General features: G+C 41.7%; 1 long non-coding RNA gene across 1 annotated transcript; it reads right to left on the reverse strand.

Moving 5' to 3' along the window:
* Positions 1–7006: 7006 nt before the first annotated feature.
* Positions 7007–56913, reverse strand: LOC122228312. Its single transcript, XR_006206521.1, has 5 exons — positions 56440–56913; positions 43654–43675; positions 32617–32716; positions 27286–27415; positions 7007–7414 (listed from the first exon to the last, which is right to left on the reverse strand). It is a non-coding gene; the product is annotated as an uncharacterized LOC122228312 (long non-coding RNA).
* Positions 56914–72089: the final 15176 nt, after the last annotated feature.

The raw sequence follows: 72089 nt of genomic DNA on the forward strand, positions 1-72089 counted from the left end.
GGATGAGGTGTGGACGAGCAGCTACCAGATGACTCAGGAGAGACAAGAGTCCAGCTGCTGCATTGTCCAATATGTACCCATGGAGGTAACTCCTGAAGGGAGCTCGCAGTGTGGACGCCTGACTTACTCCTGCAGAAGAATAGAACAGCATTTGGCACTTCGGGTATGCCAGCAAAACAGCTTGGAGGCAAGGACATTGTATCCTGGTAATGTTAAATAAAAGGCAAGAACTATTCTTTCTCTACATTTTTACCTAAGGCATATCCAGGTCAGGAAAAGAAATGTGAGCCCTTTGGGAGATGCAGTTTTGGAGTTGAACTCTTGAAGGTATTTTAGAAGTAAGTGCTAGCTACGACTTGTAATGATATTAATTTCTCACAGTAAGTCGAGTGTTTTCCAACTTAAAGGGGACTAACATTGGGGTGCCTGGCTGGCTCAGTCGGGAGAGTGTGCGACCCTTCATCTGGGGGTCGTGAGTTGGAGCCCCCTGTTGGACAGAGATTATTTTATAAATAAATGAATAAATAGCTAAATATCAAAGGGACTAACATTGACAAAAGTGTATTGCTTTGAGAATGCATGGGTCTAGCAAAAGTAAAAATGACGACTTTGTTCACTGGGGACACGCTGAGGGGAGACTCCCACTCCCTTATATCACCTGCTGTCCCTTCCTTGGCACCACACAGGAGGGGGCGTCCAACATTTTAATCCACATCACACACTCTTTTTGACTCTTTAGACAGAACCTGATTAATAATTGAGTTGTAGATAGTGAGTTCATGCCTTCAGTAATCAAAGCCTATTTCTAACTGCTCTGAAAAGGAAATAACTAGAGAGCTTTTGTTGAAAGTGACATCACTGAACTAGAATTATTTCTAGCATGCAGGAGTACAACAAGAGGCATTTTGTCAACTATGTATGGCAGAGCAGTAATTCATTAAGTAGTCCAAGACTTTGCGAGCATATTGTAATGGTTAACTTTATGTCTCAACTTGGCTAGGCTGCTGTACACAGATATTTGTATTAAACACGATTCTGGATATTTCTGTGAGTGTATATTTTTTGGATGAAATTAACACGTAAATCAGTAGACCCTGAGTAAAGCAGATTACCCCCATAATGCGGGGCGAGCTTCATCTAATCGATTGAGGATCTTAATAGAAAAAAGACTGATATACCTATATCTTTATCAATATATAGATATCTTCTATTGGTTTTGTTTCTCTAGAGAACACTTATACAGATATGAAGAATATCCTGCACCATGCTTATTTTATTGATAAAAATCTACTCTCACTTTTTATTTAATGGAGAAAAGTCATTTTATAAATCAAAGGTTATGCCAGTTTATAACTGCAGTGGTTTTTCCAAACACCTGCTGACCCTTTCTTGTTTATGGACACTCTTGAAAGAAGATAGAAATGCCCCGCCCCACCTTTCATGAGCCACAGGATCAGTAAATAATCCCTTGATCAAAACCAAACGTCCAATTGGTGCTCAAGAAATGTCACATAATTAGGTGGAAAATCAACAAGAGTAACCCACCTGCACAGGATGAGGCTGGGGATCTGACAGAATAGAGACACAAAGCTGGTGACATTGATCACAGTCTACATGGTGAGGGGGAAGGGCACAGGACTCAGAGCAGATTCCACCAGATTCCACCGTGTTCCTGCCAGCATAATGACAAGGAAGCACCAAGTGCCTTAGCTTACCACAGTTACTGTACTGCCAGTAAATCACAGAAACCTCCGAAGGCATTGCCTTCAAACCTTAAAGATAAAAGACAAACCTCTTACCTTGGGCACTCTTTACCCACATGAAAATCCCTAATGGCTTAGCTCAAAAGCCAGAGGTACCTGAAAGGAGGGAGAGCTATCCATCCATGAATCACTGATGTTCCTACCAACTTTGTCAGCCTGAAAAATTTCACTGGTATGTAAGAAATTCAGAAGAAATACTAGAGTTGTTTTCAGTACATTTCCTTATAAAAAAAAATCTACAATTTATAATACAAACTAAATCAGGAGTTATTTTTCTCAAAAGCATTGATTTCCAGATTTTTTTGGCTAATGCAGTCCGATAAATGTCATTTAAACTATTTGCCAAAATGTGCAAAATGACTGAATTAAGGTAGAGTTGAACAAATATGTATTTCAAGAAATAAAATGTCTAAGTATGCAGCCCCAACCAGGAATATTTATTTATAAATTATATTCTTGCAATACTTACCAGTATGTCGCATTACAAAACAAATACGAAGGTGGAGTATTTTGAAGGATAAACTTAAGGATGAATTTATAAAGATCAAGTATTTCCTTTCTTTATTCCAATAGATGGTCTTGTTCAGACCCCACCTGAGGACACTTGCCACGGAGGGAACCTGTTGGGTTTCTGTCTGTCTGAGATTTCTGTCTGTCTGAGCTCCTATCTACCACTAATCCACTCGCAATATAAAAGCGATCATCTGATTTGAGCTTGCTACGTTCAAATCCATCCAATGTGGCCTCAGCTATCTTTATAAAAAATTGTCCCAGAAATCCCTTTGTAATAGTGATATAATAAAAATCTCTGACTTTTCTCCCTTATATGTTTCCAGGGAAAGTGCTATCAAGCTCTCAAGAGGCCACTTCAGTATTTCCTTGAAACCTAGTTCCTTATCTCTTTGTTCAGAACACTTATCTTTGGTGCTTTTTTTTTTTTTAATAGCACATTGTGTTCTACTTTTGTGGATTTATTTTGTTTTCATTCTGTCTCCCTCAGTACAATTTAAACTTCCAAGGGCAGGCACAATGTCTTCTGTGCTTCTCATTCTCCTGCACACAGCGGATGATCTTTAGAGCCATGTTTACTCGGTTTTTCAGAGAAGGAGAATAATTCATGATCTCACTGTGGCCAGAGAAAACAAAATAACTTTAATGGTGTCAGACAAATTGTGGTGGCCTTTATTCAGAATGCATTCTCTTGAAAGGCCGGCTTGCTACAAATACATGCCAGGGACCAGATGAACAATGAGATCAACAAGGCTCATGACACAGGGATCTACAAAATCTGCCTACCGCCGCCCTCCAGGGGGGAGGAAAAAGACTGCAATCCCAGAATCCCAGAAATCCAAGCATCCCAGAAGACTTTGAGGAAGAACAGTGTGCCCTCAATCCGTGTCACTTCAAACACGGGATGCACCTGACCGCCATTCCCCAAATGGAAGGTCAGACCTGTGAACTATCCTTATGTGAGGACTGTGAAGGTCTGAAGACCTTCCTGATCCACAAATTGACATTCAGGTTATTCAGAACAAAAAAATCACCACCAAATAGAGTATTGTTGGTCATTTCTCCATTGAAGTAATTGGCTATTTACAGTAAAAGATGAAGCATATTGAACAAAAGCATTACACCACGAAGGACCATGAAATTAGTTAATTTCAACAGAAACACCAAATCTCAGAGCTGGAAGGGAATTTCTCTGCCCAATCCCTTCGTTTATTTCAAATCTTTTTGTTTTCTTGATGAGGAAGCTGAGAATGAACCAGTTTTTCTGAGAGTCAAAGAAAGCTAATGGAAGAGTCAATATTAGATTCAGGGCAGAAAAACACAGCGCCAACACCCACTAATTCATTTCACATATGGACCCTGAGTTTTTAAAGCACATCACTGTTAAATTGCTAGGAGAAAAAAATGTCAGAAGAAATGTGTTGATTTTCCAAGTCATTTTAATACCTAGACTCATATTTAAATTTAATTTTTAATTGTAAAAGTATTACATTTGTGGTAGCATGTTACACCACAACAGGATTGCATTTAAAAAAAAAAATTTGAACCCGGGGGCGTCTGGGTGGCTCAGTTGGCTAAGCATTGGACTTCGGCCCAGGTCATGATCTCACGGTTTGTGGGTTCGAGCCCCGCGTCGGGCTCTGTGCTGACAGCTTGGAGCCTGTTTCGGATCCTGTGTCTCCCTCTCTCTCTGCCCCTCCCCAGCTCATGCTCGCTCTCTGTCCCTGTTAAAAATAAATAAACTTAAAAAAATTAAAAAAAAAATTTGAACCCAAGATAGTCACTGTAAACAGCGACACCTGTATATCAAGTATTTTTCTTTGTTAGCCTGGTACACACACACACACACACACACACATTTATATAATGCATATATGTATTTTTTGTTTCAAAATGGGTACATACTAAGCATACTGGTCAGTCATTTTCTTTTTTCACCTAACAACAAATCATAGACATCTTCTCTTAGCTGCATGCATAGATCTGCTTCATTCTTTTTAATAACAACATCACGTTTCATGGTACATATGTATTATTATTTATTCTCCTATGAGAGAAAAGTAGGGCATTTCCAATTGGTTACTCTTAGAGAAAATACTGCCCTAACCATGTAAATTCCGCTGCTTTTATTATAATGGTATTTCTTCAGGCCAAATATCAAAAAGTGGGATTACCAGGTCTTAGAATTATTTTAACAGGACTTAAAACAGGTGGCTTTTTTGGGAGGAAATTTTTCCCATGCGTTAAAGTAAAACTTTTTTTAAGTTTTTTTTTTTTTAATTTATTTTGCGAAAGACAGGGAGAGCTGTGTGAGCAAGGGAGGGGCAGAACAAGAAGGAGAGAGGATTCCAAGCACACTCCACACTGTCAGGGCAGAGCCCGACATGGGGCTCAATCTTATGAACCATGAGACATGATCTGAAGTAAAATCAAGAGGGAGACACTTAACTGACAGAGCCACCCAGGTGCCCTAAAGTAAAACTTTTAAGAATTCACTACTGCTGGATCTGATTGCACTATTCTCTTGTCTTCTGACGCCACTTTTAAGATCACTTGATTATAAGGTTGCCTTTTTTCCCATTAATTTTGAAAACCAATGTAATGCGAGAAAAACGAGTACATGTTAATGCATATTTATCACCCAAATACATATTTATTGTGTAAGTCTTTGGAGACAGTTCCATTTTAAACTGACCTAGTTGTGACCTTTGAAATTAAAATTTACATTTGATATACAACAATTTTGTATCATAGACCATAAGACGAAAGAGTTGGAAAGTATCAAAATTATCATATTTAGTGATTTCAAGTGACCCTGTCCTTCTTCACCATCTATTCATTTCTTGATATTTCCCGGGCATCCCAACCACTAAATTTTCAATCTTTCACCTGTGCCATGGGTAAGAGATACCAAGATAGCACTTCTGTTCAAATACACCGCAGAAAAGACTTTATCTTGTTCAACGAAATCTTTGCAGGATTTAAAATTGGAAGAAAAAAAAAAACTTTAGCATGAGGAAAGAGAAAAAACTAACATTTATCACAGCACCTGCATGTGTGGGGCTCTCTCCGTCCATCGTATCTTTCATTTTTCTCAAGCCACGCTGCCAGAGGGGAGCCGTCTGAGCCTCCTAAATGGAAACCTAGATTGTTCCGGAAGCTGCCACAATGGGTAAGTGATGGATAGGGAAGGCAATCCCAGGTCTTCTGAACCTAAAAGCTGTGCTCATTCCATTCCCAGAACTGCCTCCGTAATTGTCAATCTAGTCACACCACCCTGCACAGCTGAGAGAAGAGTCCAAGGCGTGCGAGTGACTTTCCGAAGGCCAATTGCTAGCTACACTTCTGACCGCTGATTCAACATTCTTTCCACAGCCCTGCTGAGGTTAGTGAGCTTTTGCAACTGGCATGAAATCCGACTAACTCTGAATATTCAAATGGATCTCTTTCTCTTCACACTGCTTCAGAGTGACTGTTCCTGTCCATCTTGAGGGGCTGGGCTTCTGATGTGGGGGTGAGCAAATTCAGTCTAGTTCCTTCCTTCTCTCCCTCCACTGGATGAGCACAAGCTAGAATGGCATTTTGCATGCTCCTTACCACTTTTACTGAAAAACTGAAAACCTGGTAATATCTAATCTTAAATCCACACATGGCTAAAGAGAAAGGACACGGCCAACAGCCATGGAATGTCTGCCATTGTCCAGATACACCAAGGAGCTGGAATTGTATTTTAACAATCAAGATGGAAATATGACTGTCATTTCCAGTGATGAGCAGAGGAGTCCCAGCAGTGGCCTCTTGGACAGGCACTGTGGACCCCAGTGTCGTTGAAAATATTCTCAAACTCTTCGCAGTTAAAGCAATGACCAATATTTTCTGGAACTTTCTAAATGGGCTTTCTCAGGGAAACTTCATGTTTCATAAGGATTGTATAAACAACCACCGAATGAATGGCATCGTCCTCAAGGTCCCGTCAGTGTGATTTTATCTTCAGTTAGTTACTAGGTTTGAATTGCAGCACTGTCTGCATTAGATATTCAACCTGCATTGTTTCTTTCTTTACCAGGAATTCATGGACTATGAGAGGGCTTTATTTTATTTACACGGCTCATCAACATGCACAAAACTAAGTGGGTTTAAGTAGGATTGACTATAACACTTAGAGAAACTGACTAACTGGCTCTCTCTCTCCACTTAAAGGCATCACTTTGAAAATTGTACACGACTTCCTCAGCACCCTGGACATGAAAATTAAGGTAGTCCTGTTTTGTCTACATATCCAAGGAAGTCAAGTAAAAATAAATAAATTTAACTTCTACAAATATTTTCTAGAACTCCCTCCATGTGACAAAATCTGTTTTGAATTTTCTGCTTCAATAAAAATAGCAATTTATCTGTTTGTTTGTTTTTTTTACAGGAAAGCAACAACCTATGTGGGAATAAATAAGTCAGGCTATGTACCTGGTAACTCTTTTTATTAGAGCTTTTGGAAGAATTATTCAGAGAACTTTGGCTTTAGGGACTCTGTTCTCATTGTCTTTCTTCCCACATGGAAAAATCTGAAAGATACTCACGGAAGATTGACTAGGGCCAATTTTCTATGGGCAAAAACAACAACAACATCAATATTTCAGGGTCTGCAGAAACATGGCATTCTCTTGCCTTGAAAAGATTGTTAGAAATCATTGCATTTTAATGAATTCAAAATAACGCAAGAGATTTGGGGGCTGTTTAGCTTCTGAATGTGCAGAGATAAATCAGATTTTTCATAACTTATATTTGAGTAAAATAGATCTGATACCATCCCTCTGAAGACCCACAGGAAGAAGAGGCACAAGGTAGCTGGTGATCTTTTCATCACGGTCCTGGCAGACTCCTGGTTTCCAGACAGTTTCAGCTGTCATAGTTGCTTAGAGTTTACTGAGCTGTTTTTAGTTACTCATTCAAATATTCATAAGAAGTGAGGACTGCATTTTGCTGTCTGGTAACAACTTCATTTTCGGCTCACACTAAGCTTGTCCTTGTGGATTGCTTCTTTCGACCCACATTGGGCTTTATGCAGTCACATGGCCTTTCAAGGATAATGGAGTTTCCTTGGGAGTAGGCAAAGGAAGTGTGTTCCATCTTTTATCTTTGCTCGGCTGGATGATGAAAATAATTGAGAAGACAGTTATGGATTATCAAAGAGACAAGTGAAATAATCAAACCTATATCAAGCCCTGCTTGGTGCTACCCAGGAAGGAAGATCCTTTAATTATTTATCTTTTGAGACTCTGTACACCTCAGGAAAGCCTAAAATGGCAACGTACTAGTACAAATATTTACTCAACAATATTGTTCTCGAATGCAGTAATGAAAATTTGTGTAATCTCATGATACACTCCTGGAAGAAACCTATGGATTGTACCATTTCTTAGCACAGGAGAAAATACCGTCATTATGTATGATCTCTCCATTATTTAATAAAAACTTTGGTTAAATAAATCTTTTAGACAGGCAAATTCTACTGTTTAGTTTGGAATCTAATGTCTAATACGTGAATTAGCTGCAGTAATGCATGAATTACTGCAAATAAGCAACAGTGTAATATCCAAAGTGCAATTATTTAATTAAGCTATGACATCAGCTGTATACTGTCATTTTATCATCTATATCCTCTATATTACTGCAAAAAAAAAAAAAAAGACTTGTCAGTCAAAATACATTTCTAAAATAACTTTATGCTTTGACATTAAAACCTGAATTATTCTGGCTATGATATATGCTATATTTAGAGAAAGATTAATTTATTTGCTAATTTATTATTTGCATTAAATGATGCTCAATTTTACAAGAGGAACTCTATGCCGTTTTTCTCCCCCGTTGAATTTGTAAGCTTTTTTTCCTTTAAGACTACTTTCTATTTGTACAGTTCCTCTCAACATGAATACATACTATGGTATGCGTGAGACCATGTGTATATTCTAAAGAACACCCAAAAGATAAATTCTGTATTACTTCATTTCGACTGGAGACGGGGAGGGGGGCGGGAGGAGTAACCACGGCTGAGGCAAAGCAAAAGGAATTTCAATCTCGCAAGACACTGCCAGATAAAAACCTGGAAAAGATCATTAATCTCATTTGCTTTCCTTACATCAACACTTGTTATCACAACTTTGGTTAAGGAACTGCCAACATTTATACCAGCGATTTTATGTCTGAACAAACTTAGTTCTAAAAGTTGAAGCTCCTGGCACCGTAAGCCCACTGTTATTGCCAAGGTCTTCACAGGTTGTGATGGAAAGGGGTCCATGTCATGCCTGCTTGACAGAATAAACAGTTGCTTGAATAAGGCTTGGTGGGAATTGTAATATAATATTAATTCCTAAATGATGTACTCACATTTTCACGTATCTGATATAATGTTTTATCCTTTAAAGGCAAGCTTTGTCCCTGACATGTTTCTTCCATCTCTATGAAAGTATGAGAAAATAGAAATATTTGCCCATTCCTGTTAAGCTTTTTGGCAGTTCTGTGAATGAAAGCTCCCTCCATGATGGAAATCGCAAGCACAAGAGAATTGTTCAGAAGCCCGTGTGTTAGGCGGGATGCTGTCCTTTAAACAGAGACGATGAAAATTAAGGGTCTATTGAAACATCTAGCTCTAGTGATAACAGGGAATCTGACACCCATAGTGGTAAAATGCTGGTCTTCATGGAACACAGATAAGAGATTCAAACCAATATTTCCAACATTTCAGTATTCAATATCGGAATGTTTCAACATCCCGACAAGCCACTGTTTTACAAGCGTCTTCCTCACCAAATGCAAAAACTTCCTTTCAAGCAACAGAAGAAAGTGAGTTGTTAAATTTAATAGGGCTTCACTTTTTAAAATATATATATATGTAGCATGGGTGCACCATTTATACTATTAAAGGCAATCCTTTGAGGAATGAGGTAGTTCAAGGTGAATCCAGAAAGCCCATCAGTATAAGGGCAGTGAAATAAATTCCAAAGGGGAGGTCTCAATACCAACTTGTTCACTGAATGCAAGATGATGGCACATTTCATAATTACAACTATTTACTGGGGGCTTTTCCTGTGTCGAGTACTTTACAAATACCATCTTATCTAATATTCACATTAGCCTGGAGAGGTAAGATCTCTCTTTTACAAATGAGAAGACTCAGGTGTAGAGCTATTATGTTGAATCGCCAAGGTCACACCCCTAGCAAGTGGCAGAGTAAAAATTTAAACCCAGTTTCCCTACGTCCAATCCCCATGCTCCTTCATTATGCACTTATGCTCACAATTAGAGGTAACTGAATTAATAGTTAATGGACACTATCCTGTTCCCTGGGATGGGTGGAGAAAACTATTTCAGCAATGTGTCACTTGTCAAAGAGAACCTCTGTATAAATGTAACCCAAGTGCAAGTAAATCGTAAGAGAAAACCCAAGGAGACAAGCTGGTTTTGCCTCGAGCTGCCGTAGCCAATGGGGACTTCAAAGAGCCTGAAGACGGAAGCAGACATAGAAGAAAAGATGTCTGAGCGAAAAGCTATGAAAGACGATAACCTTCTGGAAACCCCTATCACTTAGTAACAGAAGGCCATTTGCGACATTCATTCCAATGGGGAGGTGGCTAGACTCTGTATGTGTTTGAAGAAACGATTCAATAATGGGTAGAGCCAAGAGCATTAGCTAGCACAAAATAAATACAGTTGATAAATCTTGACAAGTTCAAGACCCTTGCTTTGCACACCACAGAATGAAAACTCTCAGCTCCTGGTAGACAACCAATGATAGAGGATAACAACCAGTCCGTCTGAGATTGCTAGGGATCCACGCAGAGTCACTACAACTGGAGAAAAAGCTCCTGCACAGTCACATACTGAGTGAAGGGAATTCGCGGCAGGAACAGACATGAAATACGGCCATTGTCATTCTTAGTTAAAAGCTCAACCAACCCAGTCTGATGAGGGGGACCTGGGAGTAAGTGCCAAAACTATGTCATAATTGATCTATAACAGCATCTGAAGTTCATACATATGTGTATATTTGAGTACAAGTCATTTTCCAAACTTTGCACGGCTTACTTCATTCTGCTTAAGTTTTAGTCTTTGTAAAATCACAAGTTAAATATCACTTTGAGTAAAAGATAAACAAAGATAATGGAATTAAATACACCCAAATGACAGTTGAAGTCATCATCCTGATACCCAATAGGGGCAGACCATATATAATAACAGCTAACCCTTGGGGCATCTGGGTGGCTTAGTCGGTTAAGTGTCTGACTTTGGCTCAGGTCATGATCTCACGGTTCGTGGGTTCGAGCCCCGCACCGGGCTCTCTGCTGATAGCTCAAAGCCTGGAGCCTGCTTCAGATTCTGTGTCTCACTCTTTCTCTCTGCCCTTCTCTCTCTCTCTCTCTCTCTCTCTCAAAAATAAATAACCACTAAAAATTAAAAAAAAAAAATAACAGCTAACCCTTTGTTAAACCCACCAGGTTTCAACAATTCCAATCTTTAAAGTAATACTACAAATAAATATTAACATGCCTCTTTAGGTAGAAAAGGAAGAGAAATTGAGAGACTGTCTCAAGATCTTCCAGTTACTGTTTTCTGAGCCAAATTTGGACCCAAGACCGTCGGTCTTCAAATTCTCTGCCATTGCCCCGATACAATTTGCACGGACCCCAAAGTTAAGAATCGGCTCCCAGGGAATGGACCTGAACATTTTCCATTATTGGGTGCTTCAGTCTACTGTTACTTGAGAAGCAGACCTGAAATCTTACCACAAAATATTTCAATATCCCATAATTTCTGTAAGAGCTGGAATCAACAGGAAAATAAGATAAGTGAAGATATCAAGCTCATTAAACTTTAGAATGAGGCCATGTTTAATGATACATAATGGTAAAATGAGTGATTAGATTAGCGATTCCTTTCTGTAGAATAATCAATCAAATATAATATCTGGCATCTAATAAAATGTCCATCATTTCTCATCGATTCTGAAGTGAACATTTTTCATATTTTACATCTATCACAGAGTACATCTTACAATTGTCATCAGCTGGCGAGAAGTGCAAAGTAGTTATCATTACCTGTGCAGGTAGGAAGTCAGTTGTTCTTCCTAGTGACCCAACGGGACAGTCATAACCCCTTAATGGTGCAGTCAACAAACTATGCAAGGTCCAGCTGAAGAAGCAACACAGGTCCTAGTTATTGTCTGAAAATATTCTGCTGATACCGTCTGGTACAATCAAGAACAGGCCTCAAAACTCGCAAATAAGGAGCAGCTGCCTTGAGGAAAATCCTAGACACAATATTGGAGCACCCTTTCAAGAAATCCTTCATCATTAACAGGCCAGCTGGCCCAGCGGATGGCGGGAGTCAAAAAAAAAAAACCACAGACCCCAAATCAAACAAGGGCACAAGAGCTTTTCCTCCGGGTAGCCGGTGTATTTTTTTTTTTTTTTACCTAATCTCTACCCTCAACATGGGGTCCAAACTCAAACCCTGAGATCAAGAGACAGAGGCTCCACCTGCTGGGCCAGCCAAACACCCCTGCACTAACTACAGAGACTAAGAGCAGAAGTTAACGTTTTTAACAGATTCCTGGTTAGGAACTACATCCAAGTCCTTACTTCTCATCCAACCCAGAAAGGACTGTGTGATTGTATGACTGTTCTGATCACTACAAACCAGCCTGTTCCAGCTCTGGCCAAGGAGCTCCTGTACGGGCTAGGAGAAAGACTTCCCATGAAAAACATCTATAGCACTACCCAAAAGGGTAAGGAGACGGACGCGCTCTGAGGGAATTGTCCAGGTTTGGCAAGAAAGTCACATGTGCAGGGATTAGAGACGGGCGACATGGGGAACCTGGAACCAAACAGCACAACAGGCCTTTCCGGAGAGTGACAAACCATGGAGACCTAGTGTCCCCACCACCAGGCTCTAGGACTTGCTTTTCTCTAAGAACTACAAGGAAGACCCTTCCCCATGAGCCCCTTTGTGCTCCTGAAGGGAGCTAGAGACTGGGACCATCTGGGAACTCTGTCTTTTCTATCTCTATCTCTGTCTCGGTCTCGGTCTCGGTCTCTATTTCTATCTCTATCTATCTCTCCGGGGAGTGGCAAGGACACAATAGAACCAACAGGTGCGAGAACAAAGCTTCTTTTCGTGAAGAGTGAGCTGGAGGTCACGTTCACCCCCATACAGAGGCAGGAGACCGTTGGATGGAGACAACAGTAGACTCATCAGAGCTACAGTGTTTTTAATTCTCCGGGGTTTTTGTTTCGTTTCATTTCGTTTTGTTTCATTTCGCCTCGTCTCGTTTCAAAAAGGGAAGACAGGACAAGGAGAAAGAAAAACCACAGACACCAGCAGCCCTGAGCCACAGTGGCAGGATGTGAACAGGTTAGGAACGCCTTAACCATTTTTACTTTATTTCCCTTTCGATGTGTACGGAAGACTGAAGTATGATTTAAAAAAAAAAAAATACATTTCTAATTAAGTCTCAAAGAAATCTTGCAAAGGTGAAAATAAATTCGTAACTAGTAAGCACATCTTAGTTTTGTGTACGTGTGTAGGTGTGTGTGATATAAGATAATGATAGTTTTCACCTGTGTCTCAAATTTCATAAAACTGAATTTTCCATAGGTTTAAAAAATGTATCCAAGTTGTATTTTCATTTCTTTGTGTGTAGCTATATTTTCTCCAAGTGTAGCTTCAGAAATGCCTAAATCCTAAAAGAGAATACCTCAATAAAAAATAAATTAAGTAGGGGCGCCTGGGTGGCTCAGTAGGTTAAGTGTCAGACTTTGGCTCAGGTCACGATCTCATGGATCATGACTTTGAGCCCTGCGTCGGGCTCTGTGCTGACAGCATGGGGCCTGGAGCCTACGTCAGATTCTGTCTCCCTCTCTCTCTGCCCCTCCTCTGCTCATGCTCTCTCTATTAAAAGTAAATAAACGTTAACAAAAAAAAAAATTTTAATTTATAAGAATCCTAAAAAGGAGACATTAGCCTTACTTTTGGAAGATCTTTAATCCTATGTTTAGAAGAAAATATTTCATTTAGGCCTGAACAGGGTATCAAACACTATGGATTTATGTTTTGTAATATTAACAGAATATTTCATTTTATGTAATTTTTACAGGATACCGTCATATACTAGAACTGCTACATAGAATATCAAGAAAATCTTTGCTTTCTAAGGAGTTTACCTTTCAAGCTATGTCCACAGCTTGGGTGTAGCCACTCCCTGTTGGGGATTTGCCTCACTCCATGGCCCATAATAATGGGAAGAATTGGAACAGATACATAGTATATGTAAGTATATACAGTGTTTCTATTCAAATGCTATAGACGAATTCCTTTTAGGAGATTGGAAGCCCTAGTTTTTGATTCCAGAATTTGAAATAAGTAAGTTTGGGAGTGGGGAAAGAAATGTCTGTAGGACAAAGGAAAGTTAGATGTCTCAATTTAGGCATAATTGGAACAAAATTAAAGTGTGGGGGTTCCCAAACTTTCTGTATGTTTCTACCCCACGCAAGAACACATTTTATCTTTGCCATTCAGTTTCATCTCTCCATTCCCCATCCCACGTAGTAATTTCTTTTTATTCTAGGCTTTCATGATGCATAGCAGGTCAAATAATTAGAGCAAGACACAGAATCAGACTGGGGTGAGGAAAGGGAGAAGGGAAGGAGGGGGAAGTTCTCCCGGAACTAGGCTAGGGAGGAAGGTAAAGTGTAGGTTTGAAGAAAAAGGTCTTAAGAGCAGCCATGAAGTAAGAGAGTTTGAAAAATGACAGAAAAGATGTTTTATTACTGCTGGACTTTTAAAAAATTGAAACCAAAAAATTCAAACTACATAGAATGTATAATAAAAAAAAAAAAATCACCCAATGCTCTTGATTTTGGCTCTGACCCGCTCTTCTTCAGTTGCCATTTCCATAATATTCCATTTGGCATAAATAAGAAGGATGGCAAGAAAATAAGAGGAGAGCTGGCCAAAGGACACGAGGTAATGTCGTTTCCTACGCACCTGCAAAATGTATGTGAAGTAGGTGAGCTTGGGTTACAGATAAAAATCAACAGACACTTCCCCTTTCTGTTCTTTGAGCTGCTACCTAAAATCCATCAAAATGATCAAGTAGAAACCTTCTTCTAAAAAAGTAACAACAGAAGAAAGGTAAGTGAACAACTAAATTAAGCAATCCTGTTTTGGCTGGTGGCTAGGTGGGGACGTGGGGCAAGACGTAGAAGTGTAGTTCTTACAAATATGGGGAAAATAACTATAAATATGACTCTCTAAACCAAAAGGTAATTAAAAATAGGGGAGGAAGGGGTAAATCCTGGATTTTACTGAAGAATTGTAGTTATTTATTATTCAGAAAAGAAACATACACAGTGGTTTCTGGGGGTGCCTGGGTGGCTCAGTCAGTTAGGCGGCCAACTTCAGCTCAAGGCATGATCTCGCGGTCTGTGGGTTCGAGCCCCGCGTCGGGCTCTGTGCTAATGGCTCAGAGCCTGGAGCCTGCTTCCAATTCTGTGTCTCCCTCTCTTTTTGCCCCTCCCCTGCTTGCTCTCTGTCTCTTTCTCAAATAATAAATATTAATTAAAAAAAAAAAGAAACACACAGTGGTTTCTGCAGGAACATATAGGACGCACTATGTGCAAAAACATCAAAAAAGTCTTCCAGTTTCAAATTGTTGCAGATCTGCCAACTTGGCTACAAGCCAGATGGGTGCTACTACTCGGTTTTCATTTAGGCTGAGAATCAGACGGGCACTGGGCAATCTCAGACTGGGTATCAAAAGTAGAGCCATCACCCAAGGCAAAGTTACAGTTCTGAGTTCATTCTCAACGTAGATATGCCATAATCTAGGGAGAAGGAGAGAAAGATTTATAACACATGTTAAAAATATAAAGATGAATGGGAAAAATGGTTTAGAGATTAATTTTCAACATTCACCAAAACTCTTGGGAATCTCAGAAGGTGACTGAAAGATGTGCCCAGTTAACAGGTTACGTATTTGCTTCAGTTCAGCTCGCTTCCCCAGGAATATTGAGATCACAGGATACAGAGCAAAAATCAGACTCTGCCTTTTACTTATTTTAAAGGATTAAAATAGAATTTGGGGGGTTTTTTGAGCAAGTTTCTATGTATATGCATGCATAGATATATTGTATGTATGTGTGTGTTCTTCCAAGTAGATAGATTGTGTCTATCCTCTGGATCTGAACAACTCAGATGTAGTGAATCAATCTGTTGGGCACTAACAAATTTAGGTCTTATCCACTCCACCCACCCTGGTTTGAGAACGTCTCGGGATCCAACCATAATTTCAGATTAGCCTTAATTTTACAAAAATGCAGTTGGTACTTTCCTCTGGCTCTGGTCTCTGGTGATAAAATGCAAAGAATCAACACATTGTTTCATATCACTGCCTTGCAAAATTGTAGTTCAGTTACAGTAATAGAAAAGCCTCTTTTCCTACTGGCATCTACTCCAGTTTTCACAAGCAAACACATAAAAAACATGTTTCAAGAATGAAAAGACGATATAAGCTAAAATAAATAAGTCCTTCCTAGGACATAAGTAATAATTGCACCGTAAGTTATATAAGCCTCGGTGACAGTGCTGTGGCAAAGACATCCATTTATCAGTCTCAGCAAGTAATTCCATGTTCTGTGGATGGCAGAATGAGACCAGCTTTGACTGATTTATGAAGTGATTTTTTTTTTCCGTTCTCCTGAATGATTGAGACAAAGGACGCGCGGAAATGGTGGTTCGTCTTTTCTATTCAAGTGCCAATTCTTTTTATTACTTTTGTTTTGTTTCCAGCGCAGACATTGTTACCTCATTCACCATCTGCTAATGTTAAAGAAGAAATGTTTAACTGTGGGCTAGTCGCAATGAATTGCCCCGAGAAAGTAATTTAATAGTTACTATCCTTCTTACATGCTGCTCGGAGAGTCGTGGAAGGGGAAAGTTTCTGGCCTGGGAGCCAGCAGGGAACATGTCTTTATTCATAAGCCTGGTCCCTGGGACGTAGGAGGCACTCAAAAGAAATTGTAGCATCCAGTGGAAATGGCCTCTAAACCTGCTGGAGAGGCAGAAAAGTGTGCCGGGAATAGCACAGAGCCAGAGTCTCTTAGTCCTCACTGCCACTTACGGGCTGAAGAGACTCTGGGCCAACGTCATAACCTCTTTGAGACTCAGTTTGCCTGTCTTTCAAATGGTAATAACCAACCTCTACCTTACAGGGTTGAAATGGGATTTAAAAATACAGTGAATGGAAACTGCCAGTTACCAAAATAAGGAGGATGAGCCAGCCTATCTCCAAATAGATTTAGGCTAGGGAGAAAACGCTCTAGAAAAATGACACTCTGTTTTTCCCTTCCCCCCAACGTTTTCAACTTTTTTTTAATGTTTATTTATTTTTGACAGAGAGGGACAGAGCATGAGCAGGGGAGGGGCAGAGAGAGAGAGGGAGACACAGAATCGGAAGCAGGTTCCAGGCCCTGAGCTGTCAGCACAGAGCCTGACATGGGGCTCGAGCTCACAGACCGTGAGATCGTGACCTGAGCCGAAGTCGGACACTCAACCGACTGAGCCTCCCAGGCGCCCCCCTCCCCAATTTTTATATAGGTAAATGGATCCCAACGGTTGCTTTAAAGCAACCCATATATACAAAGGTGAGGGTGAGCGTATACACATACACACACACACACACACACACACACACACAAAACACATACGTGCACACACATACAATCTCAAAAGGCAGCCTGAACCCAGGAAACGAAGAGTGGCCAGAGACAAGACAGATCCAGCAATTTGCCTTGGTGATACACACAAGCCTCAAGCTGATCTCCATTCAGGGCTTGGGACATCAGTCCTAATTCCATGCTACTCAGAGAAGGTAGTGCCAGGGTCCCTGGGTGCATCAGTACGTCAAGGGCACGAGCGTCCTGAGACCGAAGGTGTGGAATATCTATTTGGACGACAGAGCGATACTTCTACACTGGAACAAATACAGACAAATGGTGTCAAATTTGTAAGGTAAAATGGTGGATGTTAAAGAAAATTCAAGCAAGCTGGGAGAGGGCAGAATTGGGCAGAACGTGCAGTTAGGTCCTAACTGCTCCATTTCCCAACCATGAGTACACTTTCTCTCTTTGGGGCCTTCAGAATAAGTTGTGGACAATGATAATGATCGAGAAGCACTGCCTAATGGATGTCCTCAGATATGGCTTTGGACGTTTCACGGGAAAGTGCGTGTTCTTAGGAAAAAGACCGTGTCCCTCAAGGTACAGTCCCATTGTGCCAAATAGCACAAGAGGGTCAAATGTACCATTTTGCCATCTTGTTCTATGCCCAGCTGCTGATTCGGCTGGGTTTCTTTTTTGTTTGTTTGTTTAATTTTTTTATGTTTATTTATTTTGGAGGGGGGGAAGGGCAGAGAGAGAGGGAGACACAGAATCTGAAGCAAGCTCCAGGCTCTGAGCTGTCAGCACAGAGCCTGACGCAGGGCTCGAACTCACAAACTCGTGAATCATGACCTGAGCCGAAGTCAGATGCCCAACCGACTGAGCCACCCAGGTGCCCCCCACCCAAACAGTGGCTGATTTGTAACACATACTAAGAGTGTAAAAAAAAAAAAAAAAAAGAGTGTTAATTTTAAAGCAACTAGAAAATCTATCAGGTGGAAAATATCACGTATAGCCACAAATACAGTTGGTAGAAATTGTTGAATGAAAATTCCTTTTGGCCCAATTTTCTGCATTGGTGCAACAATACATACCTATTTTTATAAAATGACACTTAACAAGTATTCATGCAGCAACTATTATTGAGGAGTTACGAGAGGCAAATTATTTGAGTTCATACAAAGAGGAGTGAAATACGGCGTTTCGCTTTTAAGAAATCCACAATCCAATAAGGGCTATATTCCAATAGAAATATAATGTAAGCCACATATATCATTTTAAATGTTCTGGTAGACATATTAAGAAAAGAAAAAAACAAATAGGTAACGCTCTTTTAATAATGTAATATTAAGTTAAATTACTTATTCTCCCCAGTACAATCCCAAATATCCTCATTTCAACATTTAATTAAAGTTTTTAATATATCTAAATATATATTTAAGATATTAATTTTAAGACATAAAGATATTCTGCATTATTGCTTCATTTGACGACCTGGAAATTTGGTGTTTTGTACTTGTAGCCCATCTCACATGTGACCCGTGGTAACTGTATCGGGCAGCACACACCTGGATCATTTCTACATATTTATAAGCACATACGTGCAAAGTCGCAGGTGCTGTACTAGTTCCTGAATATCCGATGGTGGATGAGATATTATCCCTGCCCTCAAAGAGCACACATTCTACACATTCTAGCAGAGATGGCAAAGAATAAGTAAAAGGAAGATTACCAGGGGTGATTTTTCTTATAAAAAAATCCAAAGAGAGACCAAAGTAGAGACAAGGAGGTAGGAACGGGATGGAAAGTGGGGAGGTGGGAGCAGCAAGGAGCTCTATCATAGGCAGGATGGTTGGGAAAAGGTGACCCCGTGAAGATGGCATTTTAAGCAGAGACCTTGTATCCGTGTCCTACTGCTGCTGTAAGAAATAACCGCAAACTTGGAGCGCCTGGGTGGCTCGGTCGGTTAAGCGTCCGACTTCGGCTCAGGTCATGATCTCACGGTCTGTGAGTTCGAGCCCCGCGTCGGGCTCTGTGCTAATAGCTCAGAGCCTGGAACCTGTTTCAGATTCTGTGTCTCCCTCTCTCTCTGCCCCTCCCCTGTTCACGCTCTGTCTCTCTCTGTCTCAAAAATAAATAAACATTAGGGGCGCCTGGGTGGCTCAGTCGGTTAAGCGTCCGGCTTCGGCTCAGGTCATGGTCTCACGGTTCATGGGTTCAAGCCCCGCGTCAGGCTCTGTGCTGACAGCTCAGAGCCTGGAGCCTGTTTCAGATTCTGTGTCTCCTTCTCTCTGTGACCCTCCCCCGTTCATGCTCTGTCTCTGTCTGTCTCAAAAATAAATAAACATTAAAAAAAAAAATAAATAAAATAAATAAATAAATAAATAAACATTAAAAAAAAATTAAAAAAAAAAAAAAAAAGAAATAACCGCAAACTTAGGAGGCTTAAAACCACGCAAAGTGATTATCTTACAGTTCTGGAGCTCAGAAGCCTGAGATGAGTCTTACGTGGGGGGCTAAAAATAAGACGATGGCAGGGCTGCGTTCCTTCTGGAGGCTCGGGGGAAAATCCATCCCTGACCTCTGCCAGCTTCCAGAGGCCGTGCCTGCATTCCTGGGCGTGTGGCCCAGCATCACATCACCTTCCCCTCTATCCTCACGTTTCCTTCCCTGACTCTGAACCCTCTTGCCTCCCTCTTTCACTGATTCCTCACTGAGTACACTGGGGCCACCCAGATCCCCCAGGTGAACGGTCCCATCGCGATCGCCTGAACTTAAGCACATCTGCACAGCGCCTTTTGCCACGTGAGGTAACAAAGTCGCGGTTTCTGGGGATTAGGATGTGGATAGCTTCGGGAGGAGAATGGATCAGAGCAGAACAGAGTGCAAGTGGGAAGACCGATAGAGGAATAGCACCGACCTGACTGAGACAACGGCAGTAGGTATAGACAGAAGTAGCTTAGGCAGTCGTGGGGTTATATACTTACCAGAACTTACTGAAATGTGCGCTTAAAACCGTGCGTTTGCTTGCGCGTGAGTTAGTCAATATTATAAAATTATGAAGTTAATTTTTCTGTTTTACAAAAAGGGGGAATGACTTCTGGCTCTGTGGGTTTCCAGACCTACTTGTCTTCAGAGCCTGATTTCTCACGGCAGATTATACAAAACATGGTGATGGTGTTCGTCTCATGGTATCCACCTACTTGAGCTATACACCTCCTGAGGGTCACCCAATTTGACCTCAGGATGAGGAGTCTGTGAGACCCATCTTCGCTCATCCATTTTAAAAAGAGCCATGGAACACCTTCCATGTGTACCACACCGTGTAGGCACTCAGGAGCCAATGGCCAGTAAAAGCAGAAAAAATCCCTATGCTACTTAATGCAGTCTCCAGTCTAGTGGGGAAGATAGGCTTTGATCCAATCTTCATTCATAGACACGCCAAATTATGTTATTATAAGTGCTACAAATACAGTCCTATCAGAGAAGTTCAATGAGGATGAAGAGTGAAGTATTAGGGGGTCATGGGAGGTTCCCCTGAAGACGTAATGCTGATTTTAAATTCTTAAGGACAAGTAGAATCTAACTAGATGATGAAAGTGAAGAAAGAGGGGCTCCTGGGTGGCTCAGTCAGTTAGGCGTCCAACTCTTGGTTATAGGTCAGGACAAGATCTTACGGTTCATGGGATCAAGTCCTGCATCGAGCTCTGCTCTGGTGGCGTGGCACCTGCCTGGGATTCTCTCTCTCTCTCTCTCTCTCTCTCTCTCTCTCTCTCTCTCTCCCTCTCTCTGCCTGCCCCTCCCACACACACTCTGCCTCTTCTCTCTCAAAATAAATAAACATTAAAAAATATATTATAGGGGTACCTGGGTGGCTCAGCCAGTGAAACATCCGACTTCGGCTCAGGTTATGATCTTACAATCCGTGAGATCGAGCCCCACGTCGGGGGCTCTGTGCTGACAGCTCAGAACCTTGAGCCTGCTTCGGATTCTGTGTCTCCCTCTCTCTGCCCCTCCCCCTCTCATGCTCTGTCTCTCTGTCTCTCTGTCTCTCTCTCTCAAAAATGAATAAACATTAAAAACAATTTTAAATATCTATTTTAAAGATGTAAAGAAAAAAAAGCCCTGTAGTCAAAGGGAATGATTTGTACAAACGTACCTGGACTAGGTCAAAAAAAAGCTTATTTGGGCACCTGGTTGGCTCAGTTGGTTAAGCATTCAACTTCAGCTCAGGTCATGATCTCGTGGTTCACGAGTTCAAGCCCCCCCATCAAGCTCTGTGCTGACAGCTCAGAACCTGGAGCCTGCTTTGGATTCTGTGCCTCCCTCTCTCTCTGCCCCTCCCTTTCTCATGCTCTGTCTCTCTCTCTCAAAAATAAATAAAAAACATCAAAAAAAATATTTTTTAATTAAAAAAAAGAAAAAAGCTTATTTTGTGAATTGGAAGAAAGCCACTAGAGCTGGAATACAGAAAATCATATTCAGAAATAACTGTGTCATTCCTTGGGCTGTTATCTTGACCAAAAATAAATATGATTCTGTTTATACATGAAAACCCATACTAATAATCTTGGCTACCATTAATTGAACACTTACTATATACTAGTCACTATTTTAAATATTCTATATGCGGGGCGCCTGGGTGGTTCAGTTGGTTAAGCACTCGACTTCAGCTCAGATCATGATCTCACGATTTGTGAGTTTGAGTCCCGTGTCGGGCTCTGTGCTGACAGCTGAGAGCCTGGAGCCTGCTTCAGATCCCGTGTCTCCCTCTCTCCGTGTTCCTCCCCCAGTCGCTCTCTGTCTCTCTCTCTTTTTTAAAAATTGTAATAAAAACAAATATTTTATATGTATTAAATCATTGAATCTTCATAACAATCCTATTAAGGAGATACTCCTCTCAACCTCATTTTATACACAAGGAAACTGAGACACAGAGGTAAGTATCTTGCCCAAGTGGCAAAGCCAAAATTTGAAACAAGCATCCTGAGCCTTGTGCTCCCCGCTTCCTTGTATCCACACTTCATGCACCGAAGGAGCACTGTTTCCATCTGGATCCCCTGGGTAGGTAGTTTGGGGAGCCTCTAGACGAGCTCTTCCAGAGGAAAGGTTGGTGAACAGGAACTACCACTAACACTCACTGCTGGCAAGTTCCGTAGTTCTTAATGCCCAGCGAGAGGTGAGAATACCTTGTCACCACCTGTTGGAAGGAGGTAGGAAGGACAAATGGATTGGGGTAAGGTTTCAGTCACCCTGGTAAGGGACAGTGAGAGCTCACAGTGAAACTATAGTCCGAGGAAAACCTCCAGCATGCGAGCCAGTCTCTGGGAGAAATGTGGTTACCATAGTCATTACATTGCTGAGAAAAAGAAGGACCCGCAAGGCAAGAATGATGTAGTAGGAAAATTTCCCCACTTTGGGCAGGCGAGAGACCCTGGTCCTCGTTTCAACTCTGCCACTGACCTCAGACAAACACATTCCAGGCTTTTTTTTCTCACCTATAAAAGGAGAGGGTTGGGGCGTCTGGGTCCCTCAGTCTGTTAAGCATCTGACTCTTGATTTCAACTCAGGTTATGATCTCATGGTTGTGAGTTCAAGCCCAGCTTCGGGTTCTGCACTGACAGCTGAGAATCTGCTTGAGATTCTCAATCTCTCTCTCTCTCTCTCCCCACTCCTCCCCTGCTCGCTCGCTCTCTCTCTCTCAAAATAAATAAATAAACATTTTTTTAACCTAAAAAAAAAAAAGGAGAGGGGTGGATCAAGGGTCTATTTAGGATCTCGCAGCCTCAGAAGTTCATGAGACTCCAGAAAGTCAAATGGGGCTCATTTCTGATGTTTCTGAAAAAGCAGAATCATAGGCAAGAAATAACACCAAACAACAGATAACCCAGGCCCTTATGCTATAGGAACCCTTGACATAAATATTACATAAGTAAATTCAAACAACTAAAAGAGAGGTTCTGTAACCCTTACCAAACACGATCATTTTTATCAAGATGACCTCAAGTTGCACTGAGGTGTTATCGTCAAAGAGATACAAACATCTACCCTTCCCAGTGTTCCAGATACCCTCAAACTTTGCATTTGCTGAGATTTATTTCCTTCTCCCCCTCCCTGAACTTACCAATTGTACAAACAAGAGGCAGACTAAACATTTGTTTCAATGTGCAAATTTTTAAAATAGTGAAGAATATTATAAGCTTCCTTTATGTTCCACTGTAATAAAATCTGTTGTTTTAGTGGTCTCATTAGAGCAGGTTTTGAACTACACTGGGAAAACCACTCAAATGTGCAAGCTCATCTGTGGTATGAGAGGACTCAGGGGGACAATCGCCACTGTCTCCTCCCCCATGGAATGTTCTATGATTCTCCATGGAAATGATCATAATAGGTCAGCAGCATTGCTGTTTTACAACAAAAAGGGTAGGACCTCATTGGCAGGCTGGATGCCTGGAAATAGGATGTGCCTAAACAGGGCAGGGTTACAGAAAAATCTTCACAGGCTTAATCATGTGTTTTTCTAATCACGCCATAATTTTAAGAACTTATAGCTCTCACAGTCTGTTTCCTTGTCAAAGGGCAGAATCAAGAAAAATGCTATTAATGAACTTTTCTGTTAGTCACAGAAAAAAAAAAAGTCACAAATAACTGACACCAGAGTCATTACGGAAGTTACCTCCCAACCAGGTTTTCAACAAGTTATGTATTTCAGGCATGTGAAATGGAAGCACCAGAATTTTGATTATGTTTAGATTATGATTATGTTTTTCATTTGGGACCATATGTGGCTCTTATTTTTAAAATATGTTCATCCAAAAATTAAGGGCTTAAAAAAAACTTCTTCTTGAGTCCTGGATTCCAAGATTAGATTCTATATATTCCATATACTTTACAATTTCCAAGGTGTCAAACCATTTGCCAAAGGTTTCCTTCATTTCTATCTACTATTTCCACAATAAAGGCAATGAGTAGTTGGATCAATAAATTAAGTGAATAAATAAGTTGATCACCCCATTCATAAATTTCTTACAGAATGCCACAAGCAACATTTTGGGCCAGACAATTCTATTGACTTTTCCTTAGTCTTATTTATTCTATACTATTACATAAAGCAAACAGCAAACCAAGCAATTGTAATCTCTTGGTTTGGGCCAGAAAAATAAATACATAAGAAAGACTGGGTTAAGAAAGAAACTAAAGGCAGATTAATACTTTCATTATCATGGCAAAATATTTATGAATGACAATATAATAATCACCGAGGAAGGAAATTTGGGTTGGTTTCTAATTTACCAAAGTCCTCCTTTCTTAGTTGTTACCGGGAAATCTATGAGCTGAAGACAGCCCTGAGGTGGCATTAAGGCCCCACACGTGCACTCAACTCATTTGATTCCAGAAAAGTGTTTGAAGGAAGGGACCTAGATTTCCATGTCTTCTTTCCTGCAGGTGAGTTAACCAACTGCAGCTGAATGCAGCCGCCAGCCATCCATTTGGTTATGATTTCACTCCTTCACCATCAACCCAGGCATCCACCTAGTTATACCTATTTCGATCCGATCACCGCTCCAAAGACCCCAAATCTGCACAAGAAACCCTTTCCGTCCAACGAGGGACGGAAACCTACCCTTCCTCTCTGCATTCTTTCAAACCTCATGTGGCTACATGTTTACACTGATTGGCCATAATGAATATAATTTTGTTAGGGGCTAACTAAAATACAAAGTGTTGTAAATTAAGAATGCATAATATTTCATTTTTAAGAAATCTCATCTTCTAAGCGTTAATGTCTTTAGCTTATCATAAATAAAACATCAAGGAAGATGCTTGCACATAAATCTTTGACCACATCTCTAATTCTTCTCCAAGATAGAACTTTCAAAAATAATTCTGTCAAATTCAGAAGAAATAAAAACGTTCCCACTTAATTTGAATTTTCTTTATTAAGAGAGATTAGGTGTCCTGCATATGTTAATTGACCATATGTATTTTTCCTCCTGTGAAATATCTATTTAATGTCCTTTGTTTCTTTTTTGGTTAAGTCTTAAGTTTTTAGTATGTCATTCAATTGCATGTTTATTTAGTAATTAAAAATATGGTTTGGGGAAGGGTAATTTACAAATGTATCATACATCACTTATTTGTTTCTGTAAAGCTCTCTCTTGAAGTTATCCTTTTTAAAATATCTCTAAAAAATTTCCGTTAAAATGCCATTTTGAGAACCACACCGAAGTTCTAAATACCAAAGGTAGTGTTACACTGCCACCTAGTGTTTCAAAGCGGAGCTGCCCAAAACATTCACGGAAGGTTTTCTCATATTCATCACATGCTGAAGACAGTAAACACAAAATGTCACCTTATGTCCTGAATCCAGAAAGGCTAGAAACTAATGTCAATGAATGCGAAAACTAAGCCTCCTATCGACTCAGGGACGAGGTATTGCTATATATACCCTCTATATTTAACATTTGTCTCCATTTACTTTAATTGCAATAAAAAGATCGCTGTTCTGAGAGTGAAAAAACTTGAGTTCTCACTCTAAGCTAACATGTAATTTTCTTTGAGAATCCACTGAGCCTCTTTGGGACTGAACCCTTCTAGAAAATGTGGGCAAAGCCAAAGGAAAGCTCTCCTCTCTCTCACCCTTCTCTGGAGGGGGCATATTAGTGCATCCTGGGGAAAACTGTGGGCTTCTGGGACTGCAGTTAGTTGGGTAAGGTCAGATTTGGCATTGGTCTCAAGCTTGGCCTCTTCCTTGTCATGATCTTGTCTTCCTGCCCTCCCACCCGCCCCAGAACTGGGGGGCACTTCTCAGATAGAAATGCTTGACCACCTGGCTTGGTGAGGGGGTTGGGGGGCAGGGGGGTGAGAGTAAAGTGGTATGAGAATTAAAGACCTGTTTTCACAATCAGCCTGTCTGTAATGACAGTGACAGTGGTCAAAGTCTTAACATCACACAGTATACAGTGCCCACATTGGACGTGCCCTACTCCTGACTGCTTTCTGATCTAGCTGAATTTCTCACCAGCCCCTTCCTGTCTTCTCTATGTTCTCTTCTTCCTTCCATAGGCTGTAAATATCCCCACCCCCACCTCAAGCAAGTCAACTGCTCTCCTTTTTTCATACTCTTGCCCTGGAAGGAATTACTTATTTACACATCTTAAACTCTCAGGGTTTGATTTAAAAAAAATCTTTAACTCCGGGGCAGAACTTTCACTTGAATGACCATTCATGTGTGTCCGGGTGCCTTCTGGAATTTGTGCCGTCCCACCATCCCTACGACCATCCTCCTTCTTCACCATGAATGATACAACACTCACAGATTCCTGTTTTTCCTACTCACTCCTTCCTTTCCATCCGCAAGGGGCTCGTCACGGCATGCTTGGATCATTATAATCCTATGTCTTTAGTCTTTTGTGCTTTTAACCCACATCGTCCCAGAAGCGGAAGCCTCCTTTTCCCCCACTGCAAAGCGACAGCATCATTTTCTACGCGTGCCTCAACACGATGAGGCGGTAAGCCCTGCTGGACTCCATCTTCCGTGTGTCTGACGCATTAGACGTTTCCAACACTGGCCTTGGTACGAGGATCCTAGCTGCCAGTCTTGACATCCCACCTCCAGATAGTCCAAATCCTCCTCTAAACCATCTTTCATGCTTTCTCCCCAGCCTAGTCCACCAGGATTTCTGTGTTCCAACTAGCCGTGTTTCCCCCCAAATCTCAGATCATTCCATCTAAAGCCCAGCTACTCAAACCGGTTTGTGAACCAGTAGCATTAGCAAGACCTGGGATCTTTTTGAAAATACGGACTCTTGGGCCCTTCCTAGACTTTCTGAATGAGAACCTAAATTTTAGTAAGATCTGTGGGAGATTCATACCCACGTTAAAGTTTGAGAAACACTGAATATACCGCCACCCCCACCTTCCTGTCTTTATCACTTTGCCTGTTTGTTTCCTTAATTGCACATTCACAATCTATAAATAGCTTGTTTGTTTCTATTTTTTTTTTTATTGTCTACCTCATCACATTTGGAATGGGACCTTCATGAGAGACAAGACCTCATCATATCCATCATCATATTGTTCTAGTAGGCACTTAATAAATAATTACTGAATGAATACATTCTGAATTCATTCCTTTATTCTCATTTTTAGATTGTCATATACACAGTCTATCTACCTTCTCTCCACCTTTTCAGATCTTATCCGTCCATCAAATCCAACCTTCTCTTAACATTCCAATCACATTGCCCCTCTGATCTCCTAGTCCCTACAGAATCGATTCAGATATCCAATCACATACTCACTTCAAATGTTTCTTGTGCAGAGGTCTTGTATCTCCAACTAGGATATAAACTGTAGGAGAGCAGAGTCTGTGCTTTATACTTTTTTGGTAGTTTTCAAGAGTTTGGCTGTAGGCTGGTGAATGCATTAATTCTACGTGAAAAGAAAAACGCACCAAGAGAGTTACAGAGAAGCTTAGAAAAAATGATCTGGGCAAATCTCTTCACAAGAAGTCTCTCCAGTGATTGGACTTTGGGTGGGTCCTATAGCAAGCTGGCATATGCTTTCCCATTATAATTGGGTAAATGTGTGTTATTTAATTCCCATAATTTAATCATATCCATTTCCAGTTGTATTTTACATTTTAATATTATTATATAGTCTCGTTGAGATTACCCTGAAATAATCTCTTATTGTGGAATGAAATTTGCATGTAGAGCCGTGTGTAGAGATTCTATGTTACATTCTTACTACAGTAAGATTCAGTTAGCATTAACTTAATTTAGGACACATGAGCTCCTAGCTTCCACTTTGGTTTTTTAATAAGATCCTCTTATTTTTTTTTTAATTTGAAAATTGGGCTAATCTTAATGATGCTGGGGTAGGAAGTCTTTATTTTAAGGGTTCTGATTTTATGATCATGTTAGTGAGATTTGAAAGTCCCAGTCCTATGTTACAGAAACTTCCTGCCCATTCTTACAGACTGTGTGCTGCCCACATCTCAAATCTGCTGAGAGGGCTGACTAATCAATTCACCAACCTTGATAAAATGCCTGGAAATGCCCTCCAGAATCACACAAAGTAATCATTCATATCATAGACACAATACAAGCTGGAAAAAGTTTCAAGCTTTAGATTAAATACTCTTCCTACACCAATTATCTAACTTTATTATGGTTTTCCATCTTCTTTTCTGTCTTCGAGGTGGCATTTAGCATAAAATACTCACATGCTCTCATGATACTAAATAGAAAATACCTTTATATTAAAAAAAGGAAATAGAAAATTGTCATGACTATTCAATCAAAGTAGTCACTGAAAGTGAGATGTAGGGTGAGTCTGAATTCTCCACCTATCCACAGATCACAAAGGCCCAAAACTGAGCAAAAGTCAGGGAAATAAATTGAGCCACACGACCTTCCTTTCCAATGGGTTTGATTTCTATCGAAGTCAGATGTAGCATTTCCCTTACTAATCACTTACCTGGAAAGGAGAGAATAGAAACATTATTATTTCCATCTGGACCCAGAAACTCAAATGAAATTCAGCAAAGAAAATGAAGTTAGTCATCCAAAGACTAGAAAAATTTCCCTTCTAAGCCTCTGAACCGAAACTCGGATTAGGTGAAGTTCGGATCAATCACTCATCTAATTACAACACACATTATAATTAGAAACTGGCCGGACTGGTTCAAGTTTCTTCAAGTCTGAAATGAGAGTGGTGCCCTTTTCTCTGGTTATCATCCATTTATTAAGTTGTATTGCTTATTAAAAAACCTCAGAAGCATCTTAAATAGCAGGGTTTGTTTTGGTTTGGTGTTTGCCCTGAGCAGCACGAATGACTGTCTTCTACTAGGCTTGGGGCAGTATTCTTGGAGACCTTATGCATGAAGGAGAAAAGAACCTGATTCACAGCTACACTTGCACCCCCTGCAGTGACCTGGGGTGTCTGTTCTAGGTTGGCTCATTTGTCTTTGTAGTATGCATACTTGATGTGTATTTTTCCCTTGGCTAGGCCAGGTTTTAAATTTAAGCTACTGACTACCAGGAAGGAAGGGGAAAGTTACATTTTCATTTGCACATTTCACACTTGAAAGAGGAACATTGCATAGCTGTCTAATAACATGAAGGATGGTCATTACAGAGCAAGGAAAAGTGGTTCCCCTAAAGGGAGAGAAAGGTTGAATTGGTGTTTCTAAAGAGCACAAAATTGCGGCTTTGCTTGTATAACACAGTGACCACTTTGTAAATTTTTTGTGTGTGTTTGTTTTGATGATTAGACTAAACTACCGCCTTCCTAGGTAGCGGGCCCCAAAAGGACAAACATAACTTGCAAATACTAGCTAGTTTACAATTTAATCTACAGTCCAAGAAGAATTCAGATTATCTGATTCCTTGTATTATGCTCTTTTCCCAAAGGGTACAATCAAAATTGCCATTTACAAAAATTATTTAAAGTCTTCAAATTTTAACTGATAATAAGCTACAAGTCTCCTAACTCCTCAGAGCACCCTTGGATCAAGTAGAGCGAAATTACAACTAAGATCCACCCCGCACCCTGCCACCGTCAAAAATGGACAAACTTTGAAGCAAGAAGACCTAGGAAACGGTTTATAAATCACATTATGAGGGGAACAGGTAGAACTTCCCCCACCTTCAAATTCAGGGCTCCATGGGTTTCTCAATGAGCAAGAGCCATAGGGAAGAGTTTTCCCAGTGCCCGTAAGAGTCTGAAATTCTGCCTTTACAAAAGTGCTCACTTGATCTTCTGTTGTTGGAGACACATCCACTTTACAACTAAATTATTCCTGTGGATCTGATCAGCATGAGCAAAGGGAAAATCCTCCCTGTTTTCTGCCTGAGACTTGGAACTATCAACTAAGAATGTTCTCTAGAGAGGAAAGAAATGGAAGAGAATGGGGAAAAATTCACCATCTGAGTTAAGCTTTTCTGTAATCCTTGCTTACATGACTCGATTTCCCAGAACAGAAGGAGTTAAAAACTAGTGAGGAATTACCCAGACAAGCAAGGATTACCTTGGTCAAGTCCAAGATCGTTTCATACATATGCACGTTTTCTCCTTCTCAGAAACTTAAAGACTCCCACAACCATACGAAAAGGACTCACGGCCCCAGAAGAATCAAACAAGAGACAAAATTGTTTGCCCCAAGAGACAAAATTGTTTGCCTCAAAACACAAAAATTTTAACTGATATTTTTAAATTGATTTGATTTGCGAAATTTGCAAAGGCTAATAAGTAAATTAGCTTTAACAGCTCTGATAGAGCCAAGACTTAATATGCCAGCCAGATGCCAGTAGACAACACCCCCACCTGTATCCAACCACATTTTCTAATTTAATCTATCATCCCCTTCCTCTCTCTCTCTCTCCTTCTCTCTCTTCCTCTCTCACTGCCCCATAGCACATCATGAAATATTGGACATAAGACACACAACGGCAGACGAAAGACTCATTTTCCTACAGCCGAAGAACACAATAGGCGTGTGCAATGCAAGGACCGACTGAGGATAAGCTCCAGGTAGTAATGATGGGGAGACAGACAGAAACGGATGCTCAAGAGGTGTCACTGGTCACTGTGGGCCAGTGCTGGCATGTGAGTGTCACAGTGGGCAGCACCAACGCAGTGAATAGAGAACAGGGACGAGGGTCTGGATTTAGTAGGACAAGACTAGCTGCAGGCAGAAAAAAAGGGAAGGATGGAAGAAGATGTGCCCTACATGAAACTTGCCATCTTTCCCTAATCACATCTTAGGGTCCTCAAGAGAATACAAGGAAAGGAAAGACCTGAAGTTCTTTCACGGAGCATATGGCCATGTCTCCCTCTCCTTACGGCATGGCCCACAGTCACTGCCTCCATGTCCTCCCCTCCCGTTCTCCGCTCTCCCTTCTCTTCTTCACAGGCTCTCCTCCTCATTCGCTGACACCGCTCTTGTCAAACCCACCCACCCATTCCCGGTGCTCACTCCAGGGCACAGTGTTTAGACCCCTTCCCTATGTGTGTTCGCTTTAAGAATAACCTCATTCAGTCCCACGGGCTTTGAATAGGCTGGTGCCTCCTCAATTTATTTTATTTTTTTCATATTTACTTTGGAGAGAGAGAGACGGAGTGTGAGCAGGGGAGGGGCAGAGAGAGAGAGAAAGAGAGGGAGGCACAGAACTCGAAGCAGCACAGAGCTGTCAGCACAGAGCCCGACGCGGGGCTCGAACCCACGAACCGCGAGATCATGAGCCAAAGTCGGCCGCTTTACCAACTGAGCCACCCAGGTGCCCCGGTGGCTGCTCAGTTAATTCAGCAGCCCCCCCCCCCCCAAATCTCCCCTGAACATCACATTCATATATCAAAATGCCTATCCACATCTCCGCTTGACTGAACATCTCAAAGTGAACGTGTCCCAGACCAAACTCTAGGTTTGGGGCCATATTCTTGGAGACCTTATGCGTGAAGGAGAAAAGAACCTGATTCACAGCTACACTTGCCCCAAACTACTGCTCCTGCAGTATTCCCTGCCCCAGAGTCTACTGTGCAGATGCTCAGCCAAAAACCTGAAGTTCTTCTTGAGGCTTATTTTCACGTCACACCTCGAATCAAACCTCTCAGTTCTACCGCTATCTGGAAACTTCCCACTTGCACTCGCCCCCAAGCTGCCATATTGCAACTGTCTCCCTATGTCCGCTCTCACCGTCACCCTCCTACAGACCGTTTCCCCCCACGGCAGCCTGAGGAATCCATTTGAATAATAATTCAAATCATGCCTCTTCTCTGGTCAGACCAATCATTCAGAATACAACCCAAAGTCCCTATCCTTGCCTGCAAATGCTTCATGCCCTGCCCCCCAACATCTTTTCCTATCTGGTCTCCTATTAACTTTTCACCAAGACCCACCCATGCTGGCCTCCTTGCTAATTAAAAAAAAAAAAAAAGCCAAGCACACCCCCAATTCAGAATTTACAGTTCTCATGCCTGAGATACTTTTCTTTCAAATCTCTGCATACCTTTGTCCTAGGACCCTTCAAGGTTATAGGATTTCACCCCATCAGAAAGGCCTTGCTTCATTCTCTACACAACAACGCACCTCCCATCTTCCTCTTCCCCCCTTTTTTCTTCTTCCTAGTACCTTCACCATTTGATACCTTAAATATCCACTTGTCTGTGATGAATGATTCTTCTTTGGTTTTCTCTTTTCAAGGCTAATTCTTTTTAATTTTTCTCTAAACCCAAGTTAGTTAACATACCGTGCAGTGGTGATTTCAGGAGTAGAATTTAATAATTCATCACTTACACACAACACCCAGTGCTCATCCCAACAGGTGCCATCCTTAATGGTCATCGCCCGTTTAGCCCATCGCCCCACCCAACACCCTTCTAGCAACCCTCAGTTTGTTGTGTGTATTTCAGAGTCTCTTATGGTTTGCCTCCCTCTGTTTTTTTTGTGATGGAGGGTACTTCTTCAACTAGAAGCTCACTAAGGACAAATAATTCTGTGGAGGTTATTGCTGTATCCTCCGCACCTAAGACTGAGTCGGGTCAACAGAAGTTTTACAGAGCGTAGCCGTGTGTTGCACGGATGGAAGCTATTGATCCAGCTGTTAATCAATCAACAAAACTGATCCTACCTTAACAAATCATTCCGGTGACCTCAGCTAGGATTCACAAATTGATGGGGCCCTGGAGATCCTCATTATATCCTTGTAGAGGGGAACAAGTTGGTTCCAGCTACAAATATAAGAGATAGAAAATACATTTGATAGGATTATACAAATAGAAAATAGTCTCCACTAAGGTACAAAGGCTACGATCGATCGTTAGAGATACCCTGATGGAGACTACCTAGCAATTGCCTAAGAGTGAAGGGAGAACATGAGCTCTCAGACTCCAAGGCCAAGTACTAACTGGCTTTGGGAACCTATAGAAACCTGGTGTTCCTTTTATGCTCCAAAGGTGACATTTCACACTCAAATGCCTACAGACTATTCAGGCAAAGCAAGAGATGGAGGAGGCCAGAGGGATAAACTGGAGGGTACAACCCCATCCAGAGAGGCCACTGTGTTCCTTGCTCCGGTGCGGTTCCAAGTGGGAACATTGGACCTGTGAGGATATTTGAAGCACAGGTGACAAAACTCCCTGGGTCTTGACTGTCCTTTTGACTCCTGGTTTTCTGGAGTGAGCTTGCTGTCGTCGCCTTAGTGTTAAAGGAGGGCCGCCTCCCCATCCCTTTGAGGCCAACACTATGGGATAATCACGAAAGGTCTGCCTGGGGCTTCTGCCAGTGGGTCACCCATTTGCAACCTTGACTTTAAAGCATTAGGTGTTCACCATTGCGTTAGAAACACCATTATGTCAGGGCAACTGGGTGGGTCAGGTCATGATCTGACTTTGGGCTCTGTGCTGACAGCTCAGAGCCTGGAGCCTGCTTCAGATTTTGTGTCTCCCTTTCTCTCTGACCCTCTCCCACTTGCACGTGTGCTCTCTCTCTCTCTCTCTCTCAAATAACCATTTAGAAAAAAAAGGAAAAGAAACACTGTTATATCCCAACCAGTGTTGAAATGCGTCATAAATAACCTTGTTATTCTAACATTTGCTAATTATTTCTTTTTAATGAATTTGGTTGTTCCATTTGTGCTGACGCTTGTATTGTTATGTACTTGCATCCCTAGAGGCCTTTGAACTGGAGGTAAAAGGGTGGAGTTAACATACAGAAGAAATTAGAAATATCCTCTCTAATGTATGTGCTGTAGGCTAACATCATTTTTTTATGTCTACCACGATAGAAAAAAAAAAAAAAAGGTTGAGAACAGTTGCTTTAAAATTGCCCCTGTAAGAGCATATAATATTTTCCATTAAATTGGGACTAAAATTTTTAATTATATATAAATTTAGTCCCATTAAAATAGAAAAGAATATCTTGGCAGGAAGTCAAGCCAGAACACTTAGTCCTAACTATAAGGTCCCTGAAAAAAACATTCCTTAATACTTTTCCAACTTTACCTCCCACTCTAGGCCTTTGATTTCAGCCACCAACTCCCACATTGTACCTTTCGCATTTTTACATCCAAGCCCTAGCCCATAATATACTTCACTCCTGGTATCCATTTCCCCCTCTTCCCTCCTCTTATTTCAATCTTAACCAGCCTTAAGCTAAAGTGACTTTCATTTGATACATAACCCCCTCCTTCAGCATTATAACCCTAAAGTGATTTGTCCTTTCTTAGCTATTCTAAGATTATACTATCAAGCATTTATTATATAGCCTTATATCAGCAGCTGTCTCTTCATGATGGGACACAGTAGGCTAAATGTGTTTCCCAAACAATGCAACAGATAGACTTCTTCAGATGCTGCTGGAGCCTTACTCAGAGCTCCTTGAACGACCCTAGAGGTCACTTTTAGCTTGATGAAGAGTTCTCATATATGCTAACAGTTTCTGATGCCCAGAACCTGAATCCCTGCCTGCCCCCAGCTGTGTTCCCAGCCCACGGACACAATGGGCCAGAAATGCCAATGAGTTAAAACCCTCAGGGGCAGCCCTCAATCAGTGAAGGATGAGAGTTGGTGAGTCAATACCCCAGCTTCTTCGCTCTTGGTGGGAGGATCCTGAGGCATGTTCTACATAGTTCCTCAGAAGATTCTTAACATGATGGTGCCCTAGGGATAAATCTGTTTGGTGACCACCCTTCCTTTCCTCCTCATGTTTCCTGGGATCCCCTCACAAACAAACTACTAGTATCTAAATCCTTATCTGAGGATCTGCTTTTTGGAGAACCTAAGCTAAGACATTCCCTGACTAGATTTTCACTTCTTAGAAACAGGTCCCCTGTCTTATTGCCCTGTACACAACCTGGCATGGACTCTTGAATAACAGAGATACTTAATAACTATCTAGAAACTGTTGGTCAAGAGCATACTCTTATGCTATAGCATACTTCAACGAAAATTGAAAAGGATTTCAACACTTTTGTTCTCGTCTTCCCCCTCCTTCATGTGAAGACACCAATATAGTACCCATAAAAAAGAGCCAGGACTAGACAAGTTTATGACCCATTTGCCTCCCAGCCTCAGGCTTCAGAAGGAAGATTTCAATATGAGAGGCCCTATATGGACCATGGTCTCTAAGACAAATCATGTGTTAGTAAATCACCCTTTAATGAATATTTTTAAAAATTTTTTAATGTTTATTTTTGAGAGGAAGGGAGAGGCAGAGAGAGATAGGGAGACACAGAATCCGAAGCAGGCTCCAGACTCCGAGCTTTCAGCACAGAGCCCAATGCAGGGCTTGAACTCATGAACCATGAGATCACGACCTGAGCCGAAGTCTGCTCAGACGCTCAACCGACTGAGCCACCCACGTGCCCCCCACCCTTTAATGAATATTTAAGTCAATGTTTATAACACCTCAGGGTCCCATGTTCAATTTTTTTTTAACTCTGAGATGATGGGCCTTAGGCCTTTTGAATGAATTCCAAACATAAAGAAGCAGATTCGTAAAGGAATTTTTTGAGAACTGAAGAACACTAATGAATTACTTAGTATTCATTTTGACCGGCAATAACAGAAAAGCCAAAATAAACCAGATAATATTTGTATCTTTCTCTCACGAAAGTTGGCACTGGGTGGGTGGCCCAGGGCGGCTTTGGCATTCGGTAGTGCCAGGGATCCAGTTTCCTTCTCTCTTGTTGCCCCTCAGTCCGTGGTTCCATTCCCTAGATCACCTCTGTGTAAGATGGTTGCCATAGCTCCAGCTATCATATCCACATTCCAGCTGGCAGAATGGACAAAATCAGAGGAGAAAGAAACGTTGCCTCCCTGTAAGGGCACTTTCCAGAAGTTCAACAACCTGTTTCAGTATACACATCATTGACTGGAATTTAGTCCCCTGGCAGTCCTTAGCTGGAAGGGAAGCAGCAGAGGCCAAGCTCCAAGGTAGAGGTTATATCATTTCTACAGAATGGGAGAATGGACATTGAGGGACACCTGGCTACCTCTGCCAGAACCGATATGTCACCAAAAGCTGCTCAGATTTGAATCTGAGGCTAGAAGATAGGATAGGTACAATTATTGTGCAAATGCCTATTTACCTATTATTGACCCACTAACAATTTCACAGTCACAGGATGGGGAGGTGGGGGCGGGGGCGGGGAGTGACGTAGGATTTCAAAATGTCGATGACCTAAATTTAATTTAAGCTCATATTGGAATGTCACGTACATGCTTCTTTTGATGAAGTCAGTCACTAAAGAAGGATATCAAAACTAGGAATGATCAGAAGAGAGTCCCGTGTGACTTACGGGAAGATAAGCTGGGTACAGTGCTAGCAGAATTATCTAGAGCCTCCAAAAAAGAAGAAACAAAACAAAACTTCAGAACTGTAAGTCATATACTGGGGTTCTACTGGGCCAGAGGATAATATTCTGAGGGACTTGAAGACTCATAGGCATTCAAGTCAGCTCACAAACCAGGCAGGGACCCCAGAACCTTACCATCTACAAATGGATAGATGGTACCATAGTTTGTATCTGTCCCTTCTGTCATGCTACGCCTGGATCCCATACTGAAATCAGCATACATTGCAAGGATTCTACCCCTCCTTATGTTATGGAACACCAGCACCTTAGCACAGGGGAACCAGGATTATCACTCTGGGCAAAGCTGCAGACTTTGAAAAAGGACACACAGGGAGTGCAAGAGGGCAGGCTTGTAATGGAGAAGCTTGAAGGGCCTTTGGAAAATCAGACAGAAACCATATTACTGGTCACCATGTTGGTCCTGGAATCCTTTTATGAAGGGGTCCTGTGAGCACTGGACCATAAAAGCTAGGCTGGATCATTCAAGTTCCCTCTGACCTATGAAGTGAAGTGGCACATGACCCAGACTCTCACGGAACATCAGTTTTACAAAGTGGTAAGTTACCTACGTGTCCCCTTGGTGAAATTCTATAGAAAGAAACAAGATAATAGGCACTGAATAATTCTGTTAAATGGTCATCTGTTGTTTTAAGAGAACTGCGAAAGTGGTAACTTTTAACAACAACAACAAAAAAAGGACGATCATTGGCAAATGACTAGTGAACAAGTTTTATTCTTTTTCTCTCTTTGCAGTTTTGCTTGGTCAGCCTATCACACACCAACCAGTTTGAGCTGCATCAGACTTTATGGGTTTTTCCTTCCTTTTAATTAACTTTAAGATCTTATTAGCCCAATTATTAGCAATATGTTACAAGGCACCAAGACTGCAGCTGTGAACGTGTCTTTATTAAAAAGGCACTGCCATGACTTAAGAAACTTTCGGCATTATTATAAACTCTATCAAGGCGAGAGAGATAATTCAGTTTGCAAATTGGTCCCAATTCAAACTGGGCAAGGGAATGCAAATTAGGTTTGAATTAATGTGCTCCCCCCTCCCACTCTACCCTCAAAACATCTAATTTCTATTAGCAATTGGCATCAGTAGACTTTACACTGGCACTTGGAAAGGGGTACCAACTCATAAAATAAGAACCAGAGGTGTGATGTTATTTTAACTTAAGAATGGATGTATGAAGAAGGAAGAGAAATGGGCCTATACATTTCTCATCCTTCCTAAGGGACACGTAAATCACCCTAAGTTTTACCCGGCTTGAAGGGCTAGAATATAGTAAACTATTCTCTGCTTTACAAACCAGGCAGTTCTAAGAGGATCAAGAATGAATTCGTCACAGACTTGGCCCCACGGAACATTCTAAATATAGAAGCAGCTTGTCTTTGTCCACAGCTTTTCTCTTCTAACAGCTTCACCAAGGACTCAAACAGCAGGTTCCTTTATTAAGAATGGAACGAATATCTTCAGGTGCAGAATAGTTTAAAGGCCTTTTCCAGGCAAAAGTAAAAGAAAATGCTAAACTAGCGACCTCTAGGGATCTGTACGTTCTACCCCAGGTTCGCAGACTGTCTGATACAAAAACTAAGACCACAGGACCGCAGCTCTTTCACACCTCTTGTATGGTATTCCAGAGCTTCTCAAACATGAGGATGCTTTGAGCCACTTGGAATCTTTTGGAAAATACAGATTCCCTGGTCCTACCCTCCAAAGATGCTGACTCGGCACATCTTGGGTGCAACACGGGGATTCTCGTGGCACTGGAATGTTCGGTGATTCTGAGCAGAGAGTCTTTGGATCATACTTCTCTTTAGAAGAGAAGTGAATCACAATCCTCTTTTTTTCTGTGACCTGGCCCTGGTCAAGGAAAAGAATACGCAAATAAACGACTTCTCTTCTTTGGTTCCACTGGAAGTGGGCAATTTGGTAATTATCAAAAAAAAAAAAATCATAACAAATATAAATAACACAAAGTCAGATAGACCTTCCACGCCCAATAATTTACTTTTAAAATTTTACTCCATGTGGGTGAGTTCAGCAAAATAGCTAAGAAGCACATTTCATACTTATAAAGCCATTGGACAACACTGTTCTGAGCCATTGGAACAATACGTCAAGTATCACCTACTAGCAAGAAATAGCTACAAAAAGGAAGTAAAACTCTGTTCGCTTTTTATATTAGTCGAGAAAAATGAGACACCTTCGTTTTCGTTGTTCTTTGTGTATTTCAGGATTGTTATAGTGCCTCCTGTAAGTGAACTCACACCTTTACCACAGAGTTTCTTGACCTTGGCGCCGTTGACATCTGGGGCAGGATAATTCTGTGTGGTTGGGGGCCATCCTGTACCACTGTAGGATGTTTAACGGCATCCCTGGCCTCTACCCAAAAGATGCAGAAGTACCTCCTCCCCACTTATGACAACCAAAACTTCCCCATATTACCAAATGTCCCCTGGCAGTAAAAACAACCCCGCTTAAGAACTGTTATTGTACTGGTATTGCGTAATATCATGTTACGCTTATCAAGTGCTTACGTGCACATTATTCTAATGGGTGGGGCCAATGCTACCACTGCAAATACAGCTAACGTTTACCACGTGCCAAGCACTGTGATTTTTAAAAAAGAAAACACAAAGCACCTTATATAGCTGATCTTGTTTAATCATCCTTTTTAACCCTTTTCACAGACGAAGACGCTCAGGCCAAAAGACTTGCCCAAAGTGGTAAAGCAGTGGAGCAGAGTTTCACGTCCGGTAACGTCACTCCAGAGCCCACATGTTTAATCTCCACTCTTGATGAAGCGAAACTGATGACGTCTGCGACCCCTCACAGTTTTCATTCCAAAACAGGCAACACTAACAAAGGCGTTCACACAAAAAAATCAACACCAAGCACAGAGACAGCTGCTCAACAAATACAAGGACACAAAACTCTGCCAACGAGTGGCATTACAATAAACCTCATTAATTCTGATTCATCCATTTAGAGCTTGCCGTAGTTCAAGGGGGAGCTGGGCTAGCACTGACCTTTTCACTGTGTGCAAAAGAAGTATCTGTGAAATGATAGCAGACATAGGGTTCCCAAGGGAGTGCTTCAGGACTGGAAAACACACAAACACCACTATACGTTCCAGTCACCATCTATGCAGAGACCAACACTGCTTAGATGCTAAATGCCAGGAGCTCGTCTAATTATTGAAGTAGGTCCTCAACTGGACTGCACGTGGCCTATCTACAGTGACGGTATTCACTCAAAATTGATAAAATTGCCTATCTTTAACAACAGTTTTCAGATACACTCTGATACCATTTGGGATCTCCCTCTCCTGGGCCTAGGGACTGCTGATCTCTTTCGGGGACTGGCACAAATGGTTGTCAACACAACTGGCACAGAAAGTCATCACAAATGGATCAGGATTGGCCCTCAAGATGATGCTATTTACCCTTCCTGCCTTGGCACATCGGAACAAACAACGTTTTGAATTTGTTTTGTACATAGTCATATCCTAGACATCTTGAAAATCGAGGCATTTATTGTGTCTCAGATATTGGGTTAAATGCTGGAGATACAGAGATGAGGTAAACACCGTTTCTCCCCTCAACAAGTTTACAAACTACTAGGAGATATGGAGAGGGGCCTAGATGGTTCCAGTACGTGTGCAGGTGAAATACACACAGAAGGAATGATTAAAGAGGAAGACTTCCTGAAGAGGGTGGCTCTTGGATGATGGCTGCACAAGGACGAAGAGGAAACATCTCACAACAGTAAACGTGATTATCTGTGGTGATAGGATGCTGGGGAATTTTCATTTTCTTTTTAATGCTCTTTTGTATTTACCAAAATTTATCAGTGAAAATAGATTTCTGGCATAACTGGGAAAATGCATGGAAGAGTAAATGACAGGCAAATGGGAAGAAAGTATAATCTACCCTTTCTAGGAACCTTGCTGTGTGAGGGAAGAAAGGAAATAATAGAGCCAGTACTGGGTGATGTGGGGTCCAGAAAGGGGCTTTTTCCTTTTGTCTTCGTTTTTAATTATTATTTATTTACTTATTGGCTTATTTGCGAGAGAGAGAGTGGGGGTGGGCCAGAGGGCAAGCGGAAGAGAGAGAGAATCCCAAGCAGGCTCCATGCTGTCAGCACAGAGCCTGATGTAGGGCTAGATCTCACAAACCATGAGATCATGACCTGACCAGAAATCAAGAGTCAGAGGCTTAACTGACTAAGCCTCCCAAGTGCCCCTCTTTTGTCTTCTGTTTAAGCTGAACGTGAGTTGAGCATACTTACAAACTCTAGGAAAAAATGGCAGTTGAAAATACAAAAGGAAGGACGGGTAAGCAGATGGAACAGACAAAATGAGACCTCTGCTCTAGTCCCGGAAGATACAGGAATCTACATGCTCAAAAGAGCAATTTGGAGAGATTACCATCAGTTATGAGAAATGGCGTCTCTAAAGAAAGAGGTGGGAGTGGGGAGACTTACATAGAGGGTGAGACACTGATCGGGACCTCTGTCTGCTCCCTTGAGGTCACTGAACATAGGAGGACTGCAGCAGAAAGGCTACCCACTATAAAGTTACTAAAGTCTGCAGAATCTAGTTCAAAGGAGGCCCCCTTGAGATTCCCACCTGCCATGGAGTGAGGGATGCTGACCCAGCTGACAGTTTTACCATGAAAGCTAGCAGACAAATCCCACAAATCTGGCAAAAGACAGCAATTCATGAAGCAAGACTTCCTTTCCCCCTCAAGTGGGTGAGGATACTTCCCTCCCCAGTGCCAGGGAAGGGAGTACCCACAAACATCATTACTCATTCTCACGTGTATCTGCAAGAAGAGGACTTAGCATTTTTCTACTTGATTGGACATTTACTCAACACCAGGCTTAGATCTCCAGTCCTGGTACTATGGAAGAGAGGGGAAGAGCACGGGGCAAGATGGTGTTGGCGTACGAGGGATCTGGGATCAGTTTGTCAAAGCCCAATTCACAGGTGACAGCCCTAATCTCCAGAACTGGACAAATGGGGTACCCTTGATGAGAACCACCACAACCTGGGCCAAAGGCTCGAGTGAACCAGAGAGGGCGGCCAACACAGGCTTCAGAGGAAAGATAGGCTGAGCTTGACGAGCAACCACCAAAACCCAGAGAAACTGCTAGAAGCTGAGTTTCTCTTCCATGAATCTCTCAGGACCTGCACCAATCCACCATGAGCCTATGGACTCATAAGCATGAGTCATATTAGCGGCGATCACCATCCCCTTCCCTTCTCTCCTCCCCAACACCAGAGAAGAAAAAGAAGGGGCAGGGGGGGCAAGAAGCAAGAGACCACTCACCATCTTCACTCCCAGGCTGGCTACTGTAACCACAAAGCTGGCCTTCGCTGCTAAAGCAGGGGAAAGTGTTGTAGGTTGACTAGAATTAAGTTTTAATATCTGAGAACAGACTTTTAATAACTGAATAGGATTAGACATATCGAATCATACTAATTTGAACTTAGAGGTACCTTCTACCCAGTGAGAAAGGGTGGATTTTACAAAACCTGGCAGAGGCAATTATTAGGGGCAGAGAAAATATTTCATGCTTCACCTTGTGGTTTGGACTCTTTTGAACTAATTATATACATATATGAATATATCTATATACACATTTGTGTTTTTTAAGTCATTATTTTAATGACCAACAAGGATGCTATGAAAGAACATCTGTATAGTTTTAATACTGATTAATTCTGTCACTTTGTTTATAGTGTTCTTGGAAAGAGATAAGATGACGAGGGGAATCGAATCAGAATTTAACCCTTGTCTGCAAGTAGAACCCTCTTAGAAGCAAGATAGACATTTCTCAAAACCTAACAAGAACAGGAGACATTTTCCCTTCTTTTATTCATAGGATGACTAAAAGGCACTTGGATACCTGCCCAGAGGTCTGGCTTGCTCTCTGAAGCTGGAATCACTTGGCTGTTGGATTGCCGAGCCCTGACTGCCTGGCCTCCCAGTAAGCCGCTCTGGGGCCTCAGAACACGGCCACCTGCTTCTGGACTGTTCTCCTGTTGGATCAGTCTCCCTGCTTTAGGGCTCTTTCCTTTGTCCTGTCCTTTACCCTTCTCCCAAGGTCATCCTCCTAGCACAAAAGCCTACTGAAACCATTTTCCTGTTAGAAATCCTCAGGGACTTTCCATTGCCCCCACGGCTGTTTGCAACATGGGACCCGCCTGACCTTCCAGAGGCATCCCTGCCCTGTTTCCTGTCTCACCCAGCACTCGCCACTTGTCTCAGCGTCCATGTGGCAGCCACATTGAAGTCCTGCTTTTCCCTAAACACAAGATTTTTATGCCTTTGTGTCTTGGCATATGATCACCCAACTCCAGACGTTGCTGGCTAAACCTACCCTCCTGAACCCTGTCAGAATGTCATCCCCATTGAGGGAGACCTTCCCTTCCCCCCGACACCGAGCCAGTCATGGCCTTCCCTGTAGTCTTCTACTGTGCTGGAAGTCCCGTGATGTACTTGGCGGATAGTGCGATGCGATGGTTGGAGTCCAACACCTGACTCGTAACACCTGCTTTCCCTTCAGTAATGAATGTGCACTTGTAAATTAAGATAAGGAAGCCAAACATAGACAGTGCTGAGATCTGACACACGGTGGGAGACAGCCAGCAGCCTGGAGGTGCGGGGGTAGGAGCCACAAGTGACAGGGCCTCCGGGGCACAAGTGTGTGTTTCCTGGGAACAGGGAGGCTCCTGGCTGGAGTGGGCGAGGAGAGTGGGCGATGGTCTGGCAAAGGTAGGCAAGGCCACACCCTGCACAGCCTGCTGGACCACGATCTCATCTTTAGCTCGAGAACAGCCGAGAGGCATGGAAGAGTTTTATGACTGGGGAGCGACCTGATTCTATTTGCATTTTCAGAAATGTCTAGCTTCAGTGTGAAGGGTAGACAGGACTGAGGCCAGGATGTGGGGAGGCCTTTTAGGGGGCTAATCTGAACGGGAAACAAATACAGGGAGCTTGGACAGGGGAGAGACAAAGCACATGGGAGAATTTGGGTAGATTCAAATTTAAATTCTTCCCAGAACTCCTAAGAACCAAACGGATTAAGTACTCCCATTAAATACTCAGGTAGCATTAAAAAACTAAAAAAGGCATCCCCTTAAAATTATGGTTGCTCTAGACAGCTTATCATAAAATGGATTTGGTTAAATTTTACTATTGAGGAGAAAAGCAAAGGATGAAATTATACATGTATAATATAGTAGAAACAGTAAAACTATCTCTTTCAAGCTAGCTTGTTAAAAGAGCATTTGTTACCTTAGAAAGCTCCAAGGAGGCTCTGAAACACAAAAATAAAAGTTAACAAAATTTTAAGAGACAATCATTATCTTATTTTATAACATTTTTTTTCTTTTAGAGAGAGAGAGAGAGAGAGAAAGAGAGCAAGCAGGGAAGAGGGACAGAGGGAGAGAGAGAGAATCTCAAGCAGGTTCCATGTTCAGCTCAGAGCTGGACACAGGGCTCAATCCCAGGACCCTGAGATCATGACCTGAATGGAAATCAATAGAAGCCAGCTCCAATGAGTGAGCCACCCAGGTGCCCCTTATAGCTTTTTGAGATATACTCTACATACCATACAATTAGTCCATTTCATTTACAAAACTTCATTCATTTAACGTTTTTTTTTTTTGTATTTTCACTGAGTTGTGTATCTCATCACCAGTATCTAATTCTAGAACATTTTCATACTCCAAAAAGAAACCCATTACCCATGACTAGTCACTGTTAATTTCTTCCCAACCACCTCAGCCCTAGACAAACACTAATCTTTACTACCTATTCTGGACATTTCATATAATCAGAATCATACAATACGTGACCGTCTGTGACTAGCTTCTTTCTCTTAGCATAATGTTTTCGAAGCCCATCCGTGTTGACACATGTATCCGTACTCCATTCCTTTCTAACATCAGGCAATGTTCCCTTGCAAAAGTAAACGACATTTTGTTTCTCCATTCATCCATTGATCGACATCAGCATGGTTTCCACTTTTTTGGCTATTATGAACGATGCTGGTATGAACATTCGTGTACAAGTTGAGGGAACATACATCTGCATTTCTCTTGGCAATATACCTGGACACCTTAAATCCTGTATTTAATCACTGAGGAACTGCCCAGCTGTTTCCCAAAGCAGCTGCCCCGTTTTCATTGTCTTCAGCTGTGTGTAAGCATAGACTGATCTTCCCACATCCTCATCAACTCCTGTTACTGTCCGTCCTTTGGATTCCAGCTCTCCCGGTGGGTGTGAACTGGTATCTCATTGTGGTTCTGATTTGTGTTTCCCTGGTGGCTACAGATTCCGAGTATCTTTTCAAGCACTAACAGTCCACTTGCACATCTGCTTTGGAGAAATATTTATTCCTCCATTTGGAGAAACGCCTGTCTCCTGGGCCTGTTTTAAAATGTGACTAGTTGTCTTTTTATTGTCGAGTTAAAGACTCATTTATGGATTCTAGGTACAAGTCCCTTACCAGTTATATGCTTCACCAGCATTTTCTCCCATTCTGTGGGTTGCCTTTTCACTTTCTGGATGGTGTGTTCTTAATTTTTTTTAAATTTATCATCATATCTGATTTATCTCTTTTTAATTTTTTTAATGTTTGTTTATTTTTGAGAGAGAGAGAGAGAGAGACAGAGTGTGAGCGGGAGAGGGTCAGAGAGAGAGGGAGACACAGAATCCCAAGCAGGCTCCAGGCTCTGAGCTGTCAGCCCAGAGCCAGACATGGGGCTCGAACCCATGAACGGGGAGATCACGACCTCAGCCAAAGTTGGACGCCCAACCAACTGAGCCGTCCAGGCACCCCATGATTTATCTTTTTCTTCTGTGGCTCTATTTTACTATCTTTTAGAAAAGAACGATTTTTATGAAACTATGGGATTATTCAACAGAGTTGTATTTAAGACACCCTTATATCTTTCTCCTACCAACAAGAAGACAACCTAAGAGCCATTTTTCCTCAAGATTTCGGAGTCATTTTCTCCAACACTTGGATTGCCTCCTCAAAGCTAAAAGACTATAAGCAATGCCAGCCAGCTCTATCTTTAGCAAAGGCAATTAAGCAGCCTGTCTCAGGCTTATCAGCTCTATGTCATTTTATTAGCCAAAGCAATTAGAAGAACTTATCATTTTTTAAAATCACATAATTATTGACTATCGCAACCCCTGTTACTGAGAAAGGTGATGATATGTACACTGCTCAGAGGTAAAATGGAAATAAAGAGTGAAAAAGAGAGCCTGAACGATAAAGGTGAGAAGAGAAAAGAAACATAAATTACAATTAGAGTGAAGCACTGTGGAACCGTAATGCATTTTTTAAGACCCTTTCAGTCAAATTAATGAAAACGAAAGAGGCTCAATATTTGCATTGGTAGAATTTTGATTTAAAGAGTACAATTATTTCTTTTAATGAAATCTCCCACCTGTTCATTTTCACTGAAAAGCTTTTAGGGGGCCAAGGAAAATGTTTTCAAGATTTTACTTATAAAATAATTAATAAATAGCACAGGCTGCGAGCATGTGTCTAAAAAAGCATGCAACACACCTTCATTTTGATCATCTCAAAATCGGCACGTTCCTCAAGGGCTGGGCTCCTAAACTGTGAGTCTTTGGGGCCCCAGGGCTCAACATGTGTTTGCGCTGGGAAGGCGCTCAAAGACGGAAACTCCTTCATGGAATTCAGCTGTCTGACAAAGTGTCCTGAATAAGCTCAAAGGTCATATGTGCCTCCATGAGTTCATTTAAGGGCATTTCTTCTCGGTGTTACATTTAATAGCCCAGGTTATTCTGGACGTGGGCTTTTCCCACTCAAGTTTTCGCTGAACGCCATTGCGAAAACACTTGTTCACGTCAGTTTTATTTTACTGAGAAATAAAGCAGATTCACCAGCAGGATTAACCTATTTGGTTTGATTTGGAGGGCATCAGTGGAACTGTGCTCTGGGCCCAACCGTGCCATCCTGCCTCTGTCTGCTTCCAAGCATGAGCTTCCCTCCCAAGTGTCTTCCAGCAGGAGGCAGGGATCACACCATCCAGGGAGACTGGCACGGCCCCCAAGTGATCCATACACCTGTTCCAGATAACTCTTCTCTTTCTTCCTGCCCTTCCATTGTCTGTGCCTGCTTACATTCGGATCAGCTCATTCCCTGTCTTCACATCCACTCCTGCCTGGGGATCAAGGCCATGAACTCCGGATGGTCTTGTTCTGCCCTCTTCCAGCTCTGCCCCATCGGCCTAGCATAGAGAGTGCACTATCGTGCCCGCTCAGAGCCTGGAGCCACCCCTACCCCCACCGACATAATAATATTATATATATATAATATATATTATATATTATATAATAATAAATATATTAACTTAATGTTAATATGTCTTATTATGTCCCTGTGTCATGCTAGGTACTTTTTTAGACCCTGGGGGTCAGCGGCAAACTGGACAGATGAGGTCCTGCTTTTAAGGAGCTTACACTCCAACAAAAGAAGATAAGTAATGTCTAGTGACCCAATGTATGCATTCATTTACTCACTCAACAAATACCAACTATCAAATTCTGTCCTCAGCACTAGAGACTGTGAGCAAAACAGAAAACAAAAAAACCAAACAAACATGCAAACAAAACCAAAATAGCCTCATAGGGTCTATGTTACAACTTCAAATATTATTAAAAGTAACGAAAGAAAGGAGCACCTGGGTGGCTCAGTCAGTTAAGCGTCCTACTCTTGTGTTTGGCTCAGGTCATGATTTCGTGGTTTGTGAGTCTGAGCCCTGCATCGGGCTCTGTCTCTGTGCCAACAGGGCGGAACCTGTTTGGGATTTTCTCTCTCTCCCTCTCTCTCTGCCCCTTCCCCACCCTCTCAAAACTGAATCAATAAATACTTTACTTTTAAAGAAGTAAATAAAGAGATAAAAAAGGGAGTTCCCAGGGAGTAACACTTGAGAGACCCTGCCCCCATAGAAGAAGCTGTCAGGAAGATGTCCCGGTGGGATCTATAGGATGAGAAGAGCCAAGAATGTAAAAAGCCAGGAAAAGAAAAGAGCTTCCTAGGGAAGGAAGACCAAGGCGTAAATGCTAGAAGGAGAGAACCCGGGGTATTCACGGAACAGAGGAAATCATACCTGGCTGGAGCATCATAAAACAGATGGTGAGTGTTGCTATACAGTCGACAGGAGGCAACAGAGGGGTGTTTTTTTACTCATAGTGCGTTAGAGCTAAGTCCCCACTTCCCTTACTCTCTGAAGATGTAGGGGAGGGGACATTGAACGATCACAGCAGGAAAATAGCAGCTGTGAAAGGAGGGCTTCCCCGAGTCGGGCCCGTGTCTATAAGCTGTGCACTCAGGCTTGGGAGTCCTCAGCAGCAAAGTGAGAGGTGCATCGGGTCCACAGCCCACCCCCAAGGGTCTACTGCTGCCAGTGGATAAGCTAGTGCATCACGCAATATACATCTCCACCCAGCAAGTCTCTGGATGAGCCTGGACACGGTCTGCAGTCTGTAACTACCGACTGACAGACTTCAGGTTAAGAAACACTGGCTCTAGGGAGAAACCAACCTACCGGCTTGTCTGTGTGCCAGACACGGACTCAATACTTCCTGCCACTTCCCTCGCTCAAATGAAGTCTCACAAATCAGTGACGGAGGTATCATTATCTTCCTTTAGCAGAAGAGACCAGGGCTCAAAAAGAGAAGCACACTGCCCCAGATCACATGTTGATAAACAGTGGATCTCCTGGCAGGACCTGATGCCACCTGCCTCAGCAAACAGAACATGGTCACTGGCCTGATTTACACAAAGAGGTAATTGCTCAGCTCTGGAGCACGGCACACCCAGAATCTCAGTTTAGCCGCTATGCCAGTGGGTGACCTTGAGTGAATTACTTCACTCCTCTGAGTCTCAATTTTCTTCTCTGTAAAGTAGAGATCATTGCATGTGTGGTGATTGCAACTCGAAAGGGTTGGGTGGAGACAATGCATGTGTGATATTGTAATTTATAATAAGAAATACATATTTGGTCTTCATCCCCATGCTAAAGAGTTTCTAAAACCTTTGGAATTCCCCAAGTGGTGAAAAGGATCAAGTGACTTTGGAATGCCCCCTACATTACCTAAGGATGGGGGCTGGTTGCCAGAGAGCCAAACATGTGATTAGACCTTCAGAGGGGGGAGAGGGGCTAGAAGTTGAATCAACACCAATGGTCAGTGAGTTAATCAACCATGTCTATGTAATGAAGCCTCCATAAAAACCCAAAGGACTAGGTTCAGAGAGGTTCCATGTTGCTGAACACTTGGAGATTTGGGAAGAGTGGCATGCCTGGACAAGACATGGAACTCTGAGCCCTCCCCATATGTTGCCCTATGTGTCTCTTCCATCAGGCTATTTCTGAGTATATCCTGTAAACCAGTAATCTAGTGAGCAAAATGTTTCTCTGAGTTCTGTGATTCACTCTAGCAAACTAATTTAACCCAAGGAGAGAGTCTTTGGAACCTCCAATGTACAACCAGAAGCACAGGTGATAACCTAGGCACGCAACTTCTGTCCGAGCAGGGAGGGAGCAGGGTAATTTTGTGGGACTGAGCCTTTACCCTTTGGAATCTGACGCTACATCTGGGTAGATAGTGTCAGCATTGAGTTGAATGTTGAATTGAGTTGAATGTTGAATTGTAAGAAACCCAGCTGGCATCAAAGCACGGCTTGGTGGTACAGGGAAACACGACCACCCCTGCCCCTAGCCAGGGTGGAATTAAGTGCTCAGACCTCTTAGCATGTCAAGTGGCTGGAATGTAACAAACACTAAACGAATGTCTGCTGGTTTTATCACTACTCCCTTGCTTTGCCTCTCTTCTGTTCAGCACTTACCATGGAGTCCCAATTGTTTATTGATCCTAAGGTATTCTTTCACCAGTGACCACTAGCAACTTATTTAAAGATGTGCCAGAGCTTGCCGATTAGGGAGTGCTACACATGAAATATAAGTCATGAACTCTTAAGGAGCAAACCATTCATTCATCTGGGGGTCAACACCAATATTCACAGAAGAGCTTGATGCTGGGTGGTGAGTTACTGAAACAGTTGGGAAGCAGTCATCATTGTGGGTGGGGACATCGTCTTTGTCTGAAGCATCTCTCGGTTTTTGCTGAGCAGGATGAGCCTCTGTGGGACACTCTAATCCAGTGCCTGATGAATGTCACACAATTGTCTTTCTCTTCTGTTGCTAAATTAACCTTTCACGAAGATAACACCCACTTAAGCATTAATGATCACCCTTAGAGGTTTCACAAATAAAACCCGAGAACTACTGGAGCAGAATATTTACGTACACTTGAATCTCCAGGCTTCCTTATGACTTCTAGCTGGGTTTAGCTATTTCTCCCTTGTACCACATTTATTTAAAACATGGAGCACATACTTTGGACAGGTGGTGAAAAGGGCTACATGCAGTTAAGGAGAAGGTGGGGTGACTTAAAGGCTTTTTGGTCAAGCTCACTCACCACCCTCATATGAGTCTTTCGTGGGTTTCCATTTCCCAGCAGTCTGTGGCAGCTGCTCTCTGCATTGCCTACAAGACTACCGTCACTAGACAGGATATCATATCATTCATGAAGTACCGGGTGTCCGTAGGAGGAAAGAGTAACTGGGTACATTCAAGGTAATGGCATTGTTATTACTTTTTATTCTTAGTGGATAAAGGGCAGCATGAGTGAGATCTAAAATAGGGGTTCTCAATCTATGTTACTTGCAAGCCATATATATATACATATATATATATGTGTGTATATATGTGTGTGTATATATATATATATATATATATATATATAATGTGTACCTTAACTCAATAACTAGCCCTGAAACTAAAGTTTCATGGTTTATTACTCACCCTTCCTAAGGGCCATATATTCTGATAATTTCTATTCAATCTTTAAAAAAAAAAGCACTGGTTGCAATCTACTCAGTTGATTTTATGACCCATTAATACGTCAAAACTTACAGTTTATAAAACACTATTGAAAAGTCTAAAGCATAGATTCATAAGTATAAGAAAAGTTGGGTCAGGTCACATATAGTCTCCTCTTCCAACAAACATGCGCACATATGCACTGAAAAACTACCCGTTTTTTTACAGTGGATATCATTAATCCAAGATAATTGGTCACTTCCCTGATTATCCTCATGGTACTCAAGAGAGGACAGAGTTGCTCATTAGATGAGCTATTTGTATCCAATTCCCAACATGTCATTTTATTTTAAGAACACAAAAAAACCACAAAGCATGAGCCTTCTGAAAAGTATGCATATTTACATGGACTTCTGGTTGAGAAGTCTTCAACAAGATCTTTCTCCTGAGATTTTGGATGGGTTCATTTCTTTTTTTGTTTTTTTTTTTTTTTTTTTTTTTTACGTTTTTATTATTTATTATTGAGAGACAGAGCAAGACAGAGCATGAGCATGGGAGAGGCAGAGAGAGGAGGAGACACAGAATTTGAAGGAAGCTCCAGGCTCTGAGCTGTCAGCACAGAGCCCGACGCGGGGCTCGAACCCACCAACTGCGAGATTATGGCCTGAGCCAAAGTCAGACGCCCAACTGACTGAGCCACCCAGGTGCCCCTGGATGGGTTCATTTCTTATTAGAAAATGCAAACATGCATGTTCCCATTTTTAAAACACTGAAAGTTTAGCTTTATTATGAAAGAAGGATGAGGATAAGAGAAAGTGGAAGAAGAAGGAAAGAAGAAAAAAGGAATAGAATGGGAAAGAGGAAATATAGACATAAGACATAATTTGTCGCTTATAAATTCCTTTCAATATATTGTTATAATTAGCATTAATTAAATATCCTAAGTTTACAGTATAATGCCAGCCAAAATATAGCTCACTAAAGAGAATGTTGTTTTTACTTATGAATAGAATTTATGACATATTTACACCCTTGCTATATATATTCTTTTTTTCTCAAGAAGATTTTAGAATAAATTTATGCTTAGTAGTTGTTTTCTTTTTCTAATTAGTAAACTTTATTGTTTTAGAGCAGTTTTAGGTACACAGCAAAAGTGAGGGATAAGTACAGAGTTCCCACATACCCCCTGTCCCCACGCGTCTACAATTTCCTCCACTATCAACATCCCATACCACAGTGGTACATTTCTTATAGTCTGTGAACCTACGCTGACATACCGTTGTCACCAACACAGTTTACATTATTAGTGTTCATTCTTGATGTTGTACATTCTTTGAGTTTGGACAAATATATAATGACAGGTATCGACCATTATACTATCATACAGCATAATCGCCTTGTCCTAAAAGTCTTCTGTGCTCTGCCTATTCATCTTTCTCTCTAACCCCTGGTACCGCTGGCATTTTTACCGTCCCCATGGATCTTTTTACTCTGTCTATAGCTTTGTCTTTTCCAAAGCATCATTTAGTTGGAACCATATAGTATGGAGCCTTTTCAGATTGAATTCTTTCACTTAAGAATATGCATTGAAGTTTCCTCCATATCTTTTCATGGTTTAATAGCTCCTTTCTTTTTAGCACTGAGCAATATTCCATTGTCTAGATGCATCACAGTTTATTTATCCTTTTACCTACTGAAAGACACCTCGGTTGCTTCTAAATCTTGACAATTTTTAATAAAGCTGCCGTAAACAACCATGCACAGTTTTGGTGTGGCCGTTGGTTTCCTACAACTTTGGGTAAATAGCAAAGAGGGCGATTGCTAGATTACATGGGAAGCATGTGTTTAGTTCTGTAAGAAACTGCCAAACTGTCTTCCAAAGTGGCTGCACCATTTTGCATTCTCACCAGCAAGGAATGAGCATTCCTGTTGCCCCACATCTTTGCCAGCGTTCGGTGTTGTCAGTGTTCGGCGTTTTAGTCATTCTGATCAGAATGGAGTGGTATCTCATTTTAATTTGCAATTCCTTGATGACATATGATGTTGAGCATCTTTTAACATGTTGGTGTGTTATCTGTATATCTTTTCTGGTGAGGAATGTCTATTCGGTCTTTTGTTATTTTTCTACTCAGGCAGTTTATTTTCTTATTGTTAAGTTCTAAGAGTTCTTTGTATGTTTTGGATACTAGTCCTTTATCAGATGTGCCTTTTGTAAATATTATCTCCCAGTCTATGGCTTGTCTTCTCATTCTCTTGATGCTTATAGCTTTTAGTATTCCCCAACATGTTAAGCAGATTCCTGATAAAAATAGAAATATTTATATAATTCTCAGACTGAATTGTCAGGGAAATCAATCTGTTGTATTTCATTTGTATTAATATTGATTATGGAGCCCTTGATAAAATCACATTCCTTACAGACATGAAAGATAGTCCCCCAAACACATTTTTGTCTTCCAGTTTTTTTAATAGATCTTTAGTTTTCCATAGCAAGTAAAATTTCATCACTCACAAATTGTTTGCCTTTTTAGGAGGAGGTGTCTCAAACCAAAATGTGTTTTTAACAACAAAAAAAGAGACACTATTGGCAAAAGAAAGAGGCAAACAGATCAACGGAACAGAATATGAAGCCTATAAATAAAGCCACATAAATACAGTCAACTGATCTTTGACAAAGGGGCAAAAGCAACATAATGGAGCAAAAATCATCTTTTCAACAAGTGGGACAACTGGACAGTCACATGGAACAAAATGAATCTAGACATAGACCTTTTACAAAAAGTAACTCAAAATGGATCCCAAACTCAAATGTCAAATGTAAAACTACCTAATTACCAGAAGATAGTATCGATAATCTTGGGTAAGGGAATAACTTTCTAGATACAACATCAAAGGTTGATCTCTGAAAGAAGTAACTATTAAGCTGGACTTTGTAACTGATTGAATTTAAAACTGCTTAAATTTAAAAACTGCTTTCTCAAAAATAAACATTTAAAAAATAAAAACTAAAAAAAAAAAAGGAAAGAAAAGAAAACAAAAATCCCATTTGAAAATGGGCAAAAGACTTCCCCCGAAGAAGACAGACAGATGACAAACAAATGTATGGAAAGATGCTCCACATCGTAAGTCCTCAGGGAAATGTAACTTAAAACAACGAGGTACTACTCCACACTTATTAAAATGGCACGGACAACACCAAATACTGCTGAGAATGCAGATCGACAGGAACTTTCATTCATCGCTGGTAGAAATGCAAAATGGTACAACCACTGTGGAAGACAGCTTGGCAGTTTCTTACAAAGCTAAATATACCCCCACCATACAATCCAGTGATTGTGCTCCTTGCTATTTACCCAGAGGAGTTGGAAACTTATGTTTACACCAAAACCTGCGCACAGCTGTTTATACCAGCTTTATTCATAATTGTCAAAACGTGGAAGCAACCAAGATGCCTATCGATGGGTGAATAGATAAACTGTGGTATGTCCAGACAATGAAATATTATCCATTGCTAAAAACAAATGAGCTATCATGCCATAAAAAGACATGGAGAAACACTAAGTGCATATTACTAAGTGAAAGAAGTCAATCTGAAAAGTCTATACACCATATGACTTAAACTACTGTATGACATTCTGGAAAAGGCAAAACTTCTTGCTGGGGTATGGGGAGGGTTGAATAGGCTGAGCACAGGTGATTTCTAGAGCAGTGAAAAAATTATGTATACTTTAATAGTGAGTACGTGTCATTATACATTGGTCCAAACCCAGAGAATTCACAACATTAAGAGTGAACTCTAATGTAAACTATGGACTTTGGGTGATTAAGATGTGTCACTGTAGGCTCATCAATTGTAATAAATGTGTCACTGTGGTGGGAAATTCTGGTAATAAGAGAAGCTATGCAGATATACACGCAGCGGTTTGTAGAAACTCTCTGGACTTTTGCCCCCGTTTTGCTGTGAACCTAAAACTTCTCTAAGACATAAAGTAATAATTTAAAAAGAGAGAGATTGCAACGATGTGCATGGAGCTAGAGTATACTATGCTGAGCAAAATAAGTCAATCAGAGAAAGACAAATACCATATGATTTCACTCATACGTAGAATTTAAGAAACAAATCAGATGAACGTATGGGAAGGGGGGAGGAAGAGAAGGAAACAAACCACCAGAGACTACTCTTAATGATAGAGAACAAACTGAAGGTTGATGGAGGAAGATGGGTGGGGGATGGGCTAGATGGGCGATGAGCATTAAGGAGGCCACTTGTGGTGAACACTGGGTGTTGTATGTAGGTGATGAATCACTATCACTGAATTCTACTCCTGAACCAATATTGCACTATATGTTAACTAAAGTATAAAATTAAATAGTTAATTAAAAATAAACAAAAAGAGAGAGAGAAGCATTAGAACGATTGTGTAAGTCAAACCTGCTAGGATGACTTTATTAGAAAGTGGTTGAGGGGCGCCTGGGTGGCTCAGTCCATTAAGGGATTCAGGTCATGATCTCATGCTTCGTGGGTTCAAGCCCCACATCAGACTCTGTGCTGGCAGCTAGGAGCCTGGAGCCTGGAGCCTGGTTCGGATTCTGCGTCTCCCTCTCTCTCTGCCCCTCCCCTGTTTGTACTCTTTCTCCAAAAATAACTAAACATTAAAATTTTTTTTAAAAAAGAAAGTGGTTGAGAATAACAAATATTTTGAGTATAGATCCTTTTCTATACGTGAAGATGAGCCCCATTTTGCATATAACTTTATATAACTAAAAGTATAAAAATGCTTATTTCTGTTATTGTTGTATACAAGCATAAGGAAGCACTTAACAGATCCTTCCGTGTTTCCGTATTTCTCTGGGATGTCACAAATTCTGACTTTAGGCATGCATGAATGGCCAGGTTGATTTTCAACACAGCAGAAGAAAACTATTCTGACTGCTGAATTAGGTTTAATATTTAAAGAGCATTTTTATTACCTCCAAAATAGTTCATCTACATTAAACACTGAAAAACATGAATGGATAGATAACCTCATCCAATCCTATGCAAGAATTCTTTAGCTATTGTGCTACATAGCTATTTAAAAACAAAAGTACCCAGTAGTTGTCATTGTTCAGATAGATTCCTTTTCTAAGAAAAGTTAATTTTTTTTCCAAATAATGTTTGTGCCTTCTGTCCCTGGAGGTCCTTTCTACCAAGGCTAATAAAGGTCCCATATAAAGTCTAGCTTGACCTTGCATTGTTGATTGGGTATGATTCACTCACCATCATTTAAGCTTTTAATGGTAGCATCCTGGATCTGTCTAGTGACAACTTAGCCATTATACAAGGGGAGTTTGGGGTAGGATATAAAAACATTTGAGATTCCTATGTGATCACAATATATTCTGGGTTTGACTGAAAGAGCCACCCTCTAAATTACTCAAATTTATAAGCATCAATACACAGATCTGGGGTTTGGGTAATTGAAGCTGTCATTTTTATCTAGAAGTAGTTCTGAATGAATAACCCAGAAGTGAGACAACCAGAAGCTGAATAAATCAAGTGGGATTTCGAACAGAACTATCTCTGTAATTACTTCAATTATTCATGAGGCTCTGAATGTGGATGCTTGACCTATGAGATCTTGGAGGTCAAAAGACTTAGCTTCTATCCAGGACGCCAATAACTACCAAAAATTACTTATTTTTCCTGCTCTACATGTCGGCTGGAATGTCTTTACCAAATTTATTTTTACTTCCTCTCCTCCAATTTAGAGGAAAAAAAAAAGAACCAAGCAGTTATAAAAATATAGGAGATTCCACCATGTCTGAGACCAAGCCTGGGGAATTCTGAAGAAGTGAAAATGGGGCCTCTGAAAATAATCAGCTTGGTCCCCACGGGAGAAAGACTTTGTCAGGACCCTGCTGAGCCAAGGAGAGGCAGTGTCTCCAACACAGACAAGGGTAACATTCCCCAGGATTTTTGAGGTTCCTGCAAAAACAGCATCTAGATTTTAATCCCATATTGAGAGAGAATTAAAAACAGGGATGTGCAGAGGGTGGGAGCAAGGCCCAAGAGGAGGGAAAAGGAAGTTAGTGTTCATTGAGAGCAGGCTATTTAATAATAATAATTAATTAATTAATTAATAATGAAACAAAAAATAATAATAACACTTACAGAGTATTCAAAATGTACCAGGTACTGTTTTAGCGGGTTTTCTCTAGCCAGCGTGTCACATGCACAAAAGGTCATGTGATCCTCACAATGGACCTGCGAGGTAGGCACTGCTGTCATCCTTCAGAGGGCAGCCTCTGGGCTTGTGTCTCTCTTGATGCGACACTCAGTTCTCCATCACCACCAAAGTAAGGTGTAACCGCAAACACACGAGGGCGCGATGTATGTTCTTTAGGAAGACTTTCACAGGGAAGATAGAAAAATACATCACGCGTCACGTAAGGCTTCATCCACTTCCACACAAGGCATCTCAGTTCTCGTGACATGAGGCTCTTCATGCATAGAGCCTCCAGAAATTGTCCTCTTATCCAGACCCCTAGCATGAAGTTCACCCAGCAAGACAAAGCCAGGTGGCCACCCCACCCAATCCCCCTTAGGGAACGGTTCACGTGTCATCTTTTTCCCCTCGCACATGCCTCCAGGTTGTTTTATCTCTACTTTAAGTGCCTATCAAGTTATTCATCCAACCAGCAGGCCTTTTCCTTGGGGAAAAGCTGATGCCAAGGAAATGCAGTGAGTGTCCTCTACATTGTGACATCATGTTCCACACACTTTATATAAACGCTTACTAGTTTCTCGTCACAGCATTATTAGGTAGGTATTATCACATCCTGTTTTAAAGGTAAGAGACCTGAGCTATAGAAGTGAAATAATGCAGGGTTAGAAGTAGGGTAACCATCCATCCCAGATTGCCTGGGACTGTTCTCATTTTAATACAGGAAGTTTCAGGTCCTGGAGAACCCCTCAACCACAGGCAAATCAGGACCAATGGTCACCCTAATACTAATAAAGAAATAATGGTTGGTTTCCAACCCAGGTCTTCTGACTCTCCAAGAATTCGTTCAATGAACACTTGTTGAAAGAGAGAGAGATTTGGAGAAAGAAAAGAGGGAAAAATGGAAGGAAGGAAAAAGGGAGAGAGGAAAGGAGGAGGAAGTGGAAGGGAGGGAGGGTGGAAAAGCAATGAAAACAAGAGGGAAGTAGAAGCTTCATGGTGATTTAATACCTTATGGATCTTAATGTTATATTACCTATAATTTAGTCTATACACAGTGTGAGTTATAGATAGATGGATAGATTTGATGATCCTGATCATGATGATTATGTTTTTGATAATGACAGAGGATAGATAAATGAGGATAGATACATGATAAACAGACAGATAGATTGAAAACTGGCTAATATTTAAGCGGCCCGATTCATAAATAACCCACGATGGTTACCTAGCATTTGAACCACAAACACTTGAACTATCTTTATCTAGGCCAGCCCTATAGGCTTACATATCTGCATAAGGAATATCAGAAACCATATTTCATGGGGACACCTGAGAGGCTCAGTCGGTTAAGCATCCACCTCCTGGTTTCAGCTCAGGTCATGATCTCACGGTTCATGGGTTTGGGCTCTGCATCAGACTCCGTGCTGTCAGTGATAAGCCTACACGGGATTCTCTCTCTCTCTCCCCTTCTCTCTGCCCCTCCCCCGCTCCCTCCCTCTCTCACAGAAGACAAAATAAGCTTAAAAAATAAAGACATAATATTTCATGGGTGAAATGAGTGCTATTCAACTGCAGCGGATTAGCTATAGGAATCTGGTCAGCCCAGCAGCCTGACATCTCTCCCAGCGGTGTCCTTGGCCTCCAAGTCCGTCCTGAATTCCACAGCTGCGGGAAGGATTCCGTCACCTTATTCCAACGTGAGGAGTAGCTGAATCCTGCTGTTGGAGTAGCTTTGAATCTGCCTCCAGAGAACGTTTCGCACAGAGAACTTGCTACCAGGGGGGGTCTGCCACCACGAAAGGCAGAGACCGAAGGACAGAGAATGGGACCTCACTACCGCAAGAGCAGGGAGAGCCAGTGGTCGGTTTCTGGCTGCCTGCGGACAATTGCTTGCCTGAGGGAAAGACTTGAGTATGAAGTTATGACACCACATGGTTGCAAGGCTGTCGGGGAGGAAACCTATAGCCTTTCCCTTCCTCCAACTAGTGAAGGCTTCTGATGTCTACCAAAATAAATCCAAAATGCTTATGACTGGCCAGGTCAATACAGGTCTAGTCACACCCCTGATCTGCTCTGGTGGGCAGGCTCACTCATACCACAAAAAAAATAAAAATAAAAAAATTCTTCCTTTAATGAATAATATATAAAAGTTACATGCTTTAGCCAGAATGACTTTAGACAGTTGTCTATGAAATAAGACTTCTACTTCCACAAAAGCTGTAATATACGAGCTCTTGAAGGAAGAATAGAATGAGATATGATGATAGCTACCCAACATCTAATTAAAACAAAAGAGCCTGAAAATGGCTTTCTTATTAAAAGTGGCATTATTAAAGATGACAGATTGTCCTCGCTGCACTGCCCCAGCAAAGGACATCCTTTTTGCTTCTGGGAAGAAGAGAGTTAATCAGAACAAAATATGACTGTTAAAAATCCCTCCAATGTCCTCGCCTTGAGATTTGTGTTTCGTTCATTGATTCTTTTACCACCTCTCTTACGTTCGCCAACCCACTAAAACCCTGTTGGGCCAGAAATTCAACTTCTATAAAATGGTAATTCCTTCTCACTATAAAACATTTAATCGAGTTAATATTTCAGGGTTTTCATTACGATCATAAGGAAGCATTAATGGTGAAAGGGGGAAAAAAAAACAGTCAGCAAAAATTCTATTACTTTCCCTTTACTGAATGTGGTCATTAGATCCTTCCTTGGGAAGATCTCATTTCCTGAAGGACCTGAACAATAATGGACTAAGAGGGATGGCTGAAACAGATAAATACATAATCTTAACCAAATATAGGGAGAGTCAATCCAGGGCAAATTCAACAGCGTCTACTCTTTGAGCAGGTTCTCTACCCCATTTAATATATTTCTCCCGGAAGACATAGGCAAAGCAAATAACCATCCAGCCGCTCACCACCTGCATTCTTTTGCAGGTTAAATTCGCTATTTCCTTCGTAGCTTTTCGGTTTTGCGTATTTAATTTTTTTTTACATTACTATGACTTCTTCTGGACATAAATGAATGTGGCAAATACTCTGATGCATGCCATAGTCTTTCAACAGAACTATTCATCTGCAAGAATCCTTCAATGCTTAGGGCCGAACCTTTTATCCAAAAGCAGAGACTTTTTAACAAGTTAACAAAAATATTTCTGAGTTTGTTATGCTTCAGAGTATAGAAAAGGTAGTGTTTTCTTTTTTCCCAGTCCTCAGTTTTAAGGCCTCCACAGAATCAGTTCTAACCAGGCCGTTGATCTATTGTTTCTAAGAATTCAGTGTCAAAAATTCTGCATAGAAATAATAGCAGCACTTGGCATAAAAACAATTTGAAATGAGGAAAGGGATTGGCATAAGAAAATCTGAGATAGTAAACTCCTAGGTTTGTATAAACTTCTAAACTTCCCAAGCCAAAGATCTGAGGCAGGAAAGAAGGACAAGGTGGGATTCAATGAATACACTGTTGAAAACAAGCAATGGCAGACAGAGGTCACAGCCTGAGAGAGCAGGGTTGGCTCTAGATTGGGCTTCTCAGATCACACAGGGAGTGCTGTGTTCAATTCTAAACACTATACATCAAGAAGGGTCTGCTCAATGTCACATACACAGCAGTGCCAAGTGAGAGAATGTGTTAAACCCAGAGAAGGAAAAAGCCAGGACTCCAAAGCCACTGCTACAGAGTATGGGTCCTAAGAAAAAAATGGAGAAAAAAAGGCAGGAAAGCATATTTCAGCCTAATCTAAGAAAGACCTTTCTAACCTCTGGAGTCGTCCAAAAATAAAAAAGATTTATCAAAGCATCGTCGTACTTCCCGTTCCTGGAGCTATTCAAATAGAGACTAAAGCTCTTGGGTGAGATGCTGGAGAGGGGACCATAGCTAAGCCTAGGAGTAGAACTAGGGGCTTCTGGGATTTCTTATGTCCTGCCTCTGAACTCCACAGTGCTTAACAGGGTAGATATTATGATATGCTGGACCTCAGAAATGAATAGTCTGTATCTGAAAGTTATGTAAGAGCAAGAAGGTCGGCATAATAAAAACTCAAGTTACAATGTCTCTAATAATTAACTGGGTCTTATTTTTTTGTTTTTTTTTTATCCTAACAGGAAGTCCAGAGATAGACCAAATCTGACAATAGAATGGCTGGGATCTCAGCAAAGAGCCAGTTTCTGAACACAATGTGCACAGCTGGTGCCCTCAAGAGCAGTTTTTGTGTGTAGTAAATCTCATCAAAGAAACAGATAGTGGAGGAGCGCCTGGGTGGCTCAGTTGGTTAAGCATCCGACTTTGGCCCAAGTCATGTTCCTGCAGTTTGTGAGTTCAAACCCTGTGTCAGGCTCTGCTCTGTGCTGACAGCTCGGAGCCTGGAGCCTGTTTGGGATTCTGTGTCTCTCTCTCTGCCCCTCCCAGGTTCGCACTCTGTCTCTCTCTCCCTCAGAAATAAACATTTTAAAAAGTTTTTTTAAAGGGGCGCCTGGGTGGCTCAGTCGGTTAAGTGTCCGATTTCGGCTCAGGTCATGATCTCTCGGTTTGTGAGTTCGAGCCCCGCATCGGGCTCCATGCTGACAGCTCAGAGCCTGGAGCCTGTTTCGGATTCTGTGTCTCCCCCTCTCTCTGCCCCTCCCCTGCTCCTGCTCTGTCTCTCTCTGTCTCTTAATAATAAATAAATGTTTAAACATTTAAAAAAAAGGTTTTTTTAAAGAAGTGGATAGTATAAAACATAGAAATCCTAGAACTAAAAGTACAATGGATGAAATGCACAACTCATAGATGGACTTAACAGCAATGATAGCAGCAGAAGAGTTGGTGAACAGGCAGACGGGTCAAGAGATAATCATGCAATATAAGAACAGAGAAAGGAAAAATGAGCAGGGTCTCAAGGATCTGGTTGATAATATCAAATGATAGAATTGGAGCCTGAAAATCCATTGAAAAATAATAGATAAAAAGTTCCATAATTTGATGAACAAGATTGAATTACAGATTCTAGAAGTTTAGCAAACTCTAATCAGGATAAGTATACACACACACACACACACACACACACACACACACACACACACCCCACTCACAGGATAAAAAAGGAAAATCTTGGAACTGCCAGAGGAAAACAACACATATACACCAGAGACAAATAATATAATGGACGACTGACTTTTCAATAGAAACAAATGGAAAGCCAAACACAAGGAACACCACCCTTAACGTGCTAGAAGAAAAAAACCAAAACTGTGAAGCAAGAATCCCACGTGCAGTGAAACTATCCCCCTAAAATGAAGGCCAAAAACCGCACCTTCAGTTAAAGGATGTGTCATCAGGCAGACCGCCACCGCAAGGAATGTTAAAGGACGTTCTGGAGGCAGAAAGCTAATAATTGCAGATGGAAACCCGGATCTTCAAAAAGGAATAAAAAGCATCTGAAATGCTAAATATGTGGGTCAGTACAAGTAAGTGCGAGTGTTAGTACAACCTAACTTTGCCGCCCCACACAACTAAATTGTGGGGGCTCTAGGTACAATTCAGCAATACCTTCCCATGTCCCTGGTCAGAACCTATCTAGTTACTCCTTTTTTTTTTTTTTTTTTTTTTTTTTTTTTCAAATTTTTATTTAAATTCTAGTTAGTTCAGGGGCTCCTGGGTGGCTCAGTCGGTTAAGCATCCGACTTCAGCTCAGGTCGTCATCTCATGGTTCGTGAGTTCGAGCCCCGCGTCGGGCTCTGTGCTGACAGCTCGGAGCCTGGAGCCTGCTTCCGATTCTGCGTCTTCCTCTCTCTCTGCCCCTCCCCCACTCATGCTCTGTCTCTGTCTCAGAAATAAATAAATATTAAAAAAAAATTTTTTTTAAATGTGGTTCAGTGGAGGCCGATCCCACCTTTACCTTCACCTGGTTCTCAGTGCCGGCACCTGACTCTGACCCGGCAAATGAGAGTATTCTCTCTCCTGGTCACAGTAATTAGTTCAAGGTTATGAAGTGACCCAACCTGGGCCAACTGCATTACCTCCGAAGAACATTGATGGAATAAGCCAGAAACATAAATTTTCATGTGCAAAGAAAAAGCCCTGTAAGGGTAATTTAGTCTTTGCTCTATTCGTGCCAGCTTTCTTCCATATGGAAACAGCATATATGACAATTAAGTAAAATTGAACTGAGCGATAAGAAAGAACAGTATTCAATAAACTCCTAGACCCTGTCCTAAGATTGCCCAGTTAGGTAAACCTAGGACTTTCTCCTTATGATCAAGGGAGATTGAGTCGGCTTTTTGTGGCTTATAGTTGAGATAGTTCCTCTGTCCATGCATGTGATAATATTCCCTTCTTTCTCCGTCGGGGCGGGAATATATTTTATTTCATAGTAGCTCTCCCTTTATTCTGTATTCTTACTCTATCCCGCTCTATTGTCTTTTTTTTCTCACAGTATTTGGACATATTTATATCTTTCTGAACACAGAGAAAATTCTTGAATTACCTGGTGTCTCTTTCAGCTAGGCCTTATTTCTCTCACTCCCTTCAAGGTTAATCCCTCCAAAACATTGACGTACACGCACTGGATCCCACTCCTCGACTTCGCACCATCCAAACTATCCCTAGGTCAGTCTCCCTGATCTTACAGTCATACCTGACTTTGCTCATTCCTTGAACCCTTCCCTCAGCATCTGTGACACTGCTCTCTTCTGGTTGTCTCCAGCCTCTCTGCTAACCTCTTCCTTTGTTCAGCTTTTTCCCTTGTTGGCTTCTCTTTATAGTCCCAATCTACCAGTATTGTAGCCCTCCCTGGTTCTGTTCTTAACCCCTTCCATGGAAGATCCCATCCACATCCTTGGCTTTATTCATATCTGTTTATTTATACATCATAGATTGCAAAACCAAGCGTCCTTCCAAAGCTCCTGTCCTCTAGCCCCCCTCCTTAACTAACTCCTACTCATCCTGCAGCAGTCACTTCAAGTGCCACCTCTGCTGGGAAGCCCTTCCCGATTTCCTCTGTTCAATGGCGCTCTGTGTCATCATACCCTGTATTCTCCTCAATCAAAGCAGTTATCACATTGTATCACAACTATCTGTCAATATGGCTCTCTTTCAAGACCGTAAAATCCTTGAGGCAGTAATTATGTTCTATTTATCTTTGTGGCTGGCATATAAAAGATATTCAATAAAAGTTTATTGAACGAATTAAAGAATGGTGGTTGTCGATTATTGCAGACTCCGTACGTAGAACTATTTTGTGGAGTAATGCAGCAGAACAACATTCTAGAATTTCTTCCTCATAAATTTGCAAGCGGGGATGGCATTTTGGAGCCTCATTTTTAACAAATACCTTTTCCTGAGATGAATAACTCGGTGACATTTATTGTCCAAACTCAAATAATAAATATTATTTATAGACAGTCTTTATATCTTCCCGTATAATAAGAAGAATCCTATTTTTGTGAACTCTTTTTTCTTAGGTTAATGTGCAATTCCTCAGTGACTTCTCCTTGATCTCTTGCGAGATGAACCAGTGGAGAAATATTAGGAAAAAGGAAGAGGAGGAAGAAGCGGGAGTTTATATTTATTAGCTTATAATACTATATAGCTAAAAGCAACTCTATTGAGCCATTCCCCTGTATTAGCCAGGATGCCAGCACCGCCCCCCACCAAAAAAAAAGACAGATGGCATTCTCAGAGTTTAGCTGAGGAAAGCTTAAGGAAGGAACTTTTACAGGCTGTGGACAATGGGTGGTGAGCCCCCCAAAGGACTATCAACAACAGGAAGCGAATACCAGCCCCCTAGGTCTGAAGGGGCAGGGGGAGGAAACGTTATACAACAGGTGACAGAAGCCCAGTTGAGCGTTGAAGTCCCCACTCGACAGAAGCTGTGGTCGTGGAAAGACATAGACACTGAATGAATTGCAACAAAGATGGGGGACAGGCTTCCCTCCTCAGTCTTGGCAAGGTAGTCTTCAGACTTCGTCCTCCCACCCTCAGTCTCCCACAGGTGCCTCCCCTTAGAAGAACCCACCCGGAAGCCAGAATGCAAGGGTGTGTGAGCCATGCATTCTGGAAGTTACAGAGCGACAGAGAATAGAAGGCCAAAGAGATGAAAATCAGCACACGCCCTGGTTGTGCCTGGGTCTGTCGTGGAGTAGAGACTGAAAGAAGCGGTCCAATGAAGAAGTTGAAGAAGTTATTCTCTTTCTTGGCTTATTTACATCAATAAAGTAAAAATCCTAGGGGGTGCCTGGGGGGCTCAGCTGGTTAAGCGTCCAACTCTTGGTTTTGACTCAGGTCATGATCTCAGAGTTCGTGAGTTGGAGCCCCCAGTCAGGCTCCGTGCTGACAGCACAGAGCCTGCCTGGGATTCTCTCTCTCCCCCTCTCTCTCTGCCCCTCCTCCGCACTGTCTGTCTCTCAAAATAAGTAAACTTAAAAAAAAAATGTTTTTAATCCTCTGAAATAATCTCCTCTTAACCACCTTACCAGATTAACCAACTCTTTTCGTCCCCTCTATACAACATCCTGCCTGCCACCCAGCAGCCTCCCACTCAATTCTGCTCTCAACAGGTGAGTCTCCCCCTTCCCAGGAGTCAGTGCATTTGTTTCTAAAGCTGCTTATGCCAGTCGTACTTGTTGTTGCATTACGCTAGCTAATGATCATGTCAGCTATAAAATATAAATACAGAATGAAAGAGGTCCTTAAACTTCTGCTCATTTTAATCTGCATTCCCTCTATAGGTGATCTCAACCAATCTCATGGCTTAAATTACCATCTATATAATGATAGTTTACAAAGACAGATCTCCTATCTGGATCACTCCTCAAGCTCTTCTTCACTTGAATGTGTCATAGGTGTGGCTAATTGAATGGATTCAAAACTGAGCCTCGGCCCTCCCCCACCATGACCATCACCACCCGGAAGCCACGGTCTCACCCATCTCAGTTACTGACAGCCCCATCCTGCTACTAGCTCAGGCCAGAATGCTTGGGTCTTTCCTTCGTTTCTTCCTTTTTATCGCGTCCCATACGAAATCTTTTGGAAAATCTGTTGTTCTTACATTTAAGTTATATCCAAAGTCCAGTCACTTCTAACCACTTACACCATCATTTCGTTGATCTGAGCCACCATTATCTTGCACCTAGATTGTTGCAAATTTCCTAACCCGTCTCCCTGTATCAACCCCTGTACTCACAGTCCATTCTTAACCCAGCAGTGTCATTCTCATGACTGATCGTGTCATTCCTCTTCTTAGACCTACTGGTTCCCTCATTTCCCTCAGAGTCGAATTCAAAGTCCTTATCATGTCCCACAAGACCCTCTCTGGTCTCACTCCTTGGGACCCTCTCTGAGCTCATGTCTGATGACTTTCCTCCTTGATGACTCTTCTCCCCCCATACTGGCCTCTTGGCAGTTCCTTCAACATTCCAGACACGGACCCAAACAAGGGCTTTGGATCTCATTGTTCCTTATATCTAGAACGTTCTTCAGATAGCTCCAAGGCCTACTCCCACTCTAAGTCTTTGCTCAAATGTCAGCATCTCGTTAAGAGTGATACCATTTAAAATTGCCAACCTTCCCCAACACTCCTGTTCCTACTTGTCTTACTATATTTCCCCCATAGCATTTAGCACCTTCGAACACAGTTTATAATTTTATTATTTATCATGCTTATTGTTTAATGTCTAGTCTTAATAGAATGTAAGACTCCCCATAGGCACACAATTGTGGCCATTTTCTTCACTGATATGGGTAAGGCACTCAGAATAGTGACAGATTACATGGCAGAGGCTCATATATTTGTTGAAATAATTAAACAAAAAAGTTTTAGCAACGCTGTGAAAGTACTGTTTTGGGTAGTGTAGATCCATTCTCGATTTTGTGTTTCTAACTTATTATTTTGCCTATTTGATCCTTAACAAAATCCAGAAAGAAAAAAAAAAAAAAGGAAAAGCAAGTGTTGTGAAATTTTTAGAAGGCAGGAAGTTTTACAAACTCAGAATATAACTGTGCTTACAGTGACTGAATGGAATAAAAAAAATGAGTTTGCTCATCAGAATATAAAAATAAAATAGGACCCATCCTTTCTATGTAGGTGAGTCCTTATAACTCTTTTTTAATACTCTATAAAATTATCATCTTTTCATTTCTAGGTCTGGGAGATTTTTCCCTTTTAAAATTCTTCTGTAAAAAAAAAGTCACAAATCTAATAGGACAGAAACTCTTAAAACCACAGATATGATTAAGGCTCAGTTCCCTAATAAACGAGCAATGAGACACTTGTCAGCCCTTGAAATAATGAGCTGTGATCTATGATGAATGTGCCAATAACGGATTTTCCAGGACAGCGTATTTCAGATTGGTAGGAAATGGTTGAATCACAGCAGGATCTTATTTTTACACAAATTACTTTAAACTCCAAACACATCTAAAATTAATTTCTTTCATCACATTAACACTGGGCTGTTAATCACTGGAATGTGTGCTGGTATTTGACAGACATAAAAAATTGATTTGCATTTGCAAGAGGAAGGCACGCATAAAAGAAGCATGTTCCTCGTGTGTAATAAAGTTTTGCATATCCTGGTCCATAAAACATACGGCTTGTTTACTAGTCACAGATGATTGTAAAGGTGAGTGTAATACTGGCTTTAATGAACCTCAAATTAAAAGTTGTGACCTTTCTTTAACAGCACACGTGAATTCAGAACAATGTATAATGCGATACGCCTGTAACAAAAAGAGTGAAATTATAAAATGCTTAAATCCCTCTGGTTAATTTCCGTGACTTAATTTATTCCCTCATTCCATCACAAATACACACAGACAAAAGTTCATTGAATTTCTGTGATTCCATACACACATGTTGCTCATAGTCTAAGATAGAAAATAACTCAAGGTACATGATGCAGCGATTACTGTCTATGACGGTGGAATGTATGGGATGCTGTGAGGACACAGGAGAGGGCAAGCTAACAGCCTTCTCTGCAAAATAGGAACCAATGGTAGTTCCTATCTCAGAGGATTAAGGTGGAGGTCAAATAAGCTAATGCACATGGAAGAGCTTAAACAGAGCCTCATCCGTGGTGAACACTCAGTACCTGTTGTCCTAGTGAAGCCACACATTAAGTATCTATGTCCGGAGCTCCTGGGTGGCTCAGTCGGTAAAGCGTCTGACTCTTGATCTCGGCTCAGGTCATGATCTCACTGTTCGTGAGATTGAGCCCCGAGTCGGTTTCCGCACTGACGGCGTGGACATGCTTGGGATTCTCTCTGCCCCCCCCCCCGCCCCCGTTTGTGCATGCGTATGTGCATACGCTCTCTCTTTCTCTCTTAAAATAGACTTAAAACTAAAAAAATAAATAAAAATAAAATAAAATCACGAAATAGGTAAATATTAGGCAGAGACCTTGGCAGAGAGAAGACATCAGTGAAGAAAGCAAAGGTTGCTCCTGCCCATCTCATGGTGGTTACAGTCTAGTGGGGAAAACCTGTGTAATGCAAAAAGTGTCCCAAGAGTTGAGGCGAAGTCCTGTGGAAAGGGAGAGCCAGGAGTCTAGAATCCAGGGAAAGCTCTGTAGAGATTGTATTAGAAACAAAACTGGTAGGTGCCCTCTCGGGATCCTGGCCACTGAGTTTATAATGAGGGTTAAGTCATAGTTAAGTCCAGCTGGGGAATGTGTTGAGCTGATAAGGGTGGAAAGGACTATATCCCAAAGGAGTGGTAAGACTAAAAAGACCTAGCAGGGGAAACATGCCTGGGGTTGAATTCAGAGAATGCTTGATTAAGGGAGGCAGGACATAAAATTGTTGACTCAAGTGAATCCCATCGGTCTGTCCCAGGAGATAGGATTTAACACCCTGGCAATGATCCCAGGAGAGAGCGCTAAGTCGTTACTAGCATTGCTCCCGGAGGCATGAAAAAGCAAGAGCCAATGCCCGAAGACCAGGACTGTGGTGGCAGATGGTGGAGGAAAGGATTAAAAGGCTCAGGGAAGTGGATACGCAGGAATGGACATATTGCATATGGTCAGTTCCAGGGGAGGGACCCGAGGACACAACACACACCAAGGCCATAGGAACGTGCCAGTGAGAGGGCACCAGCATCACTAGGAAGCTCGGTGGTGGCTGTCCTCTGCAGGCTGATAGTAGGAGATGCTGTTACAGAACTTGGTGCCCTGACAGCAATGCAATGGTAGGATGCCAAGACAACGGAGATCTGTCAGTACGTCTTCGGTGCCGGAAGTCTGGAAGGTCTCAGGACGGCTGGCAAAATTGCAGTGGCGGCCAATGGGGTCCCAGCTGCACTAGTTAGGGAGATGGTTAAGAGAATAAAGTGGCCCTGGGTGGAAATAAGTGGACAAGTGACAAAGATGCTACTCAGTCTGTACCAGCAGAAGAAAACTAGGGGGGATGACCAGCAGGTGGAGGGCAGCCACCCCCATACACAGTCTCAATCCCATTCCCAGTTTCCAGACCTGGGCCGGTTGTCTGCCCTTGAACCCTCTGACTGATGACCAGGTTCCCAGAAGGAAGGACCCTGCAACATCCCACCAAGTACACACTCTGATGATTCTCCCACTCCTTCTGCAAAGGGATCCACAGCCACTTATGCGTTACTGCATACTGGAGGGACTGGACAACCGGACACCTCAAGAATGACTGGACACTGGGGCACCTGGGTGGCTCAGTCGGTTAAGCGTCCACCTCCTGGTTTCGGCTCAGGTCACGATCTCACGGTTCGTGGTTTCGAGCCCCAAGTCAGGCTCTGCACTGACAGCGCGCAGCCTGCTTGGGATTGTCTCTGTCCTCCTCCCCCGCTCTCTCTCTCTCTCTCTCTCAAAATAAATAAAACAACTTAAAAAAAGAATTATTGAACACAAGATCAGAAATTAAGACCCAGACCCTTGAGGCATCCCAGGCTTCTTCCCTGTTAGAGTTGGGCCATGTAGAAGCCATGTAATAAATAGAATTCTGACCACATTTGGCATACGGGCGGTCACAATGGGTCTACAGACCTCCTCTGTGCCATTTCTCCCATCCCAAAATGTATAAATGAGATCAACATGCTTGGCAGTCTTTACTTTGTTCTGAGGGATAAGGGCTACCAAAGAGGGGAACACAAGTTCCCTCTGGCCAAGAAAATAAATCCAAAGCAATGCTGTACCCCCTGGAGGGTGGCAGATGCGAAAGATGTGCTATAGGCTCCAAAACCTAAATCCAATGTGTTGGCTAATATGTGGTTTCCAACCAGCCGGGTGTCCTACAATTCACCTCAATCCCCAACACCACCCAGAGATTGCATCAACTCCACAAGTCGAGGGCTCAGTCCCATGAGACTGCCCACTCCTCCTGCAGGTCAAATGCCAGTCACCAGCTCAACTTGTCACCTGTGCCTCTGAAAAACCAACTATAGGTCAGAGGCTCCCACAACCCCATTCCTTGGGTTCAGTCCATTTGCTAGAGCAGCTCATAGAACTTAGAGAAACATTTTACTTACTAGATTACCAGTTTATTATGGATATAACTCAGGAATGGCCAGATGGAAGAAAAAATGCACAGGGCAAGGTATAGGGAAAGGGCATAGAGCTCCCATGCTTCTCTGTGTGCCACTCCCAAAACTCCATGTGCTTACCAACCCAGCAGCTCTCCAAATCCCACCCTTTTGAGTTTTGATGGTGGCTATATTGCATTGATTAAGTCACTGGCTGTTGTGATTCGACTCAATCTCTAGCACCTCCCCTCCTCCCAGGAGGTCAGGTGTGTGGGACTGAAAGTTCCAAACCTCTAAGGGTTGGTTGGCTCCACTAACAACCAGTACCCTTCCTGAGATGGAGTCCAAAAGCCCAAAAGTCAAAAACTACCTTGGTCACTCTCATCACAGAGTAAATTCCCATGTTTTAGGAGCTCACATCTCCTTAAGCATGTAAAAATGTGTATATTTCACTGGGGCAGCTGGGGGTGGCTCAGTCTACTAAGGATCCAACTTCGGCTCAGGTCAAGATCTCATGGCCGGTGAGTTCGAGCCCTGTGTCGGGCTCTGTGCTGACAGCTCTATGCGGCTCTATGAGGATAGCTCAGAGCCTGGATCCTGCTTCGGATTCTGTGTCTCCTTCTCTTTCTGCCCCTCCCTGCTCACACTTGGTCTCTCTCTCTCTCTCTCTCAAAAATAAACAAACATTTAAAAAATAAATAAATACATCTCCATCAGGCTGCTTCACCCTGCTAGAGATGGGACCACAAGTAACCATTTCACCAGAATGACTCATTATGAGCTGAGACTTATCAGACCCACCAAGTCCTAATAAGGGCCCAGCAGTAATCCATCGTGAGATAACAAAGCCCCACATCATAACAAAGCCCCACATCAGGCTCCGTGCTGATTGTACACAGCCTACTTGGGATTTTCTCTCTCTCCCTCTCTCTCTGCCCCTACCCCACTCACACTGTCTCTCTCAAATGATATACATTTTTTTTAATTCTAAAAAAAAGAAAAATAGTGAAATATTTGTACATTTAACCTTATGAAACTTACATTTCTATGTTTTCTTTATTGAGGTGTTCCAAAAAGGGAATGGAAGATGTTGGCATAAAGTTCAAAGCTTGGAGAAAATGCACCCAGGTCAATTTAAAACAGTATGAGCGGCCAGTAATGCCACAGAAAAAAAAATGTCACGTGTCAGTGTATCGTATGCTAATGTGATTAAATGCCTATCGTTACTCTGAAATTATGACAGCGTTCATTTCCCTGCCATTTGTCTGCCCACCAGGAGCAGGGTCCTTTACAACACACAGCGTCAGCCACTATAGTTCATAATCTTGACTGAGGTTATTTAACTTGAAATTAAATCAAAGCAGGGGCGCCTGGGTGGCTTGGTCGGTTATGTGTCCGACTTCAGCCCAGGTCATGATCTCACGGTCCGTGAGTTCGAGCCCCGCGTTGGGCTCTGTGCTGACAGCTCAGAGCCTGGAGCCTGCTTCTGATCCTGTGTCTCCCTCTCTCTCTGCCCCTCCCCTGTTCATGCTCTGTCTCTCTCTGTCTCAAAAAATAAATAAACGTTAAAAAAAAAAATTAAAAAAAAATTAAATCAAAGCAAAATAAGGCAAGGCAGGATTCTGTTTAGCATTCACATTTCAACTCTGACTATAAAAATACCACCTGGTAGGATAAAAGGGAACTAATTCTGAAAATGTTACTTGTCTTCAACGGCTTTAAAAGTCAGCAGAATATTCACTATTATAAAACATAAATAGATCATTTGAGGAACAATCGAGTGACTATCTGGTGGCCAAGCTAAGTTAGTGAGGAAGTGAGGGTTTCAATTCCAAGGGCAGACTAAAATACTAATTCGGAGAGCAATCTCTTTAAAAAGCACATTGAGACTAGTTCATAGATTCACATTCTGTCTTTCTCAAGGGCCACACTAGAGGGCGAACTTTCTCTTCTCTACAAATCTTTCTACTGGACGCGCTTTCAAAGGTCGTATTTTCTAAGGACCATTGCTCGCCTCCAGGGAACCTGCAAAACAGCCGGGTAGGCTCAGTTAGAAAAGCCTGAATCAGAGTCTTCTAGGAAACCACTGTTCAAAAAGCAGGGGTCAATTTAAAAAAAAAGAAAAAGAAAAACGAA

The sequence above is a fragment of the Panthera leo genome, chromosome C1 (assembly GCF_018350215.1).
Source record: "Panthera leo isolate Ple1 chromosome C1, P.leo_Ple1_pat1.1, whole genome shotgun sequence".
Classification (NCBI taxonomy): domain Eukaryota; kingdom Metazoa; phylum Chordata; class Mammalia; order Carnivora; family Felidae; genus Panthera; species Panthera leo.